Source organism: Pseudopipra pipra, chromosome 1, assembly GCF_036250125.1.
Source record: "Pseudopipra pipra isolate bDixPip1 chromosome 1, bDixPip1.hap1, whole genome shotgun sequence".
Classification (NCBI taxonomy): Eukaryota; Metazoa; Chordata; class Aves; order Passeriformes; family Pipridae; genus Pseudopipra; species Pseudopipra pipra.
In genome coordinates, this window is record NC_087549.1 from 118,670,043 (window position 1) to 118,742,131 (window position 72,089).

Here is a 72,089-nt window from a genome sequence, read left to right on the forward strand (position 1 = left end):
ATGGTTAAGGTAATCTCCTAACTTAAAACAAAGCACTCCTTGCACTATTGGAGCCAAATCTAGATGATGGGCTGTCTTTAACCCCAATTCCTGACCGTGCAGTCCACCTTTCCTTTCCCTGTTCACATCTGCTTTGTATAACCTGAAGAACTTTTTTTGCCTGAAGATTCTGCCTTTGAGGCAGATAAAGATCCAAACCACCGCAGAAAGCTTTGTAATGTATGCCAACACCTTGAACTACACTCAGGAACTAATTAGCAGTTGATGTAGTAACAAGTCAAGAAGCTGTTAATTCACACTAAAAAAAAAGTCAAGTTTACTTGAGTAATTCATTGTCAACACACTCATTTAGACAGATGTTTAGAACTGGCACCCATACATAGTACATATGTACACACACATTTGTCATGGACTGTATATATACACATGCTTAAGTTTACAGGTGATACTATCTCACTAAAGTGCAACGAAGTACAATTGCTTGAGTAGGACTTTTCTTGGTTTAAGAAAGCAGCACTTATTTTACTGGGAAAGATGTACAGACAATGGACCCATTCATTGCTAGGATTCTGCAGGGATGACTGCTTGCATGTTGTTGAGGTACACCTAGACTTACTGTAGATCACAGATCCAGTTTATGTCTTTATTCCCAGCAACCAAAGGGAGTCAGTATTCCCTCACATCTCTTTAAGAAGAGATCCTCTCCTTGAGCAATGTATGCCAAATGATATAATAGATAACAGGATTTGCTGCGTTAGTATAAAAAATTGAGTTTGGTCATGTCTTCTCATGACACTCCCAGTAGGTTATGCAGGTTCACTGTGCTGCAGTGCTTCACACATAGCACCGTTCCTGCTTATAATTTCAGCAGAGCTTTTGATAGGTCCTGGGCACTGCAGCTGGTCCCACAAGTGTCCTGCTCTGCTCCCATGCTCTCTGCTACTCCATAGACCCTGGGGGTTTCAGTGTATAGTATTCCAATTTCCATCCAGAAAGTAATGCAGTTGCATGGCTTGGGATCAAGATGGATATTTCCCATGGTTCTTTTTACTTCAGCTATGCTAGGACCATTTTCAAAGAGTAGCTAAGTAGAGTGGAGAGAACACCAGTGAATGTCGCGGTCTCCATGAAATAATATAAACAGATTGCCACCAGCAAATCTATAGTCATATAGATAGTGGCCCTGTACAACAGGGCACTGAAGGTTTACAAGATCACTAAAAACACATTCTTCTTCCTCCATTTTTTCTTCAAGTAAATGTGTTGGTATATTGCTTTCAGACTCAAGTGGCAAAATCTGACTAGTGCTGCAGGTAATCGGTCTCAGATATTTAGAATGTCAAAAGCCAATTTGTTCTGGGTTTCTCTTGGAGTGGTAGCAACAGAAATCTGTGTATGAGTTCCCCTCAGCATGAAGAATCACATGGAAAGCTCTCAGGAAATATTTTGCTACTTATTGGTAGGTAGTCAGATGCTAAGTTTGGTGAGGGCAGATAAACTTTCACATTTTTTTTCAGTGACAATGAGCACAGTTAGACACTTGAGGACTTAGACACCTATTAGCGATTCAATGACAAATATACAGCCCTTTACACTTTGCACCAGGTCGGTCTAGCCCACATCTCAGTAAACCTATTTTCAAACTTTAGTATTTTGCATTAAACTGTAATAGAATTTGCAACAAATAAGCATTCAATGTGAGGCGAAAGTGTTTTAACATGTGAGGACTGAAGCTAACTTGCCACAAATATGAATTGTACAGTGCTTACCACAAATCCAAAGTATACAGTGGATCTCGCAACCCAAAACTTAATTTTTCTGTTTTGTTCCCATTGAGAACCTGCCACACAGATGTTTTGTAAAAACAGGTAGGTAGGTGTGTGGTTTTCATCCCTGCTAGAGAGTAATTCCTCTTTCACCCCCAAAAAATTAAAAAATCAAAAGTAGTACAAGTAGAAGGGCATATTTGTCTGTATGGCTACCTGTATACTGGGTCAATACAATATTCCCTTTGTACACGTTAGCATCATTTGTTTCCTTTGTTGATACAATGATTTTGTTATTGTTGCTGTCAGTAGCAAGGGTGATAATGGATTTGTTATTCATGGAATTATCTATCTATGACTGGGAAGCAGACCTGACTGTAGCACTCGTATTTCTATAATATATCTGTAATTATGCATTCAAGAAATTTGACAGCAAAATGTCAAAACAAAAGCAGATTTGCTCTGTTGAAGGTGCTTGAAGACAAACAGCATTACATCAGAAGCTTCTATCTGGTTCAGACAGGCTATTTACTGCAACAAAAAAAATAGCCTTTTGAATTACTTTCAGCCTTCCATACCTCATGTTAAAAGGCTACTGCGATGTCCTGTCACTTACTTATCAGCAGTGCAGGGGGGCAAAGATGAACAGGAGTCACAAAAAGAGTAAAAGGAAATGATCACTTCAGAAGAATGATTTCCTTTAGCTTTGAAAAGTGATGGTTTCCTTCAGTAGCATTTAATAGTTAGAGTTGAGTACCTCTCTTACTTTACAGGCATTGCTAACACCCATGTGAGGCATTATTGATTTTCACACAAGAGAATGTCTGCTTGCTTGTTGGAGCTACAGTAGTGCTCACAGGAGGTTGTACCAACCTCTCAAAAGAAGCAGTAATAAATTCTCTCGTTCTATGTGAAGGACAATATATTCCTTTCCCTTACCCTCCAGTATCTACAGTCTGACAGTTTCATACGGCGGTGTTTATGAATCACCGAACAGGCAGTGGGAGTTAATTCTATGAAAAAATTAGAAGGTGAAACATTTCAGGTTATGGTTGAAAGTGGAGTTTAATTGTCTACCTAAGAGGAAGTTAGCATCAAAAGAATTTTTCTCACCAAAAGGCTTTAGGTTTAATGCATTCAATTTTTCAAAAATATACAATTTCATTACTGTTATCTCCAATAAGTATAACAAAATTGCCACTAGCACTAACATCAGGCTGAATCTTTTTCTCCAGTCTTTTACATAAGTGGTCAGAAAAGACTGACAAGGAAATTAGGGTTTCTTGCTACAGACGCAGGTGTGATTTCTGTACCTGCATTGAAGGTTTCCAGCAGACCCATATGTAGACCCATCTGAGCATTCAGTCTGGAAAATCTATGGTGGCTGTCACGCAGCACTCTCTCTCTTCACCTTCTTAATTCTTATTTTGCTTTTGACAGTTGGTAAGTCATCTTTTTAATGGCTCACCACAGTTTTAATGCACAACTTCAGACCAAATTGTTTGAAACCATGACTTAATTCATGGAATCTATTAAAAAATGTGTTGACAGCCTTCATTCCAGGAAGAAAATGTTAATTACTTGTATCACAGTAGCACTCAAGATTCAGGCCATATTGCCCTAGATTATAGATATGCATAGTTTTTGAATCTGCTTTTTGCTCAAAATGGAATTGACTGATGTGAAATACTGCCACACTTATTTTGCACAATATAGACCTACCTGTTATTATTGTGTAGGTGAGGAATGGTGACAAAGGTGTGTAAAGAAAACTGTCTAAGGTTGCAAAGAGGTCTGTGGTAGAGCAAACAATCACTTATTCACTTTCACTGACACAATAATAAAGAATAACCTTTCCAGAAGACAAAATGTCCATATGATACTAAAGAAAGTATATGAAGGAGAAACATGACTTAAAAACTGGCATTTCCTACATGATGGTTTTTATTCTGAAGCTCAATTTTGAGATATCTCTGCATTTGGGTCTCAGAAAAAAAATATTCTACAAGTCCACAAAACCCAAAGTGCTTCCCACTGGGCATTTAAAATCTGGGCCACCCAGATCACTGGCCGTTTGTGAACATTTGCTCTTACAACTGTGATTTGACCTATATAAGACAGTAATTCAAAAAATGTCTGGAGTCTTATTTTGTTCAACAGATCTGTAACTGATATGGGCTAATGAAATATCATTCACCATAGTTCCTAGCCAGATTCACAACAACTTCTTGGTCCATCTGTTCACTGAAGACACAGCATTTTACATATCTCTTTGTATCCATATTTGTAAAGTCTGTATTTAACTTCCTTCAATATATTTACGATCCTTTCTCAGTCAGAAATACAGAAGCAAGTGGTTTCAAGAACCAGAAAATAATATAGGTTGGATACAATAAGAACCTAAACCCTCCAACTGGAAAAAAAAAACCTCAGCAACATGCTTGAATCTTTGCTGAATAATCTTTTGCTATTCAAAAATACGTATTTATGTGAATTCACTTCAGAGTTCTTGCTCTTCTACCAATAACAAACCACAAATAGCTAAAGTGAACAGCACATGAATAACGAATAGGCTAAATATTAATCATTCAAAATATTCACTAAGTACTTAGAAATTTTAACTACTTTAAAAGAATGACAACTTTTTCTGTTAATGACATCTTCAGCAAAAAGGATATGAAATTAACAAGAATTTTGTTTTATGCAACTTCTGTGGATGGTTATTACCAAGCTTTTACACACATATTTTTCTTAGAGATATTGGTTACATGGTGGAAAAAAATCCTATTTTTAAAATAAGCTGTTCACTCATTCATTAGAATTTCTGATGAATAAGTTGTGTTTCTTTGTTTATAAGATATAAAGGCAAGGGCTCTTTAAACTATTCTTATTTTGCCAACAATGCCATTTAGTGTATATGTAAATGAAGCCAGAACATTTAATAAAATGTGCCAAGTCATAAACATTAAAGATTTTTATTGGTTGAAAGGATCTTCATGAAAGAGTTAAGTTTGTCTTCAGCACTGTGGCTGTTTTCTTTTATTGTCTTAACTGCCAGGAAATGAAGCCTGATTATAGACTGATGGAAAAAAATAAGTTACAGGAGCCCACATTTCATTTATGAATTTTTAAAGAGAGATATGCGCAGGTAACTCTCTGTAAAGGCTGGCTAGGCATAAACAAGAAAGTGTGTAAATATATTTACTTGCAATAAACAAAAATTTGAATCCCCAAAGAGGTAGTGTCCCACTGATATGCTTTTCTTTCTTTTTTGAGTAAAAGGCTTTTGGTGAAAAGGGGTTAAATACAGTTTCTAAATGAAAAAGGGTTTTATTGTGTCAAGTGTCAGGAAGTGAGTAGAGGTGCAAAGGAAAGGGAGAGCGAGAGAATAAGATCGTTAGAGCTGATACCATGAAGTGTAACATAAATTTGGAGATGACAGAGCAGGTGAGGTCTTTGAAATGCAGCCATCACAATAATGTCACCTACAGCTGAGAATCCACAGAATAAGAAGAAAGGAGAAGAAAAAACAAAAAAAGGCAGGGGAGGGGGAAAGAGAAGAAAAAGCATAACCGCAATCCAAGTATGATCTAAATACAGAGCAACAGACTTTATTACAGAGCAACAGACTTTACTACATGGAGCCTACTGAAAAAAAATTTTTAAAATCCATTCTAGTAAGCATTGAGTAAAATAGTAATAATATCATGCAGACCTTCCATAGGAAGTATGTCATCTCTCCTTAGCAAGTAAGTTGCTTGCAGTGCCAGATTCTGTCTTATAGAATCAAATTAGAAACATAAATTGCATGAACATTTGGCCCTACACATATTGTTACTTTGACTGTTCCTTTTATCTTGTCAGATACCACAAACTTTGACAACTTTATTTGTACTCACTGTGATAAATTCTCTAGTAGTGTGCATAAGCGTACATATTTGCCCCAACATGCTTTTGTTTTCATGTGAGGCTTCTTCATGGCTATCCAAGGAAATTATCTCAGGAAATTTTCCCTCTATTGTTTTCTCCTACTGCAACAGTATTTCACCTACTAGGCAACAGTTGCTTTGCTCTTCTTCTTAACTGTCTGAGCTACATGTATCCCATTGGTTTTGCTGCCTCAGGGCAAAATCCTGCAGTCAGGATTGCTCAAAGATCACAGTGAAGCGGACTGTTACTCACATAAGGCTAGAAGCCCCTTATCTAGTTATGTAAAGAACTGATATACAAGGTGGGCTAAGTTTTCAGTCGGTATAAATCACAATGTAGCTCCACTGCAGTAGAACGTGTGTTTCAGCCAAGGAAGTGGTGCTACATGTGGCACACTTTCATACTGTAGAGGAGATATATATTACACCAGGAAACAGGGTTGATTCTACAGTAGTCTTGTCAATTAAGGGGGGCGGGGAGGGGAAGCTTAAAGAAAAAAACATACTCTACACTGTTACTTAGGACTCCTTCAGTCCAAATGTTGCATCTAGTTATGATAAGAGAACATGTAACAAACCATATTTCATCAAAGACCAAAATTTGCAGGGCTCATACAAGATTCATTCGTGTTTACATTACATGTCAGATTCCTAGCAATTTCTTTTGCTGTGAGTGTACTCGGAGCTGCATTGCATCTCATGAAATCTATTTAAGTTTCAGAATTGGGAAGAGGACTATGAACTTTTCAAGAAAAGGATTAGAAAGAAAGGCACTAGAAGTCAGTGTGAAAAATGTGCACTATCTAGAATAACAGAGAGCATGTCAGACTAGTAAAAAAGAGAAGCAAGGCAAGCTGACAAACTCAAAAAAGAAAAAAAAAGACTTTTCAAATTCAAACATCTGTGTGCTACCAAGCATTCTGAAACTAAAACAGTTTTAAAAGTTTGTCAAAGTAGGAAGTTAATTGTCAAGCTTCAGTGATTTATTTGACATTTGCTTAGATGAGAAAGTCAATATGGGACAATGCTCTAATATTTAATATATAACTTGTCATGTGTAAGCAATTATTTCAGTATCACCTTTTTCTATGCCACAAACATATGTCTTATTCTTACCTGTAATGGAAAAGAAGTACAAATGAGTAAAAAAAAGTTCAAAATATAGACATTTTCTAAAGTGGAGAATTTCTACACAACTGACTGTTTTTTAAAAAGATATGATGAACACAAGAGTCTGTTTAATTGTTTTATAAGACTAAATTGAAGCTGACTACTGCAGAAGATATTGATATGAGACTTCAAGTAGGTCAGTGCAGTAAGTTCTGGTTTGGTTTCATTGATGGCAACTCATGACAATCATCCCCTGATTCGGGGAAGTTACTTTGCAGAACAAGCTCCTTTATCCTGAAATCTAGTGCCCTCATGAACCAGTTGGCCATGTAATGTTTTCAAAGAGCTTGTTAAAGCAGATATACTAACTGATGATATTTTGGACCTTCTCTCTACCCACTACTCACCCAATATTTATGATACCGTTCTTTTCACAGCTATTAACAGATAAATTTGACTGCTTTGAGCAGAAGAGGCTGGACTAAATGACCTGTAGAAGTCTTTTCCAGCTTCAACCATTCTGTAGTTCTGTGATCTTTTCAAAGGAATAACTCTGTTCTTTCTAGTATGCTCTGTTTCAAGCAGAAGTTCAGCTCAGATTTAAATGGTCTAAACTCCACCTTTGCTCTTACATGCACTGTCTTTTTGATAGTGAGATGTCTTTAACAACATGGAGTTACCTTGTGAGCTTTTTATTTCTGTAGTACTTGCGCTACTGCATTTGGCTTGGCAGGGGAAAATACCAGAATAACTGGCAGTGATTGTTGGTCTTGAAATCCATGCCCTGATTATTTCTGTTGTTCTAAACTGTATTTCTCTTGTATTCAATTTCTCCCTGCATTCTTATTTGTATCCTGCTATTTTTAGTCTCTGTGGCTTCTGTAGTAAATAACACTATTTCCATGCTGTATTTCCTTCCCCTTGGCCAAGAGTACATTCAGTGAATTTACAGATAACTCCTCAAATTCTGGTAGAACAATAGCAAAAAAGGTTCTCAGTCTTTCTTAATTACCCAGCTAAATCTGTGTGTAGCATGTTACCAGAGCACACCTTTTCCATTGATCTTTCCAGAGCTTTTAGATCTGACGTATGGCAGAAGTGACCATAGTGGTTCTTTAGTGGCAAGGGACTACTTAGTGATAATAGAGTGCATTAGATAAATACACAGAGGAAGCAAAGGCTTGATCCCAGATTAAAAGGATAACAAGACAGTTTAGTTTAAGAAGTTTTATTTCATAGAGAGAGTGCTGGACTTTATTCAGAATATAAAGCATGCCTCACAGCAAGGAGGCACTACCCTATATGACAGATTTGCCCTCAGTACCCAGGTCCCTGATTACAAATACCTTCTGTGGACCCCTCTGAAAAGAAGCTCAGCAGGTCTTGCAGTTTCATGATTTCTCACCGGAATTGAGCAACAATTCCTATTTCCCAGTCTCCACTGAGGTCATCACCTGCCTGCCTGCCCCTCTCCATGACTTCATTTGTAGCAAATCTTAGCTAAATCAGAGAGCACTCTCGTGCAGCCCAAGAAGCCTCACAGAACAGGATGTTGCTTAGGCAGTAGCCATTCCTGGCTATCTGCAAGCACATCTTCCTCTTTACAAAGGTGCTGGATGCTGCAGTGCTGGTACCAATGACAGGCTTCAGCTTGAATCACAGAGATAAAGCAAGGGATATTCACAGAATTAGTTAAATATTTTCAGTAATTACAGAAATGGATAACATAGTGAACAAGAAGGAAATAGTCCTCGACGAGTGTTTTATAACTAGACTAAAGGTATCATGTATAGCAGGGACTTTACAGGCTGTCAGCATTAACATTAGCAGTTTTTAACCATGACCTGAGCTCTGACAAGCTGTTTCCACACTGTCAGTCTCTCTGCTTGAGCTGGCAAGTCATATATACTAAAACAGTCCAGACTTTATCTGTGCAGTTGCTTAAAAAGCCTATCTGGTACATTTGCCTGTCCCGCCAGTATGAAGAGAGCCTGGAAAAGTCTGAGTGACCTGTTAATCTGAGCAATCTTATTGGATAGTTAGAAACAAAACATCAACATGCATCATCAGGTTGGCTTCAGAATCCTCACTGCCTTTCTGTTTCAGCAGATTTTTTTTAGAAAATACCTCACTGCTGGTTAGTGTTGGCATTGAGTAAAATACTATTTATTAGAGTTAGATAAGAGGAATTTTCCCACCTAAACACTAAAATATTCATTCAAAAAAAATTGTTGAGTAGAGTGACTAATTATTTAGAGGTCTGTATGCTCTTGATTTTCAATATCATCTGGCCTTTTTGCTGTGTCTGTGAATTCAGTAGCACTTTTCAAATCCTAGCTCTGGGCACGCACTGTATGCTTGGAACTGAACAGGAAGGAGATCTGAGTGTGTATGATAGTGAGCTGCAGCATGGCAATCTTGCCAGATTCCCAATCAGGACAGCAGACTAGACAACAGAGAAATCAACTGCTTTTCAATCTAGACACAGCACATAACACTTAAATACTTTTAAAAACCCTGAAATCACTCTATTGTGACAGTTTCTATCTGAGTAAATTAATTCCTTCCTTCTTCCTTATTTTCATAAGAATAAAATTATATTTACAATTTCTAACAGCACAAACCCCCTGTCTGGCCAGTGTGAACAAAGTTTATAATTTCATATGGAAAACCTGAAAGGGTCAAACTATTAGATGAAGATTGTAGGATATAAATAAAACAAAATGCCTGCTTAAGATAATGCCAAAATAATCAACACTAAGTATTTCTGTTTCCTTCTCACTAGTTGGACCTTAGCAAACTTAAGACAGAAACCTGACATTTTCCATCTAAGTATGTATAAGATCATTATTCTCAAGCAGAGCTCTTACTATTTTGTATACAACCATTTCCCTAGGTATAAAAGTATGTTCCCCTTTATCTTGCCACTCCATAACTCCTTGGCATGCAGTCTCCTCTCTCCACCTCAACAACTGATGCATTAAGGCATTATCCTCTCAGACAGGCTAGTGGTAAAAAAGACCCATAAGGTACCAAGACAGGCATGGTTTCTCACCTTCTCCATTTAAAGAAACCATCCAATATATACAACTAAATAGATAGACTGTGCCTACCTGTAGAACACCGAAGGCAAGCCTGAAGCTCTTAGATCTGTAGGCAACAATAATGAGAACCTTACTTTCTTGAAATCTGCTATTTAAATAAATGTGTGAGTGTAAACCTGATGCTAAGAACAAATGTATATGAACTTCTACATGTGAGGCACTGGAACAGCTTGCTCTGAGAAGTTGTGGATGCCCCATCCCTGGAAGTGTTCAAGGTCAGGCTGGATGGGGCTTCGAACAACATGGTCTAGTGGAAGATGCCCCTGCCCAAGGTAGGGGGATAAGAACTAGATGCTCTTTAAGGTCCCTTCCAATCCAAAACATTCTAAGATTCTGTGATTACTACATACATACATTGATTAGTAGAGAGAAAACTTTGAAGCACAGAATTTTATAAGCAGAAATAATAACATGTAGTAAAGTAACAATGTACTTTGGTATTAAATGCTTTAAACAGAACTTGCTTTCTAGGAGACCTTATAAACAGAAAAACTGTTGCTTGCTCATGCAGTGTCCACTACAGGAAAAAAACAACCAAACAAAGGAAAAAAAAAAAAACAAAACACAATAAGAAATAAGAAGCAGAAGATTATAGCAGGGAAAAGTCATGTATTTTGAGGAGAGTGTGCATCTGTAAGATTCTATTGCCTCTAATAATGGTTAGAGACCTTTGTGTGGAGTTCTGGAGACCTTTATCTGCCCAAATACCCACATGAGAAGGAAATGTCAGATAATCCTCACTATTGGTAAAATTTTGAATATTAGGTCAACTGCACAGTGAGTTCCTTCCTCTGTGATCTTGGTGTGGCAATGTGAGGTCATAGTTTCTGTGGTAGTATATATTTTCATGTTTTTTTGAGAAACAAAATATATTTTGCTTTGTATACTTCCCCAGTACAAGTCCTAGTCCATCTCATGATGGAAGAGTCGGCAACTTTCTTTTCTTTGAGCCTTGATAAAAAACCAGTCTTGGAATTGATGTTTTCTAAGTTCTAAGGCTCTTTTGCTACAATTCCAAATCAGTCCAAAGGAATCCAAAAAGAAGCCAAATAAGCTGCTAGTTACATTTCAATTGCATATAAAAAGAGACAGAATCTCATCCTCCACCTATACAAACCTGAACAGTCCTTACTGAACTTAATCAAAGTGATGGATTAAACGCAATATTTGAAACTAAAAAAGGTTTCTCTCATTCTTGTTTCAGCAAGGTTATTGAGTTGTAAATCTGAAAATTATTTACTTTCTCTCATATCTAGTGGACTCGTGGTATTATTTGGTAAGTTTTTTATTTTGTCCAAATGATCAATGAGCACCATCAAATCATAAGCCCCCATCTTCCAATGGACCTCATACACTGAGACACAATTGTCAGCTGTTCTTACATCTGAATTTCCTGTGTAAGACAGGTAAACTCTGGTTATTATAAATTGACAATATTATCTGAAATGTAATGCTTTGAAAACTATTTTGAAAGTATAAATGGAAAATATAATAGAATTGCCAAATCAAAACCCTCTAATTATTACCTAATAGTAAATTGGTACCAGATCTAAAAGCACTAGCCCAAAATATTGTATCTTGATTTTCAGTTCCAAAAATCTAAGTAGAAGTTAAATGTTAGGAACTATATTTGTCTGTGGACTGGAAGGCTACATCAAATAATCCATGAAGGAAAGATTCTGAAATGCAATTGTGCAGACTTCAGGGTTCCCTTTGGATTTGAAAATCTGATGTTGAACTCTGCATGTTTGTACAGTGGAATGCAAAAAAAGAAACAACTCATTTAAAGCAACAATGCAGAAACAGCCTGGAGCACATATTCAGACTTGTCTTGAAGAACATTCTTAGGCATGTGTGGTATTACCTCTGAAAGGTAACCTACTAATAATTGTAAAGGTCTTTCTGTCCTCAGCTATCCAAACAGCAGAGCAAGCAATTGGTAAATAACTAAGCCGGCACCTCTTCCCATGCAGAATTATTAGCAGCGGAAGGTAAGACATGCCAGGTTTGTTTTTGTTTTTTCTTTCTATGTTTTGCATAGTTTAAGTGTAAATCTAGATCAAGAAGCAACTTTTTATTAGTTTTACTCTGCTTTTAATTAGTCTCTTTTCTTTTCTTAGGATTACTCTTGTATGTGTAATTTTTTACTCTGCACCCTCAAGGAAAACAAAAGTCAGTGACCTTGAAAAGAAAGCACCAGAGGGGAAGATTTTGGATCCTAGGGTTCCTTCTAAGTGTCATTCCAGAGACAGTAAAAATGTTCCTTTTTGGAGTAGGTTGTTCAGCCATCAGACTGCTGTGAGGCAGGAAAGCCAAAAGATCACAGATAAAACAGCTGATATTGGAACTAGTCACAGCAAAATCAGTGCAGGGAAGGTCATTGTTCTGAAAATTGTCACCTGGCAAACACTTTGAAATCTGTATTTGTGGCTTTGTAAGAAATTTCTTTATAGAATGTCCTTTGCCAGAGAGAAGAGGACAAACAAAATTCTTTTAACAGGCCAGCTTCATCAACTTGTAAATAAAATGGCAGCAACAGGCCAGCAAACTGCTGTACCCTGAATACTGCTTTTCAAGTGATGGACAGTAATTAGCTGAAAAATGCAAGGTTGCTGAGCTGTTCTTTAACATTTCTGAATTTATTTATAGGGAAGAAGAGTGTTCTAAATCTCAGTAGTGGCTTATATTAATGAGAGTTCCTCTAATCTTTTCCATGCTGGAAATAAGGTGTTAATAGTTCTAAAATGAAATAGTACCTAAAACACAATTCAGTCATTTTCTTCATAGTTCAAAGTTATTTGCATAAGATATATCACCCTTTGCAAATATTTACTTTGCTATAGCCAAAGACACTGCAAATTATATGTGATGGGTTTGAACTCCTGTCTTTCACACTTGTCTTTGAGTCTGTGTCTTTCACTCTTACTGGGTTTGAGAAAGATGAAGAGAAAAAATAATTTCTTTCTCAAATAAGATCCAACGTGGACTTCAAAGTGAAAGACCTGAATTCTACCTATAAAATTTGATTACAGCCTGATTAAAAAGATGGGGGGGAAAAAAGGAGCTGTATTCATGGGCTCATTACAGGCACAAAAAGGGGATGCTCATACAGACCATAGAGAATTTAAAAGATTTATTTATGATGTATTACTGTAATTTTTAATTTAGACATGCAAATTTTTTAATTTGCACTGACTGCTTTGCCTTAATGGTTTTGATTAATACTTGGAGGTAGTGTTTGTGAAAGAGATTTATACTGTGATTCATCTGCAAAATAATCAAATCATTACCAGCTAATGACAAAGCTGTGAAAAATGATATAGATATTGTGTAACTCCCAGCTACTGCAGAGCATGTGAAGGTGCCCAGTTCTTTCAGTAAATGTGGACTTGTGTTAATAACTGCTCAGAAGTTTGCTCTAGGTCCCTTCTAATTTGGTAACAAAAAACATTGATCTTAATAAAACTGTCTTATAAAAGTAGCAGTGATTAACATTCCTGAACCCTACATTCTATGAACATGCCAAGGTTGGAGACACGCTTTCTCTTAACCTAGAAAGGAAACCCCATAGAAATTTCTACCTGTCTGTGCATCTTCGATACTCACAGACTATAAGGTCTTGTCATAGACAGTAAAGTCCTCAACAACAAGAGCAGGTAGTGTCTGTGGCTTTCATTATTAACAAATGAAAACAAAACCTAAAATTATTTCTTGTACCTTTCCAAGTATTTCACAATAAGTTTCTTGCTTCATATCATGGAACTCTCACTTCATCTTCTTTTCTGGGAAATATGTTACTCTATGACTAATGAAATAATCACTCAGCTGCTAATATGGTATTTTTTGTAACACGTGTGCATGTACACAGACATACATGCATGAACACTCATGCGTGAAAAGTCCAAAGCCCTAGAACTGTCTCTGGATGGAGACAATTGCAAAGTAACCCCATAAAAATAGCTAGCAAGATATTCTATTACTTGACTTCAAGCTTTTTAGGTAATTACAGAAGAATTTTCTTATTCCTTTTTTTTTCTTTAAAGGATTTTCCTAAAGAGCAGATAAATCAGAACTTTCTGTTGAACAACATGAAGAAAACAGGAAGATAATCTATTGCTTACCAGCTTGTGAATTTACACCTCTAAACCAATCTAGATCAACAGATCTAAACTAGAGTCAATCTATTAAAAACAGTAAAGCTGTATGGCTTTAAACCAGCTGCCGATCTGGTCCCATTGGATGTGGTTTCACTGCAGGACTTAAATCCAATTTAACTGCACATTGCTGCCTCTCTCCTTCCCCTGCCAAAGCATACCTTACTGATATTTCACATGTATTCTGAGCTGATTCAGTTCAGTTCAGTTCACTGCTCTGATAGAAAGCTAACAAAAAACTACAGTTAATTTATTGATGTGACTCACTCTTCAGCTGTGCAATTGCTATAGTTGAGTCAAGGGAAGTACAGGGAGGTGGGGGGCAGGAGGGTGTGTGTTGCGGGGGACAGTCTGCCCTTTGGACAACAACCTTGTTGTTAAGTCAGGTCAAGCAATAAAATCCCCTTTGTTACTCTGTGGTGCATTGTGGGATCTCAAGCCAAATGCAAGTCCCCCAGAACACATCAACTTTCTCTAAACTCTCATTTTCTAAGCAGGGCCTCTGTCAGATCTCTTCATGATCATAAATCTATTTTTTGATTTTTCTTGCTGCGTGATTCATACTTTGTATCTGCCTTTCCACAACACCCTCTAAAACTTCAACAGCCTGTTTATGGATTAACAATAACATCTTCTCTTCTGCCAGAGTATCCTGTAAAAGTGCTTGGTTGTCTGATCTAGTGACTCAGCTATTATCACTTGATTATCAAAACCTAGCCAACTCCCTACCTTGGAGGAATACTAGTCTGGTGTAAACACTCAGTTTTTGGATTCCATAAGTCTGTGCAATCTATGCACCCTTTTCTGATCCCAAGCGTCAAGTGTATGAGTTCACATACCAACCTAGACAACTCATGGGTGATCAAACTGAAGGCTGATCTACTGCCTGTCAAACAAATTCTTCCTTCATGGGCACAGTTCAAACCAAAGCCAGTCCTGCACCACAGCTACCTGTGGAAAAGGTAGCTGGAAAAGCAGTCTGGAGGGTGAGTCCAATTCTAACTATGAGTAGCTAGGAAAGTTGAGCTTAGATGTAAGCTAAAGTTAATTTAAGTTAATGTGATAGAATATCTACTGAGTACCTAAATCCTGTCTGTTGACCTAGAACTATGCCACACTCAGAGTACTTCTCTCTAAAGCACAGTCTCAATTGCGATCAGCAAGTCTGTTCACTTTACCATTGAACATAAGACTCCACAGCAAACTCTTCTTTCCTCGATGCCCTTTGCAGTCCCCTGGTTGCTTATTCATTCTGCCTCAGCTTTTGCAATACTGTGGCTGCTCCTACTCTCTCACTGTTCTGGGTAAGAAGAATTCTACAGAAACAGGCACTTGCATGTAAAATGGGGCAAATGAAAGCAGGAGGCAACCTGAGGTTTAAAAAATACCTACACAAACATGTAAAGGAAAAATACTTTTATTCTACATAAACACACAGTGACACAATGTGAACTACCCTCAGAACTGCCTAGACAGTGCTGTGTGGTGGCTAGCTGGCTGTGTGTTCCTGTATCCGCTCAACTCCTGTTCCTGAGAACGTCTTGGAGTGGAAAGCTGTAAGTAGCATAGTGTCACCTCTCATTCTGCATTATTTCTCTGTGCTACCAAATGATTAATTAGGTCTAATTTTCAGTATCCATCACACTGCTGATTAACACTTCCATTGAGGCCAGTGTAATGTCCTGCAATCACTGTAAAAGAGTTCATTTTCTCTCCGGAAAAAAAGGGCTGTGAGTTCATCAGACCCACTGATTTCAATACCTAGCAGAGATTTGGTCCAGAGGAGTGCAGCCACCAGTATTTTTAGCCCATCCAACCTGAAATAGCAAGGAATATTGCCATGCAAATTCATACAAAACTGGGGCTAGAACTGCAAAATGATTTGACAAATGCTAAATGTTGCAAATATTCCAATACCTAACTTTTAGACACTGTGTTAGAAAGTTACACAGCCTGGCTCATCTTGTTTGCATAGAGAGAATTTGGCACCTCTGAATAGGATTCACAGAAGACAACAAGCTAAGCACAGAACAGCTGAAATAAATGCTGACAGAAAGAAGGATTTGGGCTACACCACTAAAAACATCACGATATTCCACCTGGTCTGGTTCCCTGACTCTTCTGGAGATAAAGAGCTAAGTAAGGTGCAATTACACACTTACTCAGCCCATAAAAATTAGGTACAATTATAAATTCAGTAGCTCAAAGTTAGTTGGCTAGTAAATCCAGGCACCTTCAGGACTGAGAAGCACCTGTGTTCTAAGTTTTAAGAATCTCAGTCTATGTCTCTTTTGAAGTTATTCTCAGTTACATCCACAAACAAGCTCCTGCAGTCTGACCTAATTCAAAGCCCAGAGAAAAAAGTTGGTTCTCAAATCCAGCCACTACTTTATTATTCAATCAAAACTAGGACTTAAAATATATATCATAATATATATATTTTAATAATTTTAATAATTAATAATGTGCACTTGTGGTTTCTTTAGCCAAACTTTTTACAGCATTTGGGTATGTAACCATTTCTTGGAAGATTTTTCTACTGGTAAATATTTCATATATCAGGAAATCTTGAAACTAATTCAATTTTCATCTTTACCACAGTGGTCCCTATCATGTATTCACCATTAAAAATAAAGAGAAGAGAATTCAGTAATATATTAGTAAGATTTAGCCCCAGGTTAAGACACCTGTAAAGTTTTGAAGAGAGCATAGCATTATTGATTTAAGGTGTTCAAATTTAGTGAATCTTAAAAACTTTTTTTTTTTTCCAGAAAAAACTTCTACTTCCAAACACAGCCAATTTCATTAACCTCTTCCTGCGTGACAGTTTGACTTGTCATTTTCACTGATTTCTTATTTACAAGATTTATGTTTTGGTTTCTTATCACAAAGCTGGATACACATATATATAGATATCTATATATGTAAAACAGTGTTATCCTTGATACAGATTAATTTGACATAGTAAATGGAGTTTCCACACTAGTGTAACTTCAGAGTAGAGCTTCATTCCATCTAAAACCTCCATTTTTGTTAGCGTGATGTCACTTCACAATTTTAATAAGTGGTTTCAAACATTTCTACTAAATATGACCAGGCAAATCATAATGAGTTTATACCATTGCTGTGCAAAATCCACTGATTTCAGTCTACATGAGTGAACCTGTGCGGCAGATTTATTTCTCATAATTCAACAATCTCTTTTTGAGTCTGTGAGAAGACAAAATTCAGCTTGAAACTTAGATTTTTCTCAGATCCACTGTAAAACCACGAATTTACAAATGATTCACACAGAAAATGGGCAGTCCTGAGTTGTGAAATTCTAACTGTCTTTGGGTAAAAATTATGTTGAAAATCAGAGACAGAAAAAAAATATAATGAAAAGTTTGCATATACCTTTAGTGGTTTTTCCAGCATGTGTGAAAACCCAATCACTTCAGTTTTGGTTTTCACTACCAAAAAAAAAAAAAAAAGAGCTAATGACATCGTACAATTTCCCTTTAAAGTTGAAGGAAAAGTTTATAATAAATTAACAAACGCTTTTGAAGCTTCCTTCTTTTCTTTCCAGAAGTACATGTCCTATATTATTGTAGCTGGTTTGAATCTGTCCAGAGAAACAACTGCATATTGTTGGTATATTCATACAAGTGTTCTGAAGAAAACTTCAACACAGTAAGTTGCTACCAGCACCAGCTCAACTGCAGCATCACAGTACTAAGATGGTTGTAGGCACGTGAAACCTGAAATACCACCCGATTGTAGAAATTCAGTAGTTACTCACAACCTCACAGTCCAGTTTCATTTGGAAGATTTCACATAACCTCTGTGCCACTTGTCCTCAGGCTCCCTAAGCCACCAAAACTTCCTTGCTTGCTCTAATGGGCTGGTAACCAAATGACAGTTTAGAGATGTGCAGTCCTGCAAGAAGAGGACAGGAGAAGCTCTCTCCAATAACAGATTGCTGAGGTTTAATAAATTAGCCCAATGATCTTAGCAAGCAAATCACAGTCAAACTTCAGAAAAAGGCAACATACTCCTGCCAACCTGACAACGCTGGTGGGGAAAGGAGAGGGAACAAGTTCTTCCTAGGAAGAGAGAAAGCAAGGAATTTGCTTCCTGGTCATTTTGACAAACCAATAGGAACTCTGAAATACAGTCTGCAATATGAGGAGGATGCACATAAACTGCTGTTCAGACTTATGTCAGTTGGTTACACCACCTTACTGGATATACAAAATCTTGTGTCACAGTTTCCCTGTTCCACAAATTCACCTGTTTAAGTACACAGACTCTTCTGTAAATTATCATATTCAAGCAATTTCAGTTCTTTATATTGCTATTATATTGGAAAAAGTAACTGCAAGAGTAGTGAGAAACCTTCTGCTAATATCCACTCTATATTTATTCATGATAATTTTAGAACCATAGCTCTTATGCCACTAAGACCTTTTCATTTAAATAGCTGTTCTCTCTTTAACACTTACTCCTGAATATATTTCTGAAGAATAACCCTATTCTCTCAACCTTTGTTTGTCTAAGCTTAACAACCCATATCATTTAATCACTCTTCGTGAGATTAATTCTCCATTCCTATAAACACACCAGTAATCTTTCTCTGCTTGCGTTTTAGGGTCAGCTTTCATGAACACAACTGACCAAAACTCTACATAAACCGAGAACCTTGTCAGTGCTATGCACAACAAAAGAACATGAAAATGCCTTAGATGATAGTGCATCTTAAAATTGTAATGGACTATACAATTACAACGGACTTTAAAAGTTGCTCTGTATGGCAGAAAAAATAGTATGTTCATATTTCATTTCCTCTATCTTCAACTAAAAAATGCATATTATATTCAAGAACAAAAAAAAATTCTAGTTATTGGTCTCTAAATTCACAGCTTTGCAATCTGTACTATTAAATTTCATCTCATTTCATCACTCACATCAACAAAATAATTCGGTTCTCCTTGCCTGATGGTCTAATCGTTTATTAAGATGATCCTTCCCCATTTTATGTTATACACATGGAGTTTTTACTCCTTTACCTTGTATATCATTAAACAATATAATGGGATCATTATATATTGTTTATATATATATATATAATTATATATTAAACAATATATGGGATCATTCCCAACATGAAAACACTTGTAATAGTCAGTTCATTATTGTTCTGGCAGTTGTCCTGTAAAAAACAGCTACTTTTATCAAGAATCAAGTTCAACCCATTGTCGTTGACTATGAAATCTAATCTAATCTTTGCATAGGACTTGTAAGTATGCATACTAAAAAACTCTTGGTCCAAGGCTTGTAGACTGTCAGCATAAACACTGGCTGTTGTCCAAATTCTGCAAATCTGAAGTACAGAAAACTAATTTTTGCTCTTGTTAGGATATAATTTTTATTGCTCTATCCTCATTTCCTTTCCATATCTTTTGTTCTTGTAGATTGAAATTGTTCAAAACAATCATGCAGCTCTGGAAACTCTTCAGTTTCATAAGGCTTTTGAAATGTATCATTGAATTTTTTACATGTATTATAGAGTAATGAAAAAACTTCATGCCACTGAACTTAATGCTACTCATGGAGAAAGAGATTGGGAAACTTGAAAATCTTAAAACTATCACTTAAGAAGGCAGTACAAAATTTAAGCTCTACTGTACTACAGAGATTTATTTAAAAAAAAAAATCAAATTACAGAATACCTCCTGATCTGCATGGCCTCAGAAGAACCACCAAATGACAAGTATCTAGGAAGGGCAACAGCCTGAACCTGTGACTGAATTTGGAAAGAAAGGCATGGAGAAGAGAAGCAATCTGTTATTATCCTCTTTAGTCATCACCTTTACTGAAAATTGATCAATACTTGATCCAGTCCTTGGTTAGCCTCACCTCCTTCCTTGACACACCACCATCAGTATATGGAAGAACCAGCTCCTCCTGGTTTTTGTTTATATGATTAAAAAACTTCTGCCATTTATTTTTTGCGCTAATTCAGTAAGACTTGAAAATAATTTTATTTGATTTCTATAAAGACTGTTATTTTAAAAATGAACAAACATCGTAAACAGTTTACAAACAGTAAACTATTGGTTCATCCCAATAATTCCACTCTTCCTTCCAGTTTTTCCACTTATCTTTAACAACATCATTGCCCCTTTGAATTAAAATAATTCCATGTCTGATGATGATTTCCAGTATTTAAATTCTCAAGCCCTGAATCCACCTTCTCAACCTATTAACTAGCTTTCCCATGTATCCCAAGCTTGCCTTTCTACAACTCCAAACTTTGGCTTCAGCCTTTATTATTGTAGTAGTTAAGCATCTCATAACCACTGGTAAAATTACTTTTTAAATTTCCCTGTGTCCTCTCTGTAAGAGGAAAATAGTTTCACTCTTTTACAGAAAGACAATAAGGTAAAATTAGTGGTTTGCCTACAGGACCCATGGTTGCAGCAAGACCTAAACCCCATTCCTAAAAGCATCATACATGTGATAATTCTCATTCAAATTTAATGTGAATATGGGACAAAACTGTGCACTGGGCACAACAGCAGTCACCCAAATATGAAATATAAATGCTAACTTATTAAGTTCTTCTTAATTGTACTCCACCCATTAGTTCAAGGTACCTATTTTTTCTTAATTCTCTATGCCTTTTTAACAAATATAATTTTTACCTACTTACATAATCTCAAGCAACTGGAGACTTCAGGGTGTATGCCAAGTGCTTCAAAAAGCACGTATGTTCAAATCAGAACGTGGTGCAAATGAAAGCATGCTGATACAGTTGCTGATGTATTTCTGTTTCTTGCATAATATCAGTGCTTGGGCTCCCCTCAGTTCTTTGGAAGGTATAGTCCCTTGGGGCCATGGAGATAACAACAGCAAACCCAAACCACCTGGAGACAATATTTAGTAGATGATTAACCCAATGGTGAATCAGAATATTTGAAACAGAAACAAGAAAACAGCAGGAAATAACTTGCACTGGGTAATAGGAGTGAAATCCCAGCCCTATCCAAGTTAATGCTTAATGCAGAATTCATTCTTGATATTTATGACCTTTCCTGAATAGTTCTAATGTCATTTTTTTCATTTATGACAAAGTTTGAGATGAGAAAATGATACGGGACAATGCATCAGTTAACAGTCATGTACATACCTGTTTGCTTCTGTGTACTTGGGTTTGTTGGAAATTTATAAAGATTCTTCTTTGTGATAACAGGAATAAGAAACCTGTAGAAACTTACCTCTTCTTCCTTTAATGCTGACTTGAGAGGGTTTTTTTGGTTTTGGGGGTTTTTTTTGTTTTTTTTTTTTCTTGGAATAGTTATGCAAACTGAACAACTGTGGTGGGAGAACAATAAAATTATTCATTGTGGCTTTATTTATTGCAAAAGCACCAAACAAGAGACCAATGTCAATCAAGTCTTAATATCTGTTGATAGGAGAATAAATCAGGAGAAGCTTGCAGCAGTCAAACTCCGAGGCTGTTCCCCTGGTGTGGACAGAGAGCATGCTCAGTGGAATTCACTTGGCTTCATCAGAGCTGGCAATCTTCCATAGCAGCGTCAGGGAGTCATTTGAATCCAGGTTTCTGCTACTTGAGCTGAGATGGGATGGAAGGTCAGTCTGAGTGGGCTTACGAATCATGGCTAAATAGTCTCAATGAGTCCCAGCTTTTAAGAGCCTTCATGAACAACTCCCACGGAGCTGCAGACTCCACTGAGAAGGGCCCCAGATAATTTTTGATTTGTGGGTTTGCAATATTTCCTTATCTGTATTTGATCTTATTCACACTAGCAAAGTTATGTGTTTCAAGGAGACAGGAGATGTGGGGGGGAGGGGGTCACGTCTTTGAAATTTTTTGGAAAAGACAAAAATAGAACATCCATAGGAAGAGTTCTATAAGGGGGAGGAGAGCAAGAGGAAGCAACATGGGAACTTTTAGTATTTTCTGTTATCATCTTGATGATATGGGCTTTGTCAAGCCTGAAGTCAAGAATCCACTAGGCTCCCTCTGAGCACAGTCTTAAATTGAAGCACAATTGTGCTTCACTGTAAAGTCACTGGGACTACTCATGATGATCCACATAAATTAGGCATACGTCTAAATGCAATGCAGGACTATGAAAATTCCATTTAGAAAATACCAGGAGGTTTTGGAGGATGTTAATAAGTGAAATCTTTGCGCTTTTAAAAACAATTTTTATTTTATTTTTTTAATGAAGTCACTGTGCTACTTTTGTAACATTATAAAGCCTTCTGGACTGGTGGTCTCAGGCAAAACACTGGGGGAAAAAAGTCCTTCAAGGCAGCAGCATACCAGATAATGTCAAATTAAAAATAAACAAACAAAAACCTCTAGTAACAAAAAAAACCCAAACAAACCAAAACAAAAAAAAAAAAGAAAAAAAAAGAAAACCCCATAGCAAACAAAACCACATTTCTCCCCATTTCAAGGAAGAATTTATTTCTTTTTTTTTTCACTGAAACTATTAAATAAATATGTTGTATTTTACAAGTGTGCTTGCTGCAAAAAGTGCAATCTATTTGTACAGCAGAGAGAATGAAGGACTTACTGCTTAAAGGCACAAAAAGGGTGTGTAATAGGATTCTGGCATCTTCCCAGACAGCTTGCAGACAAATTCAGAGACGAACAGAGAAGTATCCTTTTTGAAGTATATTTGGCCAAGGTCTCATTCACAAACAGATAAAACCAACACATTTCTGCATGATAAGGGTCAACAGAATAGCGTATTAGTTTGAGAAGAGAACCCATCTGCAATTTTCTTATATAAAAATATACGAGGACACAACAGGAAAGCTGTCAGCATGACAGTTGGAGGATTCTGCCAAGGAGCCAGATGCTAGTGTCAGAAGAACATGTTCCACAGCTTGGCATCTGGGTTCTCTCATTGCCCTCCAAGAAGGAAGAAAAGGAGGAGTGATAAGATATGCCTAAATGAATAAAACTACAAGCAATTCCACCACCACCCCCAACATGCTCAAATCACTACTTCTTTTAGAAAATCCTCAGCTACATGTTCTCCTACATCTTTTAAATTAAAATGGAAGGTGATAAATTTAACCCACTTGTGTTTTAAAATGTTGAAAAAGCACTTGCAATTCTGAATACATAAGTCTCACATGATTTTAACTGCTCATGTGTGTAGCTGTGCAATTTATTTTATTCTTTTTTGTTAGTTTTCCACAATTTTGCTACAGAATATATTTCAAGCTCAATTTTTATGCCATGTCCTTCTCAGGGCAGAGAGGATATAACATTACACTTATGATTTACAGCTAAGAATAATTAGAGTTTTATTCTTTCTCTGAATAGTTACTTACTGAGAAAAGCTCAGAAATATCTAGCGCAAAATGCTAAGGGTCAGTTTAAAACCCAAAAAGTTGATGAAGCACCGTAGGGAATCACTTCATTATGTGTGTAGGGAAGAAAAGACTCTTAAGATAGCTTTGAGAAAGCCCTAGTTGCTGCACAGCCCCTTGGAGTAGCAAGGCTAAGGCTGTTTTCATAGTCCAGATCCTTTAGTCACATCCCCTTGCTACGGGCAATTAAGTAAGCCTTAGCTTTGTATCCATGTTCCTTCCCTGAGTCTATCCCCATGATGCCTGAAAGTGCCAGCTTTGACTTGACAGGTGCTGCTGGATATCTACCTTTATCTTCTGTTGACCAACTCTGACTGGGGAGGATGGAGTGGTCTCCTCCATTAAGTTGGTTGGATTACATATGTAAAGATTCAAAAATTAAGACCAAACTCCTGATGTTTCTGGGATCTCTGTGCAAAGAGACCAGAAAACAGGGATCATGTACTTTCACCTGTCTTGCAAAATAAACTGGCTGCTCTCCTCTGAGCTGACAGGAGCTTTCGAGGTTAGATATTTCAGAACTGCAAGCGACATTTGCCTCCATACCTTACTCTGGATAGACATGTAGTAGCCACATAGTACTAATATTCTAGAAGGCATGGGACTGTTTCCACCTAGAAGTATTCCTAATTGAGACAAAAAAGCAGATGATTGATCTCCCTCTGCACTTATTTAAATGCACTTTAAGACACCTTCAACAGCAGTCCATCCCCAGAATCTTGAGGCAGAGGGAATGAGGCAGAAGTACTATAATTTACAAGTTTATTCCCTCTCCATGTAATAATGTCTTGCTTAGTTGCTGGTATTTGTTCACAAAAGCAATGATTGAGCCCTTTCAGGTATTCTTCCTTCTTCTATTTCAACACAACACCTGCAAAAATGATGAGGGGAAATACTTTTTCAAGTAACAGAGGAGAACTCAGAAAATTGTATTGCAAGCTCCATACCAAGTTGTCTTGTTATTAACAAACTGCCAGAAGAATCTGTTACAATTCACTGTAGGAACAGAAGGAGAAGGAAAGGAAACTATCACAGTTACTGTAATACCTACTCTTTGGATCCATGATAAAATATGCACTTAGGATAAAAACTTATGTTGTTTGACCCCCAAATTAAAAAAGTGCTATCCATACAAACATAGAAAAAGAAGTCTTTAAAATCAAAACCTATCTCTGAAAAGTGAATCTCTGTATTTATTCAGGAACAAATTTGCTCAGTTCAGAAATTGAAAGATGATTTTAGTCACTATCTTTAACCGTCTTTACTTTTAGTCGCTATCTATACTTTAAAATCCATTTTGTATCTGAAAATCAAACTGTTCTTGCTGCCTCTTCCATCAGCACTGGCAATCAATCGTTCTTAGAACCACTCCAGCAATGGAATGTGGGACATGTGGAGAAAGACAGCTCAGCTCATTCTTCTATGACTGTCACTGCTTCCACAGAGCTCACAGCGCTTGATTTTAACAATAATGTTAAAATGGTGCAAAGGTATATACAGGAAAAAGATGAGGAACAAGTCCATTTCTGTAATAAAACTTTCCTATTTTAATTTAATTTTCTGTTCCAAATTTTGGATAAATTATGCTCTTAGTCTTACTGATGGGATATAGAGCTGAGTTAAACTCATCCCTAGAGAAATTATGTTTCCTAATCTCCTAAGTCACTCTAAAGAAAAAAATATGGAAAATTCAGATCAGCCACTGCTGACCCCAAAATTAACCTTTTCCTGCTGAAAGCAGAAATAAATCTGATCAAAAAAGGAGGCAAATCTTGGTCACTCATTGCTTCCATTGTCATGTTTGACAGAACAGGATATATTAAAAAATGTTATCAAGTCCATTTTTTATTTTAATATCCTTTTTCATTTTATGAAATGAAAAAAAATCTGACCTTGTCAAGCCAAGGCTGTTTAATTCTATTTTAGTTTACTGCTAAGACAGGAAAAATGCTGATCTTGACACCTCTTGGAAAGACATCAATAAGAAGTCAAGATCCCTCCACTTTTATTATTCCATGACCACTAGAACAACCTTGTGAAAGAAAACATTTTCACTCAGAATATGCAGTAGAAAGATGTGTGTAAGTGACAAAACAGCAAGAGGCTGAAAATGCACAAGAAGTGGTGTTAGGCTGATGAGTTTGAGGACATTTGCCATTATAAGATTCATCTGACATGGAGAACTCCATGTGACCTGAAACATTAACAAAAGCAGAACAAAGCAGGAATAGGATGACTTAGAGGAAGTTAATAATCAGATATAGTTTTGTTTTCAACAAGGTATTAGGTCAACATTTCTTGATTTCCAGTTATATCATTCTAAAAACTTCTCCCCAAAATCCCTAGGAAAAAAATCTTACCTGTGGCCTGAGCAGAACTCCAAAGGACTGTGTAAGTATCGTGGTGGCGCTGGTGGACATAAAACACTGCTCTGGGGAGCCAGGGGAGCTGGACTATGGACTCCGAGTACACTCTAGGGCCCAGGCAAGAGGTCTGATTGCAGGGTAAAGTAACATTTGCAGACTATGAATATGCTCTACCCAGTCCAAACCCCGTGAAGGAAAAGGTCCTGAGATAACAAGTGCTGTCCATAAAGGGCTACAGTATCCCTAAGCTGGGATACTTTGCATTCTGAGGTCTGATCCAGGAATGACAGCATTCTGAAGCAGCCTAAAATGATGGGGTTTTTTAAAGACCTGTAGTGCTAAAACAAAAGTCGGAAGTACTGAAAATCTTATAGGGCTCCCAAACCAGTAGTGCCAAAGAGTTCTGTTGACACACATCAAAGTTGGTAGCAGCACACCACCCAGGCTTTTTTATTGGGCTTCACTCAAATTTCAAAATCTTCCCAAGGTTTGTCCATGACATCCATGATTTATTTGTTTCTACCTGCAGCAGCATTGTATATTTTATGTTATACGTTATGGGGAAATCCATTCAAAAGGAAAACTTTTAAATTCCAGTGCTGAGTTTCTTTGTTTCAGATTGCCAAGAAATAAGCAAGTAGGAAAGGGAGTTATGAGTGCTGTGCCTGCTTCATGCTTTTTATGCCACTTTGATTCATGAGAGGCAAACTTCATTGTATGTTTAAAGTCTGTAAAGATATATATTATTAACAAAACCAGGATTTTTACAATCAGTGAACATTTGTTTGGTTTCCCCCTCGCCTCCTCCCTCCCCACCCGACCCCCCAGCCATCACACACAATTTTAGGAGAATATTTTGTTGGCTATAATTAAACTATGTGTGTTAATTAGGATTAGATTTTAAATTCACTGCTTGGGAAGTAGAAAAAATACAGGATCTGAATGAGCCCAAATTGAGATGACACTTGAATTTTCACAGATGTTTCCATAATCCTAATTTCAAATTGATTGTACTTCCTGAACAGTGAGAAGCCATTTTCAGTTATTTATTCAGATATGAACTACTTTTTTTCAGTGGGTAGAAAATATCCAGTCCCATAGTTAACTCCTGAAAATAAATGGATACCAAAGAAGATTTTGACTTGCAATAACTAAGTGGTTCCACAAAACCAAAATACCAATGTCAGAAGGAAGACATCTCTAAAGATATCCAAAATCTCTGGTTCATAAAGATTACTACTGTTGCTGTTGGAGGACACAGGAGGTTGGTCCACCATGACACTATGTGCCACCATATATTTACACTCCTGTGCTTACAATGGAGATCTGTAGAATCTATCATACAAAGCCAAAGCAACCTGCCTCTGCACCAGGAAAGCCTAAATTATTCATCATGAAATCAAGTAGAGCCTGAGGGCTACTTTGATGTAATGGCAGCTGGCAACGGCCCCAAGGGACTAAAATAGCAGCCATTAACCCATGTGCTCAGTTGATATTTTCCCTTCTCTTTTATCACAGTCTCTAAACCAGTGTCAAAGAGAGTTGGCATCTCATTCTCTACAGGCATGATCTCCTCTTGCCTAGCAGCTGATGGAGTCTACTGGAGGAATGATATGGCACAAGAACAGCATGAACAAATTCAGCACAATAACTTCATTCATAACAGTTCTATTAGCTGGGTAACATTGGACCCAGATTTACAAACTGGCTGCAGAAAGGGGCTTATCACTATTATTAATGTATGTCCTTCTGGTCTGGCCAAGCCTTAGAATTCTTGCTGAAGGAATTCCTGCAATTTAGAGCCCAATCCAACCTGGTTTGGGAATAGTCCTAAATGATGTAACCCATACTTTGTTCCTAGCCACATCTGTGGTACAGAATGTTCCAAAAACATCAGAAAGGATATGTCTGAGCAAGTTATTCATTTTCTTTCTAAAAATTTCTAAAAGAATTAATAACTTTTAGCAGTGAGTTGGGCTGGGCTTGTGCAGACAGTTTTTGTACAAGCTTTGCTGGGCTAGTGATCTGTAATATAAAACCAAGTAAGTGAAAATTAATCTCTCTTTTCACTAAAAAAAAAAATCTATTCCTTTTTTCATGTTGAAATCTTTATTCCAATCTTTTTCTCCCACTTCATCATCAATTATCCAGCAATGCTAGATCAAATGTGAGTGAATTCCATCAACTTGTGAATAAGGAACATGATATGAGAATAGCATGACTTTGACTGTCACAACTACTTATTCTTACATGTGGCATATTTGTTTTCATACTACAACATGAGCTTCTTTTTTTTTGAAATTTAGGTCATGCTCCATCATTGGCTCTTGTCAGAGATTCCCTAGTCTATGTTTATGTACCCTCAGTGTAAAATCAGAATGGCATTACTTAAATTTGTAAAAAAATCTATGGTACCTTTGTGCAGCATGGAGCCTTGGAACCACATTCTACAAATAACATGCTGCACAAAAGTATCAACTATTGTCAAGAAGAAAGGACAGAAGGAAAATCTTGTTTGGATCAGTTGGCCCTTGAGGCAACTATTTACTTCAGAAGCAAAATCAAGGAGACCTAGTATGAGTCACAGATCAATACTGTCTTTGGATTTGCATTTGTAGAGCCAAGCATATTAAGTCAGTTGCATCCATACTGCCTTCAAGGCAAACCAGCCCTAAATCTGTACCTGAATTGCTTGGGGAGCTTCTGCCTCTCTCCTGTCTCAGACTGGGAGGCAAAAGTAGATGCTGGGAACAGACAGAGAATTCAGCATCAAGTATGAATCTGAACTTCAGCCCAACTGCATCCCTACCTGTAGTAGGGCTCCAAATCAGGGCCCTGTAAAGTAGGCATACACTTAGTACTAACAAGTAGCTGCCATAAAAAATAACATGGATTTGTTTTTCACAATCTCATAGCTTCTTCTTATCATTAAGAACATGAACAGCTCTTCCCAGTTTGCCTAGGAGCAATTATTCAATCTAGAATAATGAAGACAAGAAACTCTTTAGCAAATGCCATCATGCACTGTTCACCACCATCAGCAAAAATGGCACCTTTGACTCCCATACAATTGATTGAAGTTTAAGTCCATAAAAGCTGCCCTCACATCATGTTTAGTGTTACTTATTTCATTAAATGTCAGATTAACTGGTAATTAGTTCAATAGAATTACTAAATATTATTACTTCATATAAAATGGTCCATAACCTTTCTGCACATCAAAGTATGTGATTTACACCAAAATCATTACATGTCAGTGCTTCTGTGCATCAGTATAAAATCAAGATGCCATACAGTGTATTCAGTTAAAATGAAGTCCCTTCCTTGATTCCTCCTCTTCAGTTTTTCTGTGTATGCACTTCAATATTTCTGAGAATTTTAGGCTAACCGTATCTGTGGTCTGAACATTGCCTAAAATAGACATCTTCAGATGCAGTTCTAGCAGTGCAAACAGTAATAACAACAAACTACCTTTCAGTGATCTTATGATTGTAAATCTAAAGGCTCTATCCTGCCTTACACAGCCAATCTCTATTGACTACAGTGAGAGTCACATGAAACCAAGGTCAGAATCTGGCCTACAGTTAAGGAAGTAGTGACAGCAAACTGTTTCCACTGAAAAGTCAAAACAAGTTTATCAACTAAACAAAGTGGATTTCCTGAAAATGACAACAGGTATAGGTGTAATTTCAAGACTAACTTGAGGGTTTCATCAGTCCTCTTTTTTTTCTCTGTCTTTTGAGAAACAACTCATTTTATCAGAAACTGCATGTATGTGCTTGTACGTGTGAACACAGAGTCACTACAAAAATGAAGTGGTTACCAATCTGAGGTTTTTCTCTTTTGCTTCCTGGCTGTGTAAGCCTTTTTTTTTTCTTTTATTACTGTAATTATAAAATTATGGGAGGGAGTGGTATGTTGACCATCACATGCAGGATTTTTACCACAAAACTTTACCAGTAGCTTTTCATGTACGTGAGTGGATATAGTTATAAATACTCAGTAAACACAGGGATGCACAGATTATAGTGCTGTGGTGTATCTGTATGTCTTTGTATGCACACACACACAGATACTGGTACAGCTGTGGTAACTGCAAATAGTCCAATGTAGTTGTACAGCTATTTGTGGTAGGTTGTATTCAGCAGTATTCCATAAACACCTGGCAAAAGCAAAGAAAAATACAAATTTTTACATACATGGGTCTGTTAGTGGCTTTATCAGAAAATGCAATCTAGTGTTTGACAGGTAAAGGCTGTAAATACTGTAAAACTGCAAAACTTTATAAAGCATTTTTAAATCTTTCAGTAAAAGATGGTCTATACTGTGAAGCATTGGTACGACTTCTAACCTCTTCATTTACTGAACCACCTCTGAGGTTCAAAAATACTCAATCCATGTCTTAAATGACAAGTTCATATCTGTTATTACTTAACAGCAGAGTAAAATGTATACTTACACTGTAGATTAATCTAATAGATTGATACTTCAAAGGAAGGTTTTTGGTTGGTCTGTCATGTCTATGTCTGCCTGACAAACAGTTCCAGGAAGGTTATTTGTATTTCAGACATCTTACTGAGAAGTTTTTCTTGGTGTCATAACTTTCTTCTTTTAGTAAAAGTAGATTTTTTTCCTAAAATTAACAAATCAGAAAGTTACCAACTTTCTGGAAACTGCAGTTGAAAATAATAAATCCACAAAAAGAAAAACAGTAGTTTAATTCGAAAAAAAAAAAAGTCTGGTTTCACAGAAAAGGGAGATTTGGCAGATACTGCCCTTTTGAAGCCAAGGTAAAGTCACAGTCTAACACCTGACCTAAATACCTTGTTTACATATTAAACAAGTGTCTTGGAGGAACAAGTCTCATGACACCTTGCATAATTTCACAGACAGTGACATAATGGAAGAAACTCAACTCGAATTCTTATCATTGGCTTCCTGGAGCACAAGCAAAACCACTTTTCAATTGCCAGCTCTGCTCCCTCTCCTATCCAGCCTCTGCCCCCAGCCCTTCCTTCCTCATCCACCTCCCTGTCTAAGAAAGCTGAAAAGCTTCTGCTCTCTAAGGTTGCTGGATAAACAAAGATAACTTAAGTTTTATCCCTCCGACTACGTGGCAGAACTACTCTGTCAAATCTGCTCTTTGGTTTTATCATGGAAAATCAGAGAGTGCTGAAATTTTGTATCTCCTTTTCTCTAAAGTCAGACTACGCACAAGCGTTGTAGGGTATGTGTTCATGTTTGTCAGGTGGCATCCTCTCATATTCAGAGTCCTCTTCACTTGTTGGTCACAGCATTGTGGGGTAATAGTTAATAAGTATGCCCCATGCACTTCTGGTTGCCTGTCTTCGGAAAGCTGAAGTCAGATTCCTTAAGTTAATCATGGCTTCCTGGAAAAACGTAGCATTAATTTTAAATTCAAATTATTGAAATGTACAACTAGTAATACATATTTCCTAATTAATAAATACTCTGTGCATGATGCATTAGTAATGCTATTAAATATTTATCTATAGATGGAGATACTGTGAATTATAATAAACTGTAAAGGGGTTCTATTAGCTCTTTTTAAAGATAAATAAAACTGAAATTGTGATCAATATAATGAATACATGATGTTAAAATTCCTCTTGCCTCACAAAACCATATCTGTTTATGTGTTTTATGAAAAAAAATCTCATAAAAATGTTAGCAATATTTAAAAACAAAATACGTTAAATAAAAATAAAATCTACTATGGAAAGTAAATTTAAATATTTAATGATATAATTAAGTCTTATTAATGTAACGTTCTTTATTTTTCTAGATTAAAAATTCACAAGAATTGTCATCCTCTTTCATCTTAATCAGATGGTATGTTTGTCATAATTATTTGTTATGTATTTTCATTAAGATTTGATGAATATTAACTTTGCAAAATAGAACAATCTTGTTCTTGAACAAATCAGCTGGAGCAATGTAAGGCCAAGTACCCGTACCCTATGCCTCTGCTGCAGAACCACTGAGAAGGCAGCAGAGCGACAGCAGGATTTTCATCGGCTTCGAGGACTTTTCCATCCAGTCCAAGGCCAGGTGGTCCTTCATGCATGAAGACGGGTATGCTAAGTTTGGGCTCTCATGTCTGATTTGCATTTCTGGTCATCTGGGTCAGACTTTCAGCTATGGAAAACCGATGCAACTTCATAATTATCTCAGTTCAGAGAGGGTGAAACTCCACAAAGTGTCTCCTCTGTCATCCTCTCCTGTTGCTGCCTCTCCCTTTGAGCCTCTTCAGAGCCCAGCTCACCATCAAGCCTCTAGTTACAGCTCCAACAAGCGCAGAGCAGGTTTGGAGGAAGCTACGTGAGAACTTCAAAAATGCTTAAGGCCTAACTTGCCCCTGCTTTCCAAGTCTGCTAAGCATTACTCCTCTGGAAAATGATTACATACAGGTAGCACCCAGCCCTTAGCTGGGCACACCGCCCGTACAGTAGTCGGGATGCCCACAGTCAGTAGAGGCAGTGAAAAATGAGATCCTCCCTCCTGAGGCCTCTATTTATCTTCTGGGTCTCCTGTCTTACACCATTCACATCATTGGGACCACATGTCCAGTAACACACAACTCAACATAGGAAGTGAATTGGTGGCCTTTTATGTTATTTCAATATGTTATTTTAAGATAGTTCTGGAATATTTACAGATCTGCACACGAGCTTGTTACTTACTTTAGCAAAGCCACGGTAATATCACCCCATGACTGTTAACATGCATCTCTAACACAACATAAAAACACTTTGAGATGAATAAAGAGAAAGATAAAATATTATTAAAGACTGGGAATATAGACAGCAAGTCCTACATTCCACCAATACTGTATACACAAAACTGTGGCATCAGATAATTTTTAAAGACTTGATTTTGTCTCCTTTTTAATTATGAAGAATAAAATAAAATTGAGTGACTGAAAGGAATAAATAGATAACGAAGTATCAGGAATTTTTTATGTAGAAGCTCCTTATTAAAATTACTGTTTCCTTCAACAGCTTAATTTAATTTCTCTTCAGCAGGTTTTTACTTGTTCTGCTCCTACTAATGTACAGGTATCAGATGTGTTAATATGACACCTCATGGTCACACCCTGAGGTTGAAGAACCACTTTAACCTCTTCATTGCCCTGTGGACACAGCTTGCATCTCCTCCCATGGGGCCGCTCGCCCTGACCTACGGAGGTGTGACTTGCTGTAAAAGGATGCATCAGCTGTAAGGAGGCATCAGGGTTTATCTGTCCTCTTTACCCTCTGCACCACTCCTTCAGATACTTCTTCACTGCTCTGACTGCCGCTCAAGCAAGGGAGGTGATCACAGGCCAAAACTAAAGCATGACTTTATTATCTGCTGCCATTAATTTATGTGTTGTCCATTGAAGTTAATGGAGATTAGATATTGCACAAGAACCTGTTTAAGACAGAGAAAATGCTCATTTCCCCTGCAACAAATCTCTCTCCAATAGGCACATTAACTATGAAAGTATTCATAATATTTTCTTGAACTCACTAAGTACAGAAATTATCTATATCCTAGAGAAAGAGCCAATTAGCTGAGGTCTTGTTTTATAGTATGATTAGGGCTGGAAACAAGTTTTATCTGACAAGTTGAAAAACACAGAGGCAGAGGCAATAAGGAGTCAGAGGTATGACGGGAGTCACAGAGGGAACAGCTACTAGAAAGCACAGGCAAGGGGTGAACAGCAGTCAGGAAGCAGGTCGGGGACAGGATCAGAGGCAGGGGAGCTAGGGAGGAGAGGGATGCTTGTGTAAATTTTTCAAATTATCCACACAAACTCACACTGTAGCTGAGTCACAGGACAAAGGGAAGCTATGATTTCCAGGTAAACTTTCGAAGAAAACAGTAATACTCTTGTTATCTGAATAGTCACTTTATGATAAAAATATCTTCACTAGCCACACTCCAGTGGCCAGTTATAAAATTTGCATACTATATAGGCATCTGTGAGCAGAGACAATAAACTGCCTGGCTTTGTTTCCCTTTACATTCATTTGGAGACATCTTTCCACTGTCTACTGTTTAGAGCAAGCAGGTAAGGGTCGAGGGACTAGAAATCAACTTCCAGTTTGAGCTACTGGCTCACTATGTGACCTGGAGCAATAAAAGAGGGTGGCAAAATCCCCTCACTTCCCCAGCATTACCTTTTCGTGCCTCTGTGCCTCTTGTTGTTTAATGGGAACAGAAAGCATTTGGTGGGATGCTCTCAGATCAAGAAGCAAAATATGCTTGAACTATGCAAGGTTAATTGTCTTTCTGTCTATTATATGTAGGTGCAACAACTCCATGGGCAGCTTTGAGCATTTTCTGCAATTAGATTCAGAAACAGTCTTTTGACTCAGTAGACCTCTGAAGGTAAAAGCTGGTAATTTCATGTGGACAGAGCATGCATCTGCCAAGGGTGGGACCACAGATCTCTCTGTAGTTGTTGAATTTCAGCAGTATTTGCCTTTTCCATTTCACTTTCCCTTTGAAAATTTGGAGGTTTTATTAACATAAAAAAGCCTGAGGAAATTTTGTGGGCTGTATTTTAGGGAGAATTCTGACACAAGATATGGATCTTTTCCAGCAGTTAACGCCTTCTCAGAGTCTGTTGAGACAGCTGAACAAAAGAGGCAAACCTCACAATGGCTAAATCCCTTACAATCACTTTAACCCAAAACTAAAATAGTAAAACAGATCTATAGGCAACTAAATGCTTGTGATCCTGTGGACTTCAGTTAAGGAGTCCTTGCATTTTAATCAAACCTTTACTCTCAGGCAAACATGTCAAATCCCCAATGTATTGCTTTAAGTCTTCAGTAGAATTGGTGGAAGGGACTTTTTTATGCTCCAATCAGCTACAAAGACAGTGGAAGAATGAGCTGTGGAGCACAATCACACTGAGCATCCATTCCTTGACTTTCCTGCTCTGAAGACATAAGGGATAGAGGGAGAGAAGAAGACAGCCTATTTTTTTCAGGGATATAAGCTTTTTCTTATACTTACTTTGTTGATTTAACCTTCCCGTTCTGAAACAAACATAGCCTGGAACTGTAAGTCATCCCGTATTTAGAGCAAATCTGGTGCTGCCTCTGAAGATTTACCATGAAATTTTGTTTATAAGGAAGAGATTTTAAGGGTTTGTAAGGGGAGATTAGGAAGAGACCTCTCCGTTTTTTCTTCCTCCTAGTGCACCAATTGTGTAAAGAGCATTTACATTTTCCTTTGGCTTTCATCCTTAAAAGAAAACTAAAAAATAAGGCAGAAATTAGGCTGGCTATTCCTACGGGCTGTTTAGCAATACTGTCCAGTAGCAGAAGAGGAATACACCACACCTTCCATTTTCACAGTGTAAGTGGGAACACCGAGGAAATGTCTCCTGGAGGTTTTTTAGTATTGCAGCTCCAGTGTACCTCCAACAAGGCAACAAGATACAATCTAATCTACAGTGAACGATCAGTGAGGTAATTAAAGAAAAAGACTAAAAGAGAGTAACACAAGTATATTCCCAGGCTTTTGATGTTGTCTTTGGTGGGTATTATTCTCCCTTTGACACCTCTTAGATTCCCCATTAACAATAAAAGAAGCCATGCCCATCCACTAGTTACTAATAAAGTCCATTACATGATTATATTTCAGAGATAAATGTTATTGATTAAAGGTACGGAAGAAACAATAATCACATTTTAGCTGAATCGTTTTCCACTTCATCTGTAATTTTATTATCACTTCACCAAAAGGCAACAAAGATGCTTAAGTTAATGAAAAGCTTAAGGTGTATCAAGCAAATTAATAAGAAAGAGAATTCCAAGGAGAACAATGCCTTTATTGAGGTGCAAAATGGCAGAGTCACAAAATTACTTAATTGCTACAGCCAGCTCAGTTTCCAGTGTCAGTAGCAGTGAAGGAGTTAATACTTGGGTGTTAATCAGACAGAGAATTTCTTTGTGACATAAAGTGCTTGTAGATAAGCAGTAATATGCCTTGTTTTACAGGTTTTCTGTAGCTGGGTCAGGGTCCCTTGCTGCACAGCATATATTGAGAAAGACAGATACACAGAACAGAGGTAATAGCTTTCCATGTCACAGCAATATAAACTAGACAGTTTTTATAAACTGGAAACATGGCTTTAATAGTAGTTCTATACAAGAAATATCTCTGTGAAAATAGTAATATAGATGGGAATTTTTTTTCCTCGTCCTAACCAGAGGTAAAAAGGAAAGCCAAGTAACCCACATAAATCTATTCTCAAGCCTCACGGGAAACCCCATAGGTGAATTATGAGTCATAATAAGAATTATTTGTTGTACTACTGTATGCAATCAATCAGCAATTCAGACGTAGAAGATTTTTACCCTCTGTCTCTATCAGATAAACCCTATAACCCTTTCAGAGGACTTTAAACCAGATGTAAATTGATGTGAAGCATGAGCAACTCCCAATACAGTCACATTCAGAGTGACACTTCCCCTCCTTCGGGGGTTCTCAAACTTCTTTCATTCAGAATATCAAAGCTACCAAAACAGAATATATGAAAAAAAAAAAAGGCTTATCTTCAGATGCTCCCTCCCAGCTGCACAGTCTGATGGTTCCTGGACAGGTGGAAAATCCTGACAGAGGAATGAGAAGAATCTGGGGGCTTATGAGAGATGTGATGTCCTAGAAAACAGTGGATGGCAAAGTTTTTCAAGGAAGTGCTGCTGAGAAGAGAAGATGCTGGCAACATATGCGTGTACTTATCTCTCCTGAAGCCACACAGGCTTTCAAATGAAACATGAAGTGGAGGAAATATTGTACAGAGTGAATAGTGGAGTAAGAGTGAAAATGCAGAAATCATAAGGAAATTCTCACTTTTTCCTCTTTCTCTTGCTTGTTACAGAGTGTCACAGATACTAACAGTCAAATATTATAGATGTTTTTATGCAATGCTCCAGAACACCAAAGTTGAGACTCTGTAACTCCTCATCAAGGACAGCATATTAGACAACAGCATCTCTGCTACTACACATCAATTTATATTTTCCCTCTGAAAACCCCAGCCCAACATTTGTCATGATCTTCTACAGCACAGAGGAAGACACGGAATACACTGAAAAAGCAAGAGATTCCATGAACGACAAAAGCCATTAGGTTAGGTTCTTTATGGGTTTGGTTTTGAGATTATCTAAACAAAAAGTGTCCTAAACAGAGGGAGTAATAAGACTGGTATCCAGGCTCTGATTCATACTATTGAGATCTCTGCATTTTGGGTAAATGTGTGTGAAAAGTGTAAAAGGACTCTGGACCACAGACACAATATCCTCCACATATCACCCAGAGAAGCCCAGCTAACCACAGCAGCAATCTCATGAAGAACCCTCCCCAGTTCATCCCCAAGGGCAACTTCATAGCCCACAAATTCCACAACCGTCTGATCACATTTACATTTTTCCAGCTTGGCAAACAGGTTATTATGGTGGAGGCATTTGAGGACAAGTTGAACATGCCAACTGTGTTGTTTCTGGGTTCCCAAAATAAATGTGGGTGTCATCCAGACATGCTGCTACATCCTAGTCTAACATCTTCCTCTCAAAGTTGTAAATAAAATGCTGGAATGTTGCTAGAGCATTAGAATGGCAAGGAACAGGACAGGATTTACCAGTACCAACTGCAGAAAGTGTTGTGCTCTCAGCGCCCTGTCAGATGAGTTTATGCTCCCTGAAAAGGCATGTTTGTTCAAGAGCTTTAAATAGCTAATTAATAATATGCAGAGGCTATTAACTCTCAACTGTAGTTAAAGCAGGGCTCAGTCACCTACAATAAGTTTCAAGAGGCCAGAACTTTATTTGACAAAGTCATGGTCATCCACTTAAGGCATCAAAATGGGAATTCCTTGGCAATCCTTTAAATGAGGTAGTCCCATGTACCCCCACCTTCTGGTTCAGATAGTAAATATCTTCTAGAGCCAAATAAATCACTGCTTCAGATCAGAGGTTAACAGGTGGAGCATGGTATCTGCACTCTCCTATTATACGTATCAGAAAGACTTTAGTATTTCACAGACAGTTAGTCTCGTCAGCTTGTGGCTCCAGTGTCAGGCACCAGCAATTACATAAAACTTCCAGTTTGTTGTGTCCTATTATGAGGGAATCCAAGTCTCTCAAATACAATAATCAAAAGAAATGCAACAGCAATATTCTGAACTGAATCAGATTCTGTGGAAAGAGCTGTGGATGAACCCAGAATTGCTGGGCATGATGGGGCAATATGCAGAATGTATCAATTCAAACAGAAGTGATTTACTATGGCTTTGAATAGTGAATCATGAAACACAGGTCTTAACACTAATAGGCATTAGCAGAATAGACAGCTATCAGTTGACTCTAGTATCACACTTTAACTGAGAACAAAACGGTTTATGCTGTCTTAGAAATCCAGAATTCAATCTATATTCAAAAAATTCCTGGATATCCTTTATTGGATGCCGAGGAAAAAAGAAGGGCAAAGGATAAGGAAAAGACTGAAGTACTTAATGCCTTCTTTGTCTCAGTTTTTAACCGTAAGACCAGTTGTTCTCTGGGTTCCTCACCCCCACTGAACTGGAAGATAGGAACAGGGAGAAGAATGAAGCTCCCATAATCCCAGGGAAAATGGTCAGTGACCTGCTACACCATTTAGACACCGACAAATCTGTGGGCATGGATGGGCTTCACCCAAGGGTACTGAGGCAGCTGGCAGAATTGCTCACCAAGCCACTTTCCATCATTGCTCGGCAGCCCTGGATCACCAGGGAGGTCCCAGTTGACTGGAGGTTAACAAATCTACACCCATCTACAAGAAGTGCAGGAAGGAGGATCCAGGGAGCCACACACCTGTCAGTCTGATCTCAGTGCCAGGGAAGGTTATGGAGCAGATCATCTTGAGCGCCATCACACACCACATACAGGGCAACCAGGGCATCAGGCCCAGTCAGCAGAGGTTTGTGAGAGGCAGGTCTTGCTTGACTAACCTGATCTCCTTCTACTACAAGGTGACTCACTTAGTAGATGAGGGAAAACCTGTGGATATTTACCTGAACTAGTAAAGCCTTTGATACCATTTCCCAAACCATTCTCCTGGAGAAAATGGCTGTTAATGGCTTGGACAGGTGTAGATTTTGCTGGGTAAAAAACTGCCTGGGTGGCCAGGTCCAGAGAATGGTGGTGAATGGAGTTACATCCAGCTAGCAGTGGTGTTCTCCAGGGTTTAATGTTGGGGCCAGCCCTGTTTAATATCTTTATCAATGATCTGAACAAGGGAATTGAGTGAAGCCTCAGTCAGTTCACAGATGACACCAAGTTGGGCAAGAGTGTTGATCTGCTGGAGGGTATGCAGAGTGACCTGGACAGGCTGGATCAATGGACCAGTGGTACGAGGTTTAACATGATCAAGTGCCATGTCCTGCACTTCAGCCACAGCCCCATGCAGTGCTACAGACTGGGGGAAGAGTAGCTGGAAAGTGGCCTGACAGAAAAGGACCTAGGGGTGTTGGTTGACAGCCAGCTGAACACGAGCCAGCCTTGTGCCCAGTTGGACCAGAAGGCCAACGGCATCCTGCTTTGTACCAGCAATAATATGGCCAGCAGGGCTAGGTCAGTGATTGTCCCACTGTAGTCCGCACTGATGAGGTGGCACCTCGAATCCTGTTTGGTTCTGTGCCTGTCACTACAAGAAGGACATTGAAGTGCTGGAGCATGTCTGTGGTAGGACGATGAGTCTGGTGAAGGGTCTGGAGTGCAAGTCTTATGAGGAGCAGCTGAGGGAGTTGGGGGGTTTAGCCTGGAGAAAATGAGGAATGACGGAACCATATTGCTTTCTACAACTACTCAAAAGGAGGTTGTAGTGAGGTGGGAGTCAGCCTTTTCTCCGGGTAACAAGCAATAATAGAAAAGGAAATGGCCTTAAATTGGGCCAGGGGAGGTTTCCTTCACTGAAAGGGTGGTGGCATTGGAACAATCTGCCCAGGAAAGCAGTTGAGCCACAATCCCTGGAGATATTTAAAAGACATGAAGATGTGGAACTTAAGGACATGGTTTGGTGGTAGACTTGGCAGTACTGGGTTAATGATTAAAGGTCTTTTCCAACCTTAATGATTCTAAGATTCTACATTTAGTTTTGCCATCATCCAAGTCTAGGTGCTTGATCCGAGTAAGGTTTGTAAAACAAAGAATCATCACCAAATTGTACCTTGATTGAAAATCAACCTCTTATAGCAGCATTAGTTGCCATCGGTCGATCACACATTTTTTGCAATAGGATCTACAAGGGTTCACTGTTTACCCAGTGGGTGGCACTCCATTAGTAGTCAGGTAAGTTAGGGAGTCAATGCACCAGTCAAAAATTACAGTAGTCCTCTTTCAGACAACTGACTGCAACTACCAATGCAATTACACCAGCTTGCATCATATTTGCAGATCAAGATAAATTTTAACAGAAGAAAGAGATTTATTTAAACAAAATATAAAACAAAGCAAGACAAACAAAAAAAAGCATACTGAAGATGAGCAAATTCACTATCATTCGTGCATTTTATGCCCTTCTCCTGCTTTCCCATTCCTAGATGTCCTGGTCTCAGAATATGGCCCTTAATCTCAAAAAGCTACAAAAATTTCACTTTATTTCAGAACTCCCAGCATCTGAAGACTAGCAAAAATGAAGACACAAAGTCATAATGATACCCTGAGATAAACCAGTAGACAAGTCAGTATGGAAAATGAACAGTGAGATGAGGTTACAGTTCCCACAGATGGACCCTCTGTGGATTATAGACAACAGTCTTCCCCCAAGCTTGCACATATTGAACCCCAAGCAAAAATTTCCCTTCACCAGTTTTCCGCACCACCACCTTCTTAATCACCTCTGCAAACACAGGTTCAAATGAAGGTCATTTGAGGCACTGGCAACCACTTACAAAACAGAGGCTACCACTAGCTTCCTTTGATATATGCAAGCCCTGCTGGAAAAGAAGCCCAAAGTTGTGGTGCCTGTTGGTCCCTCAGTGCAGCATCATTTTTTTGACTCACTGCATTTTCATTTCCTCTGCCTCACAATCACAGAAACAAGCCATGTCCCTTCTCTCCATGTCTGCTCTCCAAGTTACCCTTGGGAAGGCCACATTTGCTGGGGAGTATTGCAGGCTCCATCACAGTACCAGTTTTGGCCAGGGCCTACCACTGTACAGCTCCACTTCCTAAACAGCTTGATGTCTCTGCTTTCACTTACATTTTGCTCTTTTCTCTCCTACACCTTTAGCAATGCCCTATTTGGGGCCCAAAGTGAGAAATTGTTCTGAAGAAAAATGCCCATTCTTGCATGCAGAGCTGTCCCTGCATGTGAATGGTCAGGCCAAACAGTGAGCACATGGCTATTTAGCTTTTCATGGAACACAGAGACTGGCAATTATTATATCCAATCCATTGTTTCAGCAATACCTAAATTAGTAGTTAGATTAGGTGGGAAATACACCCTAAATCCTGAGCCAAACAGTGATTCTGACTCCCAGCTAACACAACTCCATGTTTCTAACAAAAAATGCCAAGAAGAGGACAACGCTGAAGCTCATTCCCTGTAAATTTTGTCATACAGTAGCAGCCATAAAGTATGGCATTCTTCTTACCAACCTTGGCTGAATTTAGGGATGTAAATTAAAGATGAAATGTTTCACTTTTCAGTCAAAAGCCCAATCTACTCTGAAGCAATGTATTTTTATTAATAAGCTGAAAATCAGCTCCCCCCTTTTTTGAGGGCATTCTGACTAGGCTGACCTGTGGTGCCGTATTACTCCGTAAACATACTTATAAATATTCTGTTTCCTCTCCATTACCACCTCTTCCTTACTCTTGGGACTAAAAGATCTTTCCCTGACATTTTAAAGCATTAAAACAGCTCGAGGGGTAAAGAAAACATTTTTCATGTAATCTTTGAAAAGTTTAGTTGTCAAGGAGACCAAGACCTTAGCAACCAGGTATGGAGGCCTACTCAGCACACCAACATGCTTGTGAAAGAAGGTGCAAGGATGCCAGTATACCTGGAGGCAAACATGCTTAGTGTTTCAAGAGTGTCTTGCTTCCTGACATACCTTTTATTACACAACTAAACAGTGACTCAGATTTTGTTCTCTTTGCATAGTATCATCCAGTAAGCAAAAACATGGTTAAAGGACCTTACTTGGATGATATATTGCCTTAATAAATCACTGAATTGAGGTATGCTCCAGAAATATCATTCACAGATTGACACTTTCCAAGGAAGAACAGGTCTAAGAGCATATTTGATATAATTGCAGAATAAATGACAGTCAATAAGTAACAGTCAGTTAGGAAAGGTTCTTTCCTAACTCTAGGCAGAAGGGACACTATGAAATGAATCTCTGTCTGATACTACTTCTGTTGCCAGGAAAGGGACATGTCACACAATGCCCAGGCTGAGACAGAGAGAGACAGATGCTTGGCATTTTCAATTTGTACAAAAGTAAAGTTTTAAGTCTGACCATAGTCTGTTTGCTAGCACTGGGACCTAGAGAAGTGGATAGCCATTCATAGGCGACAGTGCTTTCATAAGATTAACTACTAAACCAAAATTTTTGTAAATTACAAAAGTATATGGAAATAGAAGCATTTGAAGTGTGAAAGAGCCATGGATTCACCTCAAATACGCTTAAAATTGAATAAAACACAATAAATAGCAAATATAATTAAAAAGTATTTTGTCATAAAATGCATTGCTAAACATGTGCAAGGCACATTGGTATAAATCTCAGGAATCCCTAGACATCAGTGTCAGAACCAGAGTTAGGGAACATCTTTGTCAATGATCTGGAGAATGCAGTGTTTGGATAGCACCAAGGCCTTTTTCAGATAGTCAAATTCCACACTGTGACTATAAGGAACTTCAAAAGCCAACCGAGTGAGTGTGCACAACACTCAGGGGCATGTGATCTTCCATGTGGATCACAGCGAAGTCCACCATAAGGAGAAGAATAACCTAAACTTTGCTCACCTGATGCTGTATTAAGAACAGTTTCCATTCATGGAAACACTAATGGAGTCATCAATAACAGCTCTTTGCAATTCTGAGTTAAGTTTGCAACACCGATGTAGTGGGTTTCTCTGGCTGGGTTTTGGTAGCGGGTGGGGCTACAGGGGTGGTTTCTGTTAGAAGCTTCCCCTGTCCAATGGAGCCAATGACAGCTGGCTCCAGGATGGACTTCCTGCTGCTGGCCAAGGCCAAGCCAATCAGAAGCAATAGTAATGCCTCTGTGATAATATATTTAAGAACAGAAGATTGTGGCACAAAAGGAATTCCAGCCACACGCTGCAGCAGGTTTTTCCCAGCTAGGACTTATGGCCCCTGTGGGGGACCCACACCAGTACAGCTCATTCATGAAGGACTGCACCCCATAGAGGAGTGATCCACAGGACAGCAGTTTAGGAAGAATTGCTGCCTGAGGGATGGACTCATGCCAGAGAGGTCCATCAAGGACTGTCTCCCATGGGAGGGACCCCACGGGAGCAGGGGAAGGACTCCTCTCTCTGAGCAGCAGCAGCAGAAACAACAACTGACCATAACTCCCATTCCCTGTCCCCCTGCAGTGCTGGGGGGGGAGGAGAGAAAACATGGAAGCAAGGAGGGGTGGGGGGAAGGTGTTTTTAAGACTGTTTTATTTCTCACTCTTTGGCTCTTATTCTGTTAGTAATAAATTTAAGTACTATCCCCACTTTGAGTCTGTTTTGCCTGTGAAGGTAATCAGTCATTGACCTCTCCCAGCTGTTATCTCTACTCATGGATCCTTAGCTGTTTTTTTTCTCTCCTCTGTCCAGTTGCAGAGGGAGAGTGAGAGAGTGGCTTTAGTGGGTACCTGGCATCCGGCCAGGGTCAACCCACTACAACCAGTCATGAAATGTTGGGTGTCATTAGGAAAGACAGTCAGAACAAAACAAAGAAAATAGTTTTGCCACTAGGGACACCTTGCTCCACCCATATTTTAAGTATGTCTGCAGTTTTGGTCTGTGCATCTCAAGACAGAACAGAGCAGTAGACAGACTAGAATTAGAAACAAAACACAGAGAGCAACTAAGGTGATAGAGGGGGTGTACCAATATATTTACAAAGAACAAAGAGAATAAGGAATCTATATATGGTAGAAAAATTACAAACTCTTAAACACCATAGTGCCATGGGCTACTTGAAATACTGTTGTTTTTTTTTCTTGCTTACTTAATGCATTTCTTCTTACGAAGTCCAAATGTCTTTTCCAACATCTTGGTCCATTGTTCAGGGATCTAGCTTTAAGTGTATTTTAAAGATAAAAAAATTGCAGACTGCAGGAATTTGCTACTCTGCACGAGTGCTAATAAAATGCCTACCTAGCAACAAATTCTTGTTTGAATAAAATCTCTTTCCTACATATGCCATAGTCTTGTAACCAGCATGCTTGTCACATCATGCCCAGCAGCAGTGGCCTGGAATAAATATAAGGAAAACTTTGATATAGCAAAGAACACAACCACCAACACTGGTGTATGTGTCATTAAAACAGACATTACCAGGAAGAGGAAAGGCATATGGTGAGTAAGTTTAACTCATGGTACAATAAAGAGAGAATAGCTGCTTCTAATGTGAGGAAAGAGCATTTCTAAGCTGAAAAGATTTTTAGGGTTACTTGGATCCACCGAAGTACGTTGAAAAACCACAGTCTGAATTATCAGTCTTCTTATCAGCTCCACTCCTCTAATACCTCCTAGTTATTTAATATTTGTACACCAATACCTACATCTCAGCTTTCCAAGAGGCAGTTCTCATGTTACAGATTTGAAATAATGGCAGATAACAGACTTGTCCACATTCTGTTTCAGAATCCCATTTTCAAAAGCATTGAGTTAGCTTGCAATTGTTTTGATTTTCCTTTTATTTCAAGTACTTTTAACTAGTGCCTTTCATTCACAGCTTTAGGGGATCAGCTAAAACAGGTCTAGCTCCATGAATTGTTTTGTGGGACAACTTTTCCCAAGGAAGAGGTGGTTGAATCTTGATTTTTTTGTTTGTTTGTTTGTTTTCTTGTTGTTTTTTACTCATTTGTGAACTGGTTTTCATATCAGCAGTGAGAGGGGAAGGGCAAAACAAGGTTAACTGATGATAGAGAACTATTTTTCACAATAAATGCATTACATCTTTGTTAAATAACATAGAAGTTGATCAAGCCAAGCTCAGTAGCACTGTGTTGTCAGTCAAAGAATTTCCCAGTGGAAATCCCAGGTTTATATTTTTTAAAAACTCTTACGAACTCATGCTTCTTGCACCTCCAAGTGCATTTTACTCAAAAAATGAGCACACTCACAAGGTTCAACAATTTCCTCTAAAAATTAAAAATCTCACACACACTACCTATTTTTATGAATAGTCGATGCTTTCATGCAATTCCCTCTCTCTCTCACCTCCTGTCCAGTGAGCAGTCCAGCAGAGATCACTTTGACTAATACCCTCATTTTCCACTGAAACCAGTATGCTTTAAAAAAAAAAAAAAAAGATTACATTTATAGCTTTTATACTAGTTCATCATTATTTTACCATAACAGCAAACTGAGAAAAAAGCCAGCTAACATTTAAAGTTCTGGGTTAAGGAGTAAGCCTACAAAATGCACACAAACAGAGCCACTTTTTTCCTCACTGAGTTGACATGACTTCGAGTAGCACATGAGTAGCAGTGAAGAAGGACAGGGCATATACAGGTTTTTCACAATAAAGAATAGGACCCTACTATAATTGACAGTCCCAATCTTCTTGTAAGGATAAAAAATGACATTTCAATCCCATCTCTGTTTAATTTTCCTCTCCATTTGGAGGACTAAATGTGATATTGTTTTTTGATCTTTACTAATTATTCTCCTTTTTTTTCCTAACCCCAAATCAATTGAAGCATCATAGCAGTTTTCAAATTAATTATTAGATTTTTTTTCCCCTGACTCATTTCAGACACTTTTATTAGAAAAGTGATTGATATATTAACACCATTAATTACTTATTTGACCCATTAATTTTGTCTATCTACACAGACCTAATTGAAACAGCCTACACTGATTCTAGGATCTCATTTTACCAATCAAAAATTAATTTTTGGATACTCTTGACTGCTGAGTCTGTGTGATGGTGAAAAACACTGTTCCCACCTCACACATCTGTTTAATATTCCCACTCCTCTTTCTCAGTCCCAAAAAGACCTTCAGACTCTGCCCCTGAAAGATTCCTATGAGCTTCGTTCTCTTCTCTCAATAAACAAGACTATCTCAATAGGCCTCCATAAACGACAGTTCCTGTTCATTTGACATAATTTGCCTTTCCACTATCAAGCTAAATTTCTTCAATAGACTCTTAATTATTCTAAACCCATTATCTAATGCTATTATAAATGTTTAAATAATACTTGATATAGTTCTGGTCCCACTGAAGTTAATGGGAATATTGCTGTTGCCTTAATTAAGATCAAGATAAAATTTATATTGTTTAATTTGTCACATATTACTGTTGGGTAAAAACAACCTAGTTAGTATTCAGAGGTACTAAACAGACCCAGCTCCCAGACTAGAACTGGCAGGGCCTCAACACTTTTCAGGAGAAGTCTGGGAGCCTGTGCTGCACAGTGGGCGAGTAGAGAAGGGAGCAGTCACAGGGTCGTGCACTCTGCTGCGTATCAGCAGCCCCAGAAGGCTTCCCACGCTCTGGGATGCTCACAGCCTTTAAATGGAGCACTTGAGTCAGGATTCGTCAAAAGGACAGGAAAAGCAGAGAAGTGAGAAAACGGAGAAAAGCCTTCCCCAATGTGAGAACAAACCAGAGACATTTTTCCAAATTATTTGATTAAAAATCTGGACAATTTTAAGTAAAGCATTTTAAAAAATCTTTGGCAAAAGATATTGTGTGCATTGATCAGATCTAGTTCAAAAAGAAATACATCTTTTAAAACAGAAACTAAATATTACTAATACGAAGATTTTTTTTTTTGCTGGTGATCATTTAGTTTCATTAAAATTTAGAAAATAAATTGCAAGCTTTTTTCAGACTGCCAGCAAAAGCCATGGTTATTCTTAGAGACTAGTTTTTTAGAAAAAAATGGACAGATAAACTAGAATTTTGATTTACTTACACTTTTTAATGTTTCCTAGAGTCTAATGTAATATTCTGTTCTCTCATACAATGCTAACTTCAGAAGAAAAAAACTAAGAAGCAGGTTAATTTGTGACATCTTTGTTATGTTCACGGCCAACATGCGATCACGCTTACATTATAAAATCTCACAGTGCATTACTTCCAGACTTCCGTGAAGGTGCCTCCCCAGAGGGTCTGGCTTACCAGAGTGACATGTTCCACAGAGACATCCAAAATTCCTGCCGAGACCTCAGTTCTGTTCCTCTCACTGGGAAAGTCCCCCAGACACTTCCACATTTCTTTACAGATGTATTCATCCCAGTAGGCTGCTGCCTTCTAGGACTATAATCAATAAAGGCTGCCCAGGGGCAGCCTCCCTCCTGTTTTGGGGAGAGAAAGAGAAAAGCAACATGTAACACACAGCTGCTGCTTCAGAAGGCAGAGGGGCAGAGCAGGCTATTGAAAGGAATGACAGCCCCAACAGCCCAAAGAGATGGGCATTTATGTCCAGCTCCTCTCCGTTTCACCCTGTCCTCTTCTCATTGTTTGTAACCTATTTCTAACCCTTTCATCTGCTACCAACCTGAAAGAAAGATGAGCCCCAGCTTCTTCCCGGGAGCCAAGCAGAGAGGGTATCGAAACACTGAACGCAAGGTCCCTTATCACTGCAGCATGTCTGGATATGAGGAGCACAGCAGCAAATTCTGAAATGCAGGAAGAAAGGTCATAGGTGATTTAATTTTAAACTATATATGCAATCAGAAAGAACAGAGTTCCCCAGTGGGCTCATTTGCTGGGATTTCAACATGTATCTAGAACTACTAGGTTGGAGCCCCGAAAATGACTTTCTGGCTATCAGAGCTGAGAATCCTAACAAAATCCTTAAGCACTCTTGATTTTATTTTTTTTTAATTTTTTTTTAATTAAGATCCTGATTTATCCAGTCCTTCACCTCCTCATGAGTCTTCACACCTTGTCTTGCTGTCTCTTTCTAGATTGCTAGAAAGCATCTGGCCAGTGAACAGTATCTGTTCAGTGAATTCAGAAGTAAGGTTGCTTTGTCACAGAGCTGAGACATATGACATCCTATAACTGGAGGCATTAAGAGGCTGCTTTCTGTCTCCTTTTCATCGATTCACAGTATCCCATAATGCAAAGAAAACCATCTAGAATCCTACCCTGAATCACTGAGGAACTTGCTTTGAAGATGTCCCAGAGCTCCCAAATGATAAGGTTGGCTTTTTTTCCTGCCCCTTGTTCAAGACAAATGCTAAATGTCTTCAAATGGATCCCTAGAAATAGATTTCAGTATTTCAGACCAGTAACAGATTTCTGAATTATTAGTAGGATCTTGTAGTCTTAACTTCCTGTACAACTCCAGAGATAGAAGCTCATTCTGCAGTTCAGGCCTTCACTTCAAATTGGAGTTCCCATTTGTGGTTTTTGTGGTTGTTTTTTTTTTTAAGTGGGGTTAAAAAAAACCTGGTTTTAACTGGAGTTCTGCTACACTGAGTTGGCCCATGACCTTCTATTCTGCTATAAGGTATACTCAGTAATTAACACTTCCTGCCCAAATCAATCTACTACTACAGTTGCTTACATTCATCCTAAACATAAGTGTAGAAAACAAATCAATGAGTCTGTGTCCCTTTGCTAGACGACTGTGGTCTTTGACAGTAACCAGTGACAATGCTATGTTTTCAACATCTTCCTAATCTTATGGTTCTATAACTCTTCTCTAGCCTGGTATTTATTTGTATCAGAAGAGAATAGCAAATACATACTGCAAAGTGCCTACTACAAAGCAGTACTTATATATAAAAGCAATTTCAGGCATTTATAATACTTACTGTAGGTCATCAAATATATTCCCTGCTGAGAAAGATCATCTTTGCTGTTCTTATGCTCTTCTTCTGCTTGTTTCATCTTCCACAAAGAGAAACATCCTTATCTGTTCATACCCACTCTAACACAAACTGTAATCTTCAGCTTTTATCTGTATTGTTCTTGGGGAAAAATACATCATTCCACATGAGTAGAGACAAATCTGAGTAAAATACATTGCAAATTCATTAATTTACAACAGTACAGCTCTTAAACATGTTTTGGGCACGTTTCAAATCTCTACATTGTTTGTCAGAGCCATAAACAGTGTATAGTGTTACAAAAAGCTTGATATGGAACAGGGTTTTAATTTACTTCTTTAAAAAGAAGCACATAAACAGGTATGTTCTTATTGTTGTCAATTTTCTGTCATGACACTTTAAGGAAAGCTCTGAGTAAAGCAAGACCAGACTAAAAGATAGCACTGCTTAGGCTCTTCAACTGCAAATGAGCATCCACAAAGCTCACATGCCTTGAAGCTACAAAAGATTATCCTTTATTCTTCATCTCTCTTTGCCCTTTGGAAATGCTAACCTACTGTATATAAAAACTGTGCATATCCTGCCTGGTGAAAACCATCACCAAACACCTCCAAACAGTTTTCCTATGTGCTAATTTGCTTCTTGGTGGTAGCTATTTTTAAATGCTATTGTATTACACTTCCACAGTTTTGTTCATATGTAGGATTAGATTTTGCATTCAAATATTCAGCTCAAGAAAAAAAAGAGATCAAAAAATGCATCTGTTCTACGCATATTGATCTCAACCGCCACTTCCTGACTCTCAAACTGAGAGCTAAACCCATCTATCCATGATGTTAACTCAGGTTGCTATAAGCTCAGTTGCTTGTCATCAGCCCAAATAGACAGCTGGGTGTCTTGGGATGGAGGGATGTGCTGGCCATGAGCAGACCTGCAGCAATTCTCAGCACCAAGCAAGACTAGAACTAGTGGGAACCTTCAGGCTTGGCTTTTCTTGCTTACACCATTAGACTACAGCCATTGACTGGGCTGCATGACAAAAATTTTATTTTCTATTTTATTATTTAAAGGAAACAAGGATGCAAAGCCAAAACCAAGAACATAGGAAGTTCTGCATCCTAAAGCTACAATTCTGTTTAAAAAGAAAAATGCACTTTTAAAAAATCCTCAAGGTTTTGTGGGATGCTTAAAGGACTGTTGAGCTCTTTTCAGAATTATTCAAATTGTGGATTTTGAATATTTTGCCAGTCTGGATGTAAGGTCTTTATTTGGGTGTCTATCACACAGGCACACAGTTTACAGTACACACTTTTAAAAGTGTAGGTGTTTGAGAATAGGCAGGTTGGAGGGAGGACTGGAGGTTTCTTGATAGATCCATTAACTTTTCATTAGGCATCTACCTGTTTGTAATTTCTCTGAACTTTCAAAAACTTTCCAAAACTTTTTTTGCCTTTTTCATTAGACCTTAAAAAAACCAAAATCATAGCAGATTATAAACAAACCAATAAGCTTGTAGAGTGTTTTCATTATTAATAAAAGAACCATCACCTTGGTGGCTGTTTGTCTAATTACAACACATGTACTATAAATAATGGAAAGAAGGACATCTTCTGACCTCAAACAAATAGTTTTCTTTCTAACTTAGGGAGATTACTGAGAGACAAGAAGCCACATCAATACCAGAGAAAGGGACTAATCCAAGTGGGCTTCTTGTGCTGTAGAAATCCATTGCATCTTCCTTTCCTGAAAGGCCCAAAGGGATGGTGAAAGAGGAGGGAAGGGAGTCAAAACTGACAATGGAGAGAAGAGAACAAAGTAGACAGGAGCTTACACAGCTGTAAAAGCAGGTTCATGAGGAGGCAGCCTGGACCTACTTCACACATTCAGTTTACCGGCGTGTATGCATGAAGTCTAACACAGTTCAACAAAGCCAAGTGCGAGGTCCTGCACCTGGGTTGGGGCAATCTCAGGCACACCCACAGGTTGGGTAGAATAACGATTGAGAGCAGCCCTGTGGAGAAGGACTTGGGGGTGATCGTTGGTGAAAAACTCAACATGAGCCAGCACTGTGCTCATGCAGCCCAGAAAGCCAACAGAATCCTGGGCTGCATCAAAAGCAGCATGGCAAGCAAGTTGAGGGAGGTGATTTTCCCCTTCTACTCTGTTCTCATGAGTCCCCACCCAAAATACTTTGTACAGTTCTGACGCCCAACATAAGAAAGACATGGAACTGTTGGAGGAAGTCCAGAGGAGGGCTACAAAGTTGGTAAAGGGGACTAGAGCACCTCACCTATGAAAACAGGCTGAGAAAGCTGGGGCTGTTCAGTTTGGAGAAGAGAAGGTTGCATGGAAACCTCACAGCAGCCTTTCAGTATCTGAAGGGGACCTACAAAGAAGCTGGAAAGGGGCTCATCATCAGGAAGTGTAGTGATACAACAAGGAGTAATGGGTTCAAACTGAAAGAGGGGAAATTTAGGTTGGATATAGGGAAGAAAGTCTTTACTGTGAGGGCGGTGAGACACTGGAATAATTTGTCCAGGGAAACTGTGGATTACCCATCCCTTGAAGAGTTCAAGGCTGGGTTGGATGGGATATTGAGCAACCTGGTCTAGTGAGAGGTGTCCCTGCCTGTGGCAGGGGGGTTGGAACTAGATGATCTTTAAGGTCCTTTCCCACCCAAATCATTCTATGATTCTATATAGGAGATAACACTGTGCAGGTATAGTCACCCTGGCATATCCCAAACATGCCCAGCTTACTGCACACACAAAGACTGATCAATGGGTCAGTTCATCACATCTGCTCTATGTAAAGACATAGCTACTTTTCTGTGAACCCACAAGCTGAACAAAACCCTAGCAAAGAGGGAAAGATCCTCACCTAGGACATCAGGCAGTAAGTAATCACGGAAGGGCAATAGCCAACCCTGGTGGGGTTGATAGACCTGAATTCCTAGCTGGGTATTTGAAGAAGCACTGTTTCAGCTATTACTCGAGTTATTATGCTACATGATACTGAAACCAGAAACAGGTAGGTTAAGCCTATGCTTAATTATACAAGGTGCTGAGCAATATAGTCTTAAATGACATGTGACTTAAATATTTTGGTGGCCTGTGTCTCTTTGTCTAAAAGGATTAAAACTTTCCTTAACACCACAGCTAAACATGTTCACGAAAGGCAAAGTTCACAGCAAGAGTTCTTTAATTAGGGAGTATATTAGCAAATAAGGCAAGCTTTTAATTGCAATTTCACAAACATCTAATAATATAAAGAGAGTATTACATACCAAATAATAGTTCTGCCATGATACTATTAATCATTATGTTCTTTTTTTTTTTTTTAAAAAGAGTAGCATTCAGTCTCAGATTAGTTATCTTAGTGTCACAGAAATGGTAACTCATTCAAGTCATGTCCTTATTTCATGGCTATGGAAGCACATCCATTTCACCAGAAAAGTGAAACATTAAATTCTTCCAGTATTTCTTTTTCTTTTTAAGCATACAATGGACTAAATTCTGACCTTAGTTACACCCATAGAACTTCAGAATTGTATGGTTAAAACTAACAACAAAATAGGACCAACTTTGTGAGCCTATTTCTGCATATGTTTAATTGAGCTAACCAAGCAGGACAAGGTTTTGTGTACAAAGAACTTTTGCATTGTTTTTATTGTAAAAACACTTTTTTCCCATCTCCGCCTCACTCCTTTAAAAAAAAAAAAAAAAAAGATAAAGCAAGCAGGAACAATGCTAATTACATTTTGTATGCAGTAAGAATGGGCAGGAGGATAGGGAGGCATAGAAAAGAGGCCCCTGCAGAAAATGCGTGGAGGATGAAAACAAAGTTCTCCTGAGATGGATAGAAGTTTCTGTTCCACAGGCTTTGAAATGAATGGTTCAGATGTTGTGAACACAATGGATAGTAATGATGATTACTTTTGCCAATGCCTATGGTGATGCTATAAGCTAATTATATTAGTCATTTACGCAAAGGCAAGATGCCTTTGATAACTACTATTTGGAGCAACAATTCAGCATGTTGAGTCACTGTTAAGTCACTCCTAGAGACAGACTCCTATTCAACTTACACCCAAATGAGTCTTCAGCAACTTTGTTGAACAGAGCAGCTTTACTCTGCATTTAAACCTTTATACAAAAATCCAGTTTGGGCCATTTTTTCTATATGCATTCCTTTTTATTTTTCATAGGCCAGTTTGATCTAATCACCTAATTCACTCTTTGTGGGATTACATTAGCGCACATAATGTATCTGAAGATACCTGATGTCCATAAAAAATATTAGTCTCCATTTAGCTTTATCTATTTTGACATTTACTGCCCTGATTCTTTGGAGCCATTAATTTCTCATTAAATGATAGGGAATACAGACATATTACTCAGTGGGGAACATAAGCACCAAAATACCATTTATATCAGTGAAAAAAAGTTCTCCTTTAAATCTTTCTTGAGAAATATAACTAAGTACCAGCTTTTCGTGAAAACCTAAGTGTCCATTTTATTAGCAAACCAGGGTCATGCCCACAAATCTCATTAAATTCCCCCAGGATATGAACAACTTTTCAGAGAAAGGAAAAAGGAAAATTAAAGTTAATGCATAATGATTTTAAAGGACTACTCTCCAGGGTTTTCTGGACATTTCTGTATCATTAGAGGAAGACAGATGTGGCAACCAGCAACCTTTTTTTAATATTTCAAGTTACATTCTCTTCTGTAGCTCAAGATTTGCTTGTTGAGAGTGAGATTGTGAGAACACTTGAGCCTGCAGTCTTCGGACCCATTGCTCAAAGACCCTTCTCAGTCTTCAGCCAAAATCATAGAGACTCAGAGGAGCTAATCAGCTGCTTTAATTTGTCTCTTAGCAGAGATGCTTACCAAGGCCTCTACGAGCAAAGCTCTATTGTCCCCAGTGAAATCTTTCTGTTGGGAAGTGGAGGGCAGACAGTGCAGAAGACATCCACCAACTTTGTGCTAGCAAATAAATCTTCAGCACGGAAGTCAGTTTTCTTATGGTGATAGGGCATAAAAGGGCCCTTACTCAAGACAGGACCTTTTCTCTAGGTCCGTAAGTCCACAGGTCTACAAGGCCATAAGTGTCACAAATGACTTCTAAATCCAACAAAATTTATGGCTGCAATGGTAGTAAAATGAGCTTTCTGAGTCCTCCAAACTTACTGTAGTTTAAAAGTCAATGAGACAAATGGCAATCTTTGTGCCCATTTCAAGAGCTGCATATACAACATATTACTCTAGTTTTGACTGATCAGTCTTCTTAAGTCTAAATGCTCCAGAGCCTGCCCAGCCAGGAGCTCAAAATTATCCCATCCTCAGATTCATAGTAAGTAAAGCCTGATTTCTGCCCTCCAGGGCATCTGGGATTCTTTACATATTCGTGAATCTGATTTCTCAATAACTGTACTATAGTTTTTAATTGCAAAAAAAATAAAATTACATCTGTGATGAATTTTCCTTGTTTTCAGTTTCTCTCCTGACCTTTGACATCTTAATCCATATTAACCCAAAGCTTTTAAACCTTGCGCATATGACTGCTATTCTGACTAGAATCCCATCAAGTCTTTATTAATATCCACTGAATTCTTAAATGAGATATTGTGGGGAAGATCAGAGCTGTCATCATTGTTAACAGGAAGTAGAAAGAGATTTTCAGAGAACTGTGTCCAGACTTCCCTAGACTCAAGTCACTTGAGGCTTGTATTGCCGTGCATCAGGAAAGCCTCCAGTAAGAAGAAATAGTAATTCACATCGCAAGGATACAAGAAATAAAATTCAGAAATCATTTTTGGTCTCTGCTCACTTTTATGAGTCAGTAATTTTTACAAGTTACCTTTATTGTATATTTCCACTTCATAAATCATTGAAATTGTTTTCAAGCACAAAATTGAAGGAGGCACTGTTAGGGATACAATTTCTACTAATTCTTACATTAGCTAATTCCAAGCAACCTGCAAGGCTCATCAGCAAGAAAATGCTTGTGTTTATATATAAAATATGTACAGTAAGTATAATAATTTTTACATCATAATTTATTTCAAATTTAGTAATTGTCAAGATCACTGACCATACAATACTACACTTCACAAATAACTGTCCATTTTCCAGTATTCCAACCAGCCCCAGTGCTGCTGTTACTTTTTTTTTTTTAGGGGGTCAGTTCATTGTTTGATTCCTTTGAACTTTGCCTGATGCCAGGTGTTTAGAGGTGGATGAACAGCTACAATAGCATAGCATATATTTTGTGAAGAAATGACTTTCTGAAGGTCATTTCCAGGAGCTTGAGTTCAAAATGCTATCTGAGTGAATACGGATTACAGGAGAGGACTTGATTCTTGACCTATGGGCTTTTTGTGCTTGCTAATTTTGAAAGACACTTTAAAGCCTCTCCTGGAGGATCTTTCTTATTTGTACTGCCTTTTATCTAAAAAAGCATTTGATGTAACTTTTGCTTCAGAGAAATCACTTTCTGAGTTTGAAAGTGGAAAGAAGATTCCTCTTTTGGAGTGCTTTGTTGCTGGATCTTTGTGACTTCCTTAACTTTCAAACTTTAACTGTTCATATTTATAAATCTTGTCTGCTAGACAAGAGTGTTAGGAATTTTTTGAGTAGCCATTATGCTGCAAAATCCTACCTGACACTTGCCTAGATAAGAGGGGCATCCAGCTGTGTAGCTGCAGTTTGAGATCCATCAAGATTCAAAATCCAGTCTTTTACAATTTTGCCAAGACTTTGGTAAATTACAAACTGTTTCCTTTACAAATACCATAGAGCCAGTGTAAAATTTATTTCTTGCAATATGTTAGTATTTCTGTTGTTTGTGTCTTGTCAAATCAGGAATATAGATATAGAAGAGAAAATTGAAAAATAGAAAAAATATAAGACCATATAAGATATTTCATTTTCATCCTTCCAGTTTGGCAGCAGTCAAAGATAACATGCTAATTGGCACAAACATGGCATAATTAGAAATCACACAGATTATCCCTGTGATCCCCTTCCTAATAGTTTATCATCTTACTAGGGCTTACTATTTTCGAGGTAAATTATTCTGAAAGTGTACAAAAACTCATGAGGGCCAAATTTTTATGGGATCTGAGCAGAGAATTGCAAGTTAAGTTCAGCCTTGTCCAAGTGGAGTTCAGGGTACAATTTTTTTTTGATAAGGAAATGGACTACACAATTGTATTATCTTTTTTTCTGTCCTCCCAAATAACTTTTGAACTCACTGTCCTATTTCAATCCAACCTGAAACGTCAAAGATAACTATGCTTCTATATAACTCATGAGAATTCAAAAGTGGAAGGAGAGCGGTGTCTCTACTAAGGGGAGGCACAGTTTGGCTCCCTCACCCTCTATTTGGCCCCCTCACCCTCTGTTTGGCCAACTATGCAGCATGCACCTTGCCCTGCAGCTTCCCTGCACCTAGGGGATGATGTCACATGGGAAGGGAGAGAGATTAATTCAGCTCAGGGATTAAGAAACAAAAGCATTAGATCTCATTAGCTCTGCTGTTCTTGGAACAACAAACCCTCCTCCCTCCTGTCACCTCTATGACAGTCAGCTTTTCTTTCAATATATAATAATATTAATCCTTTATAGTTCTCAGCTTTATCTGGCAAGTCCTAAATTCTCTGATATAGAGGACCAGTTTGTGATTTTTTTTTCCATTCTTGCTCACTTAAGTAGTCTCATTAACCCCACTATTCATGTAAGCCACCTGCTGTTTGCTTGAGCAAAGAATGCATAAAAGTGAGCAAGAGCTTTGGGAAAAGTAAAATTTCTACTTACACAGTTCACACGCCCAATGCTGCATATATTGTTAACAATGGCACTACAAACGCTTCCCATAAAAGAACATTTGGGACCAGATTTGTAGATTTTTAACTCAATAAGAGTCTGATTTCAACAGAATTTTGGATCAAAGCCATAAATAGCAAACTACTTATAGAACCCAGCCTTTAACAAAACGAGCGATTGCTAGTAGGTGTATCATCAACCTTCAGTATTTTAACACCACACCCTCACATATGTGATTATTCATTATTCTGTGGGAAAAAGACCTTTATATGTAAATCCTGGGAATACAGCAGATTAAAATCAGGTAGAGTACTTAAACACATTTGTAATAATTAATAAAAAATTACAAACAGGTGAGAGAGGATAACTGCCTCTGAAACATTTATTCTACTAGTAATTTTATTACCATTGAATTCTTGCCAGCCAGGAAACACCTAGAGGCTCATGTTTCACACCCAGTATTGCAGAGGTGAAAAGGTAGAACATTCTGCCTTAACAAGTATGCAAAGAGCAACTTCAAGCGGAAACAAGTTTAGCACCCAGCTCTTACTGGCTCAGCCACAGAGAAACTCTCCATAATAACTCGCTTAGTTGCACAGCTTCTGTGAGACTGTGAGCTTCTTCTTTGGCTCTTGGCTGCGGGGAGGCATGTGGTGTGCACGCAGGCTCCCCAAATCCACTTGCCCTGTGAAGATTTCCACTAATTAGCTGCTTTTTCTGCCTGACTCCCTGCCATATATATATATATATATATATATATATATATATATATATATATATATATATAAAGCATATCACAAGTTTATATTTGAAGAGAGCTAGATAAAGAACTACATTATAATACTGCAAGGTACAAACTGCGTCTTTTCTAAACCAGCAACAAAATGTTGTAGTGGAATGATTATTCATCTCTTAAAGAATAAATCCTTCTGTTGTGATATACTATACAACCCAGAGGCATAGTGATCTCTCCAGATGACAGTAATTCTCACTATCCTTATCAGAAATGACAGTTGTTCCTTTGAAGCAGATTGCCACGGGAAGGCACTAGCTGAAAAGCCAGTTTTGTTCTGTCACGATAGGAACCTATCCCAACTCAGCATACACTAACATCTTCCTTCTGTGAAAGCAAATAGAATAAATCTTTTACATTTCTCTATGAGACTTGTACGTTTGCTCATTATGTGTGAAGTTGACTGGAAACCTAGATACACAGAGTAGAGCAGACAAAGTCGATCTAAACAAAGGCAGAGCCAGATTCCTTCTTCACCTGCAAATATGGGGTCTTAGATATGCCTTTATTTAATATCCAGAACTATTCCTATTTAGGACACACAAATAAGTAAATGTTAGGTATTTGTTCATCAATGTTGATACATGTATTTCTTCAGTAGATGTTCTGTAATGGTGATAGGAAAAAATGTGTACCAATACACTCTTAAAATGGCACTTAATACTGTACCGTGCCTGACATCATCTCTGCCACAAGGAAGAATTGTGTTTGGTTTTTGCTTTTTAAATACAAGGCCACAACATTGGTTTTAATGCAGATAAAAATATTGGCACCACTATTGACATTACTGCAGCTAGGACCACATAATCCTCCTGCCCAGAGTATTGGCACAGATGCAAGTAGATTCACCTTGAAAGGAACTGGTTACAGACTGAAGTCAGTTCTACTTGGCCCAGGAAGATCAAGGTTTAAAATAAGCACCAGCAAAATGGCATTTTGAATGCCAGTCTGTATCATCTACCTCCGCAAACTGCTCTTCTATTCTTTCCCTGGGCAAAATGAAAACGTGGAAAATGAACATGTTCTTAGGTATGATATATTCTCATAATATTCATAGTCAAAGCACTGAAACTCAACACAACTAAGAGAGAGAATGAAAGCCTTCCATTAAACCTATGGTAGCATGGGAGAAAAACAGATGTTTTGGGTACACAAACTCCTTTTAAGATAGAAATAGAAGCTTTATATTTACTTTTTTTTTTTTTTTTGCAATTGTCCCAGGCAGGGACTGAAAGCAACCCCATGCTGCTGAGGTGACCAGTAATACTACAGTGCGCACAGCCCTGTAGTAATCCAAAGGCTCAGTCCAAATTCTTCAGAAAGGTTTGATGAACACAATTATAAATCAACAAAAGTCATTAAATAAATTAATCTGTTCACAAATAATTCATAGAACAGGGAAAGACAAACTACTGAGTCTGTAAACTACATAGACATGGGTAGGAGAGAGAGAATCCATCTAGCTGCATGCGCATATTCATTACATCACTCAAATTTAATTTGTAGCAGGAAGAAAGGAGGAGCCTTATTCCCTACAATCTTGCACATGAGGAGATCATTTTCATCTGTGCAAAGAGAACATGGGGTCTTACTCCATCAGAATCCTGCGCTCCCATTTAAGCATTTTACATCTACCACACACTGCTCTAACTGACCAGACATATTATCACCTCAGGCATATTGTCAGCCTGCATATGGAGCTAGCCAGGATTAGCTAAAAGATACAGATGAAATTATTTTTATAAATAGGAAATGCGTAGCAGGGGGGTGGGTGAAAAAATGCTGGCCTATGATAATAAAGGCAGTTTAGTATTATATATATATATTTGGGGAGAATTTATACTTTGTTATAATTTGTTAGCACTCTGGACACATCATTTTTCATCATGTACTTTGAATGAGAGAAAGATACACTTTATAAGAATCCTCCATGCTTATATTATAGCATCATTCTCTCTTAATAGCCTTCTGGCTATCCACATGCTTCATAGTAGAAATTATCTGCCAAAATCACTTAATGCTGAAGATGTCATGGGACTGCAGGAAAAAGTCCACATTATAGTTTATCTTCATTTCTTCTTCAATTCCTTTATTTTTCCATCAATCACAATAGTTGATTCCTTAATAGTGCCCTTGAGAATCCCCACCAAGAAAGCAGAAAGTCCACAGACTCTCTCTCAGTCAGATGTTTCAAGCATACTCTGAGGATCTTGTAAATCTTCTCTAATACAGAATGGATCATTCAGGTCTCAAACTGTTTAATATAATCTGTCCTCCAGTCAGCCTAAGGGACCACAACCCTCAGGGTTGCAGCCCTTCCCTTAATTTTCTGAGGTTTTCAAAATGTCAAGGCTAATCTTAGACTCACATAGGGTTTTTTTAAATAAGTCGCTTGACCTTTGTGTTTTGCAGATATTCTGACTGATGCAAATCAATTACAAGGAAAGTTTGTCACCTTTTTTTTTCTTAGGATATTCATTGTCCTTTCTACTTCTACCAGAAGCAACTTTTAAGCTTGTAAAGATCTAAAGTTATTGCTGATCTGACCTCAAATCATTCTGCAACTGCAGATTATCTGTAGCTACAGCAGCTACAAGTTCTCTCCTGGCTGCATGCTGGCAGAGGAAATTTCTTCTCTCATAACCTACAAGAATTGCCACAGTAATACATCAGTAGTAAGAATAATACACGACTCCTGTGAAATGTTTTTTTGTTAACTGCTTTCATGGAGTTTTACAAAGGTGAGGAAATATTACGGCCATTTTTAAGGGGAAAACTCAAGCAATGCTATGTGCTCAAGGTCAGCCAGTAGGAGAAGGGTAGAGCTGGAAACATAGACTTGGTTTTATAAGGCCACACATAGAATACTAACCTTATTAACATGAGTCCTTGTTGTTCAGCAGATTAACCAATCAATCACATACTTTTTTCATTTTAAATTGTAGTATTGGCTCTGATACCTAGTCCCTCTAATAGCCTAGGTTAAGCTACTGAGAGGAATCCCTTTGTATAGCCTAATGTCAAGGGTTTTTTATCCTCACATGCAATTTAGGTCTTCATAATTTGCTTCCTGACTCTTATACTTGCACAAGGATACATATATTTAATAATCAACTTTTTTAATGATGTAATTTACACTGAGAAGTCCTAATTGATACAATCTGTAGATTTGCACCCAAAAAAAAGAACTTACGGTGCAAAACCAAGTATTCCACCTTTCTGGATCTAAATATGCATAAGTATTCCACCTTTCTGGATCTAAATATGCATAAACAGAACTAACCTTCAGAAATATGACCTACAATGATGCCAGATGATACATGGTAAGTCTCTAAAACACTATCCTACTTTAAATTGCCATTTAAGTATCCTAAAATAGGAGCAAACATTCACAAATCACATTATGAATAATATAATTCAGCTAAATTTGCCAAGAGGTTGGAGGAATTATCTCATTGACCCAAGACCCAAATCTGGTCCTCTATTTGCTTATTCTGGCTGAAAACCAGTCAGTTACATCTACAAAGAATACAAATAAGATTTTCCAGCATTTCACAATATTAAGGCCTGAACAGGGTCTTTCAACATTTTTTAGTGTCATTTCCAGTGTCACACCACTGTGTTCAGGCAGTAGATACTCATGCACATGGAGCACATGTGACTCAGCAAAGCATTTCCCTAGACTGTAGTGCAATCGGACTTTGATGGAGATACACCTTTGAATATGTGCCCAGCAGCTGAGATACAGACACAGCACTGATCCTCAGGAAGCATGTCTGCAACATGATGTTATGAATTCCACAAAGGGTTACACGTGATTTTTCCACTTTCAGATGCCTTGCTACAATAGGCAGAAGACAGAAAGATAAGGGTTATTGGAAGACAATCTGTAATTTTACCCAGCTTTCACTCTAAAAACGCTATCTGAAGGTGATGAGATAATCTAAAGATTCAAAGAGAACAACTTTTCTATTCAAAAGTATAAGAACACCACTAACATTTTCTGAAATTCTCATCACCCTTTCTCATTATTGTCCCTCTTGCATTATCATTATTGAGCTTGTAAGCTAAGATAGTGTTCTTCATCAATAGCATATCTAACATGGCGATTACTACAGTATTTCTAGATATTAGTTAAGGCTTGGATCTTTACATTTCTTGGTTCTAAATGATGGAACTGATCGACAAGTTGTAGGAATCTTTTTGGCTATTTTGTCTTAGTAAACACACCTTGGGACACATACTTTTCAATGGGTATTTACCCTTGATTTCCTATTCTTAATATTTGCAGTGGAGTTACTTCAGAAGTAGCAGGTAACCTCCCAGCATTTCAAATATAGTTTATATCTTTTATAAGAAAGGTTGTTAGTACAAATACAGAAATAAACACCTATGTGAAAGCACAGAACCTGAATGGTTCTTTAGTGGGAGAAGATTTTGCAAGTCTTCCTAATTTTATTACATTACAGCCAAAGTTACCATGCCATCATTCTGCAAAGGTGTTACACCTAGCGTGAGTGTCATGGAGAACTGTGAAGTTTTCTCATATAGTATAGTGCCATTACAGAAACACCTGTGTTAAAAATAACTTCAAGCTTATCTACTCTGAAGTATTCCTTAACCTTTAAAATGCTTCCTTTCTTACTTGATGCTTTAATACTTGTGTTATGTTCCAGATCAGACCTGTGACAGCAAAAGCATAATCTTTTTTCTCCTGTTCTTCTGACAAAGTATAGTACTCCTCTTTAGTGACAAATAATTGCATTTACAGCTGTAATAAACACATACAGAAATGTGGTAAGCGGGAATGAAAAAATCCGGGATGCAGCATCTATTCATTTTGTGTTTGCTTCCTTCTCTCACATTAGGTGTGACTGCCATGACCCTCTCCCACAAGTGGCACTGTGTTGATCCACAGCAGTAAGGCTACTGTCCAGGGGGAGCTCACTCTTCTCCATTGCACCCACTTCCACCCCAGTATCCTACAACACTGCTGGGGTGGAACAGTAAGCCCAGCCTAAGTCTTGGCATGCATGTGAATTGCTTCTAAAGAGGGGAGTGAAGTGTTTCCCAAGAGGAGTGAGGAAGAGTGTGACTGAACTGAACTGAATAAACTTAAAAATATCTAACCATCAAACAGTCCTTGGTGACCAGAATAGATTCACTCTATCTGCTACAGCTTATGCAGGAGGACAAAAGAACAAGATTCTCCTTGCAGTGGTCATCAAGAGTGTTTCCTCTTGGTCAACCAGCAAAATGGTCAACCAGCAAAACTCATAAATCTATCTTTTACATAGAGTTCTTCACCCAACACAGTATGGTAGACATTTGAGAGGTAAAAGAAGTGCTGAGTGTTGAAAAAGGGTGGAGTCCTTCCAATCATTCACAGCTATAAAATTCAATGAGTAAGGGTCAAGTAAGGCAGGAGGATGGGGCAGCTTGAGAAGTACAAAGCTTTTCACTTTTCACCCTTGTCCTGGTGGCTGTTAACGCAGATTAGAGCCTGCCCTACAAAAGATTTTTTTTGTGTATAATACAACATTCATTTGTAGAATCAATAGCATCTCAGACCAAAGAAAAAGTACCAACAGTCTCCTTCCTAGGAACAGCACATTCTTGATTCTCATTCACTACTTTATCCGCCAGCTGTTTTAACTGATTAGTCAAAGGCACACTCCTTGTTGACATAAAATGTGTGGCAAAAACAAATGTATAAATGAATAATTATTTCCAACACTTGCAATGAGATTAAGTGCTTATTGGATTAGGAAAATAACAGGATTTAATGGGGTCATTTATGCTGCATCTCTAGTATAAAAATGTACAGTGCATGCCTACATATCAGATCTCCATAGTCCATGTAGCTATAATCTTTTAAATATTTTATCTATCAGGTACTAATACATTTCTGGTCTCTTCCTTTTTAATACATCACAAGTGAGTGTCCTTGGGCATCTCTAGTGAACACATGACACAGCTGTTATTGCCATTAGTGAACAAGCACTTTTCAGCATGAGCCAATTTCAATTTCCTACAACTTTCCTAGATCTGGGGATCTGCCTTTTGAGTCACACATACACAAAATGCCTCTCCCTCTGTGTGTTGCTGGAGCCATCACAAGCACTGCCAGTCTTCATTACAGTGTCCCTACAGCTTCCTGGAGAAAATAAAGGAATAGGAAAGGATTATCCGTATCTGTACCACTGTATTGGTTGTGTTTGGCAAGGTTTTGGTGGTAGGAGGGTTGTAGGGGTGACTGTGTGTGAGAAGAGGCTGGGAGCTGCCCCATGCTGGACACAGCCAGATCCAGCGAGTTCCCTAGCAGACACGCTACCGGACACAGCTGAGCCTACTGGGGAGTTTGGGGTGTCTCTGTGAAAATATACTTAGGAAAGAGTAGAAAACATTGGACAGTCAGTGGGGGGAGGAGGGGGGTGGAGAAAAAACAGAGGAAACACCAAGGTCAGAGGAGAAGAGGGAGTTAATTCAGGTAGCAGAGCTGATATTCCCCAGCAGCCTGAGGAGAGGACCACACTAGAGCAGATAGATATTCTTGAGGGAACTGCGGCCCAGGAAGAGCCCACACTGGAACAGGTTTCTTCCTGAAGGATTGCAGCCCATGGAGAAGATCCACACTGGAGCAGGGGGAAAAGTGTGAGGAAGGAGGAGCAAAGAGAAGCTGTTATGTACTGGCCATAACCTACAGTCCCCATCCTTTCTGCAACACTCAGCAGGGCAGGGAGAGAAGCTGGGACTGAAGTTGAGCCTGGGAAAGGGGGAAGGAAAGATGGTGGTTTAATGTTTGTGCTCTTGTTTCTCACTACCCAAATCTATTTAAACTGGCAATAAATTAAATTCATTTTCCCAAGTTCAGCCTATTTTGCCAGTGATGGTAATTGGTAAGTGATCTCCCTGTCCTTAGCTTGACCCACAAGCCTTCTAATTCATGGGTTTTTTTTTTCTTATTTTCTCCATCTGTCCTGCTGAGGAGGGGGAGTTCAGCTGGGTAGGTATTTGGCTGATAGCCAAGATTAACACATCACACCATTTGCAAGTTTTAGATTAACTTTTTCAGATACTATGATCTACAGGTGGCTTTGCGGTCTAGCACGTATCTCTGTTTTCCAGGTTAATTTCAAAAAGAATGATCCTAAGTATTTGTTCCTTACTTTTACGATCGGTATGGACATCTGAACAGTGGAAAATAAGTTTCTTTTTTTTTCAGTCTAGATTGCACAGCAACGAACTACCTGAAGCCACCTTGATCTGCAGTTGATCAGGAGACTCAAAAGCTAGATGGTGCTGCAAATTATAGGAGAATCAGAATAAAAAGAGGTATTGACAAAAAAATGTCTGTCTGAATCCCAAAGAACTCTCAAAAGCATAGGAGGACTCGAGAGGAAATAGTGCTAGGTATTTCCCTATTTTGAACAGCTCTTTCTTTTGATTTGTCTAAACTGAAGGAAGTTTGGTTTACATGCCATCTGCACTCGGCCTTCTGTAGGCTTAATCTGCTACGTGTCCTTTAAAAATGTATACCTGGCAGCTTAAATTCCTACAAAATAAGCAATACTATTGGCTGCAGGACCCTACTTATAAGTGACAGAAAACCAGCCTTTTTTCCAGGTTAAATTAAAGAGTAACTAAAGTTTTATGATTGTTTATCCTTCCATTCACAGGACAGTCAGACAAAATGAAAAACACTGAGCAAATCTATATGGTTTTTAGCAACTTTTTTAACTGCACAAAACATTTAACTTAATCTGAAGCAGAAAATTCATTATGAATTTGAGTTTGCTTATTTTTTAAAAACACATTTCAAGGAAAATTGAAAATGCATAGTATTGTATGGTATTTTCAAACCAAACAATGAAACTATTTATTTTAAAGGATTGCAATGACAAATAAAAATACATCTTCCAATTTATTTTCAAGAGTTTAAGGAAAGCTACTTTTTGTTTGGTTGGTTTCAACAAGAAACTTGATAAAATTCAATCAAATTCTTCAACTTATTTGGTACTGCTGAGCCTGCCTCTTTCATGTATATGAGAAGTACATATACTGTATCAGATGGAAAATATTGACAGACTCTACCTGGAGCCAGACACACTCCACCTGGAGTGTTAAAGCTCTGGAGCCGCCACAGGGGAGAAATCTGGGCAAGGTTGAGGGATGGATCAGTGCTTCTTATTGATTCCAGTAAAGTTGCTTAGGTCTTTGAATACCAGAAAAATCTATAAAGCATATAACAAAACTAAATAAACAAAAGAAATATGCCCTTTGATGCCCTTTTATTTAGGTAAAGCTTCCAACAAAGTAAAAAAAGACTGTACCTTATCTCCTTGGAAAGTGAATGTACAATTTCATTAATATTTCCCGTATTTTTTAGGCTTTGTGAACAAAGCAAAAAGACTGGCCAAAAGAGGCAGACAGAACAGACAAACAGTTAAACAGATTCACCCTAAATCTGTATTCAACAAGCATAAATCAATATTTTTACCAAAACCATATTCCCCTTTTATTGCTAGAGACAATACACCTCTCATATTTGAAATTTTAAAGACTGGACCCTGCTCAGAAGCATATATTTTGCTTTAAGAAAAGGGAAGATCTTGTAATGTCTAGGAAAGACTCTCATTCTGAGAAGTATCTAAATATCTCACTTTGGGTTCCTAGAAACTTCCTGTCTCTCATATGTTTCATAAGTACCATGTTCACATGGTTAGACTGACCTAAGAGTTGGTCTACAAGAGATACCCAACTCTCATTTGTCAGCCTGGCTTTTCCTCTGGGAGAATGGGAGTAGTCCGGGGAACAGAAAGGCATGGCTGACTCAGATCTGGTGATGGCTGCATTATTGCAAAGAAATGGCAGTAAACAAGGAGGAAAGAAGGATGCATGCCCCTGCCCATGCACAACCTCTAAAACCTGCTGTCATATTTGAGGGAGGGAGGGAGGAAGTCAGGCAGTAACAACTCTAACAACTCACAGTTAGAATGGGTAGAGGAGGAAAGAGGTGGACCTGCTTCCACGTTTCAGCAAAGAAAAAAGGGAGAGTAACCTTGCCACAGTCTGCTTTATGTGGGACAGGGCATGAGATAGGAAAGATAGGAAAGATAGGAAAGAAGAACACAGGCCATCTGCTTACCCAGCACCTAGAAATCCAGCAGAAACACTAACTTACACGGTGGGAATCCTGAAGTGGGATGCTGCCCCTGAAGCTGTCAAAGCCGGAACATGCTGAAGCAGGACATGAGCTTCTTTGGCCCTACTTCTCTTCTTATCCCCTGCAGCGTGGGATTTGCTTACACTGACTATAGCCAGCGCTGAACCCCACACCTCATCTATACTTGCAGTAACTGTGACTGAATCAAGCCCAACTACTTCTGAAACTTTTCTGCCTTTTCTTACCCAAACACAAGCTTCATTTTGTGGAAGGCCAGTATCTTTTTCCTCCATAACTTTGCTAGTTAAATTGGTGTTTATCACAAAAGATCATGTAGCCAAAGTCAATGGGGTTATTTTCCTCACTTTCATGCACTTTTCCTGTATAGTGTGATATGAGGTATCTGGCTATCAGTACATACTACAAAGCTAGATAAAGTCCAGATTTCCATAGGAAACTGTTCCAGTTATGGAAACTGGTCTCTTACTGGTGGAAGGCAAAATTGCTATCAAGATAGGGGCTCTCAGAACCAAGTAAAGTCACCAAGTTTCCAAAGCCATGGAGCCATGCAGGATCTCCCATGTCCATGATGTGAAACACGTTCCTCCCCATCAGACACAACCACTGATAAACCCCCAACTCAGATTTTGGACGAAGCCAGTCCTATGCTCTTTAGTGAGTTTTCCTAAGACCAAATTGATTCCATTGCTGCTGGGCTTTTTGATTTTTTTTGTAAGAATGGTATCTTACTTTTTGTACTTGTTCACTCTGAAACAAATATAAATACGCACATGTTCTCACCCTGTTCATCCCCAAAAATCTCACCACATCCACATGGTCACTGACTGAACAACCTGACTGAATTTCCCCCATTTTAGGAACAAATCAGAAGAGGAATAGTTTATCCGATACTCTGTTCTATTTCATCATACTGGACAGTACCAAGGTCCCACCATCATAATTGGTTTTTGAGGATAAAATCACTGTTATCTAAAAGGAGGCAATGTGTACTCAGTGGTGGGCAAACAATGGTTCAAATACTCTAGGTCTGTAACTTAGCCCAAATACATCACAGTTGTGATTTCTGCAACTGAACTATAGCAAGATATGTCATAAAACCCCCTTATATATCCAATGTTCAATGCATAATGCTGTATGCTGTTTCAGTACACACATCTAAAAACAATGAATTAAAACAACTTAAGGGGTTTATGTTCACTTTTAAACCTGCTCACACATGCATTTGCTGTGCAAATCTAGGTCTCGCAACTTTTATGAAAATCTGAGGTAAATTCACTCTATGTTATTCTATTTATATACTCACCAAACACAGATGTTCACATACACTCACTCTTAACTACATCAGTGACCAAAGTTGAAAATAAAACTGATTTTCATGTTGTCTGTGCCTCTATCATAGTTCCAAATCTAAGACCTAAGAACACCTTCCCATCTTGCAGCTGTTTTATATATGAGGATTCATGAGCTCAGCACAGAATTTCTACTTTTATCCTTTCTTTTTGTTAGAATAAATACAAGCAAACACACAAACCATGACTCAAAATAATTTGAACTTTTAATTCTTCATCTTTACTCTTTTCCTATTTGAAGACCTATCATATTTTCCTAGTTCTCTTCCTGCAATCCTCTTTACTGAGCTACTCACATCTGTCCTTTACCAAATGTTTTCTATGTTTTCAATCAGATCATCCATGTGGAGATACAGATGTGATCACATACCACATTCCTCATAAGCGAATTTTGAAGACATCACCATTACCCACACAACTGCGTCTTCCTTCCCCACAACATCTCCTCTGAGATCACTACAGATGGGCCCAGACTCGGGTTTCCTTTGAACACCTCCCTCTTTGCACAACTCATTCTTGTTTTCAAAAGGGCTCTCTTCCTTCTGTGGATAGATTTATAGTAAACCATGTATATTTGGTAATCAAAATTCACAAGTATAATTCAAGTATCCAGGCTTGCAACAGCTAATCTCAAGAAAGTTTATTTAGATCAGAACAGCCTCTCTGCTGAAAAGATGTCACACCATTACTTTGTTTCTTCCACTGGATTCCTGCTGAAGACAAAGTAATATTCAAGATTTTAGCCTGCATTTTCAAAGTTACATATATAACTAGCCTGAATTATGCGTGGGATTTCTTTGTCCTCTGCAATCATGACACATTACATCAGCTACTTTCCAGATGTGAACAAAGTGTTTCTCCCGGTGCAGAAACGTGTTAGTGCAGGAGACAGGATTTGGCCAGCAGCTGGTGTGCATAATTAGAAAGGAATTCACTTCTGGTATGCACAGGAGGACCACAGAGTCATTACCTCACATACAACATATATCCCACCACATATCCCACAACATAGATTTCACCACATATCCCTAAAGCAACATTTCGCAACAAAATAGTCTGAAACCAAAGCAAGGCAGATGGATGGACAAATAGATGTGTTTACAAGTGACAGATCAAAAGCATTAGTTGCTTTATTCACAAAAGATAAAGCTTTAACAAATACACCCAAAACTCACGTTTAAATTGCTTAAAACACTGGCACAATGTGTTTATCATGCATATACTTTGTCATGCAGATAGTGTCCACACGGCTCACACACGGGCATGTATCTATAGGCCAACCACAGGTTAAACATATCAGTGTCACACTGAAGCAATCCCCATCCCCCTGTGCTCATTGACAGCATTTATTTATACACTGAATACTTCTGTGACTGAGAGCAGGTGGGATCTGGCTGTGGACTTTTACAGTTTGCACAGTTTGCTTAAAACCTCTTGCACAGGTTTTAACTTCTGTCTTAATTCCTGATTTCATCTTCTTTTTTTCATGAGCTTGAACACAAGAGCAAAAACACTATGACTCAGTCAGTAAGAGTATGTTTCTTCATAACTAGGAGCTCAGATTTCAGACACAGGATCTGCTTTGGTTTTTGTATAGCTTGAACAAATTTACATTAAGTGACAAGTGATGCCATAGTGCTGAAGGACATAAATGTCAATATGTGATGTATCGTTTATATAGTCATAGATTCAAAAAAGAACTGTAGTAAGGAAACTGGAATTTTTCTAGTACCTGGGAAAATCTTCGACCCCCGTTTATCTCAGCAGGTGCAGCACATGCTCTGCACTTTTCAGATTTTCTGAAAAAAAAATGAAAAGTTGTAAGGACAGAGACACAACCTGAGTGATCTCCTCTTTCAGATATGGAAGGATTTATTCTCAATGTTTGTGAACAAACTATCTTCGATACTTTTCTGCCTTCAAGAAATGTTCAAAGCAATCTGTAAAGATGTGTAAATGACTCACTCTCATTAACTGTAGGATTCTGTAGCATCTCCACATATTTGGAGGTTGGAAGATGTTTGTGTTTTTCCAGATAAGCCCATCACAACCAAATTGGCATGGGGTCAGAGTTGGAGGTTCAGAAACCATCAGCAAAATGGAGGTCTGTTTTTGTTTTTCATGCTGGGCTGTGTTACCTTTATGGTATCATTTCCGCCGTGAGTTAGTCTCTTCAGCTCTTGCAAGTCTTTACCATGGCAATCCCCAGCTCCAGCCTCTCAGAGAGTTGTTTTTGTGACCCACAAGAGATGAAAACAGCATGTTGATCATGAGTCCCTCCACCTCCATGGGAAGGGATGAACCTAAATCAAGACATATTGTCCATATGGTTTGTGCTGGAGATAAGACTTTAAATTATGCCTCCAGCTTTAGCCTTCCACACTAACAGTTGCCTGGGAGGCTGTTGTCCTTTCAGATCATCTCAGACAAAATACACCACCATAAAACTGGTTTCTGTCCTGAACTACACTACAATTTCTCTAAATAATGATTCTGCCAAACTTAACCTAAAAGAAATTATCTTTTACTTTAATGTGCATCCACTACCTTCCTCAATGTTGCATCTAAAGCAAGGATGTGTTACAGAGTGGGTTTTGCAGACCATTTTCTGACTTCTGAGTTAAATTAGCACCTTAATACAACCAAAGTAGTGATGTAACAGTGGAAACCCTGCCTACGTGCAGGAAAGGTAAGAGAAGATCCAAAAAAATCCCCTAAATACTACTAGTATGCAAAATGGTATGAAACTACAATAAAACCACAGTTACCTAAGGGAATAGGATGTTAATATGACTGAATTAAGAAAGAAAACTGATACAAATGCATATCGATAAGATGTTTAAGCTCTCAGAAATCAGTTCAATCAACAGAGTGGGTAAAACAGCATAAAACAGAGTGTTACCCCTTCAAATGCACAAATAGTCATATCCTGATAATGGAGCTGCTGCTCTGGCCCACAATTTCTTGCCATATTCTACACCTCAGGGTTGCTTGAGCAAAGTGAACTGATACAGTGGGAATACGAATGCTTCATCTCAAAGGCAGCTGTATTTTTAAATATATTTTTTAGCACTTCGTGATGTATTTGCCTGTGTCAGGAGACTTAAATATTTAAACAGGGTGACAAAGTTCATTTCAACCTCAATGACAGTCAAACCCCCTGACGTCCCCCTTTTGTAATGTGAGCAGAATTTCTTCGAAGAAATAGCCCACCTCAAAGGAGTGGGGAAAGGAGAAAGAAAAAAAAAAAAAACACAAAAACTTCTGTTCCAACTTTTAAAGCCCTGGAAGTCCTTGCAATGTCTCTCTCGCCTTTACCTAGTGAGTCACCCCACCCATCTCCTACCGACAGACTTTCATTTTTCATGTAAGTTGCAAGCACCCTCAGCGTGGAAACCAGCTGCCCCCCGGGACAGGTGAGGGAAGGACGGCAGCCGTGAGTGACCTCCCAGGGGCCAGGCACTTGCCAGCCTCACCTCAGCCCTAAATCCTCCCCGGGCAGCTCAGGCTGCCGCCTTCTTTCCCAAGCACAGCTCTCAGGCCTGCCGGAGGGGTGTGCCTGTCCTCCGGCAGACCCGCCGATGAGCAAGCGCCTCTAAAATGTGACAGAACGAGAAACTCGGAGTCGGTTTTCCCACCCGGCGCGGCCTCCGGGGCTTCCGCGGGCGCCGGGTCACTCCGCGCGGAGCCATCTCGCGGCCCGCCGTGGGAACGGCAGGCGGCGGCCCCCGCCCTCCCCGCGCTCCTCTCCTTCCCGGCGGGAATGGTGATCCATGCCCGTTTGGGCTTTGCTCCGCCCGCGCCTATCCCTGTACCCGCTCGGTGCTCCCCGCCGCCGTGTCCCCCGCGCACATGAACACAGCATCACAGAATATTCCCGAGTTAGAAGGGACCTGCAGCGATCAGCGATCCTGGCCCTGAACAGGACCATCCCCAAGAATCGCACCATGTGCCTGAGAGCATTGTCCAAACACTTCTGTGGTTCTGTTCACCGTGGTTCTGGCAAGAGCAGTGCTGGTGGGAATCCGCACTGGGTGTTGTAGTTGCAACACTGA